Raw genomic sequence first — 56576 nt, forward strand, 5'->3', positions numbered from 1 at the left:
GCAATCCAGGCCTATCTCAAGAAACAAGAAAAATCCCAAATACAAAATCTAACAGCACACCTAAAGAAACTAGAAGCAGAACAGCAAAAGCAGCCTAAACCCAGCAGAAGAAGAGAAATAATAAAGATCAGGGCAGAAATAAACAATATAGAATCTAAAAAAACGGTAGAGCAGATCAACGAAACCAAGAGTTGGTTTTTTGAAAAAATAAACAAAATTGACAAACCTCTAGCCAGGCTTCTCAAAAACTAAAAGGGAGATGACCCAAATAGATAAAATCATGAATGAAAATGGAATTATTACAACCAATCCCTCAGAGATACAATTATCAAGGAATACTATGAAAAATTATATGCCGACAAATTGGACAACCTGGAAGAAATGGAAAAATTCCTAAACACCCACACTCTTCCAAAACTCAATCAGGAGGAAAGAGAAAGCTTGAACAGACCCATAACCAGCGAAGAAATTGAATCGGTTATCAAAAATCTCCCAACAATTAGAGTCCAGGGCCAGATGGCTTCTCAGGGGAGTTCTACCAGACGTTTAAAGCAGAGATAATACCTATCCTTCTCAAGCTATTCCAAGAAATAGAAAGGGAAGGAAAACTTCCAGACTCATTCTATGAAGCCAGTATTACTTTGATTCCTAAACCAGACAGAGATCCAGTAAAAAAAGAGAACTACAGGCCAATATCCCTGATGAATATGGATGCAAAAATTCTCAATAAGATTCTAGCAAATCGAATTCAACAGCATATAAAAAGATTTATTCACCATGATCAAGTGGGATTCATTCCTGGGATGCAGGGCTGGTTCAACATTCGCAAATCAATCAATGTGATACATCACATTAATAAAAAAAAAGAGAAGAACCATATGATCCTGTCAATCGATGCAGAAAAGGCTTTTGACAAAATCCAGCACCCTTTCTTAATAAACACCCTTGAGGAAGTCAGGATAGAAGGAACATACTTAAAGGTCATAAAAGCCATTTATGAAAAGCCCACAGCTAACATCATCCTCAATGGGGAAAAACTGAGAGCTTTTTCCCTGAGATCAGGAACACGACAGAGATGCCCACTCTCACCGCTGTTGTTTAACATAGTGTTGGAAGTTCTAGCATCAGCAATCAGACAACAAAAGGAAATCAAAGGCATCAAAATTGGCAAAGATGAAGGTAAGCTTTCGCTTTTTGCAGATGGCATGATATTATACATGGAAAATCCGATAGACTCCACCAAAAGTCTGCTAGAACTGATACATGAATTCAGCAAAGTTGCAGGATACAAAATCAATGTACAGAAGTCAGTTGCATTCTTATACACTAACAATGAAGCAACAGAAAGACAAATAAAGAAACTGATCCCATTCACAATTGCACCAAGAAGCATAAAATACCTAGGAATAAATCTAACCAAAGATGTAAAGGATCTGTATGCTGAGAACTATAGAAAGCTTATGAAGGTAGTTGAAGAAGATATAAAGAAATGGAAAGACATTCCCTGCTCATGGATTGGAAGAATAAATATTGTCAAAATGTCAATACTACCCAAAGCTATCGACACATTCAATGCAATCCCAATCAAAATTGCACCAGCATTCTTCTCGAAACTAGAACAAGCCATCCTAAAATTCATATGGAACCACAAAAGGCCCCGAATAGCCAAAGGAATTTTGAAGAAGAAGACCAAAGCAGGAGGCATCACAATCCCAGACTTTAGCCTCTACTACAAAGCTGTCATCATCAAGACAGCATGGTATTGGCACAAAAACAGACACATAGACCAATGGAATAGAATAGAAACCCCAGAACTAGACCCACAAACGTATGGCCAACTCATCTTTGACAAAGCAGGAAAGAACATCCAATGGAAAAAAGACAGTCTCTTTAACAAATGGTGCTGGGAGAACTGGACAGCAACATGCAGAAGGTTGAAACTAGACCACTTTCTCACACCATTCACAAAAATAAACTCAAAATGGATAAAGGACCTGAATGTGAGACAGGAAACCATCAAAACCTTAGAGGAGAAAGCAGGAAAAGACCTCTCTGACCTCAGCCGTGGCAATCTCTTACTCGACACATCCCCAAGGCAAGGGAATTAAAAGCAAAAGTGAATTACTGGGACCTTATGAAGATAAAAAGCTTCTGCACAGCAAAGGAAACAACCAACAAAACGAAAAGGCAACCAACGGAATGGGAAAAGATATTTGCAAATGACATATCGGACAAAGGGCTAGTCTCCAAAATCTATAAAGAGCTCACCAAACTCCACACCCGAAAAGCAAATAACCCAGTGAAGAAATGGGCAGAAAACATGAATAGACACTTCTCTAAAGAAGACATCCGGATGGCCAACAGGCACATGAAAAGATGTTCAGCGTCGCTCCTTATCAGGGAAATACAAATCAAAACCACACTCAGGTATCACCTCACGCCAGTCAGAGTGGCCAAAATGAACAAATCAGGAGACTCTAGATGCTGGAGAGGATGTGGAGAAACGGGAACGCTCTTGCACTGTTGGTGGGAATGCAAATTGGTGCAGCCGCTCTGGAAAGCAGTGTGGAGGTTCCTCAGAAAATTAAAAATAGACCTACCCTATGACCCAGCAATAGCACTGCTAGGAATTTATCCAAGGGACACAGGAGTACTGATGCATAGGGGCACTTGTACCCCAATGTTCATAGCAGCACTCTCAACAATAGCCAAATTATGGAAAGAGCCTAAATGTCCATCAAGTGATGAATGGATAAAGAAATTGTGGTTCATATACACAATGGAGTACTACGTGGCAATGAGAAAAAATGAAATATGGCCTTTTGTAGCAACGTGGATGGAACTGGAGAGTGTGATGCTGAGTGAAATAAGCCATACAGAGAAAGACAGATACCATATGGTTTCACTCTTATGTGGATCCTGAGAAACTTAGCGGGAACCCATGGGGGAGGGGAAGGGGAAAAAAAAAAAAAGAGGTTAGAGTGGGAGAGAGCCAAAGCATAAGAGACTGTTGAGAACTGAGAGCAAACTGAGGGTTGATGGGGGGTGGGAGGGAGGAGAGGGTGGGTGGTGGGTATTGAGGAGGGCACCTTTAGGGATGAGCACTGGGTGTTGTATGGAAACCAATTTGACAATAAATTTCATATATTGAAAAAATAAAATAAAATAAAATAAAATAAAATGAAAACTGACAGCAAACCTGTGTTTTGTACCTGCCAAAAGACAGGTGATCCTAAAAGAGCCACTCCCTGCTCCCCCCCCCCCCCCCCCAGTCCCTGGACATCAGTTGAAGAACTGACATACTTTAATCCTAACCAGTGTTTTGAATGAAAATACAGGGTGGGGGTGGGGGGGAATTCCACACATTTAACTCCAAAAGGAATACCTTTTTAAAATAATAAGAAAAAGAAAATGAATGCTATTAATCAATTAGAAATGAGTCAAAGGCCAGGATGCCTGGGTGACTCAGTCAGTTAAACATCTCACTCTTGACCTTGACTCAGGTCACAATCTCAGTGTGAGGCTGAGTCCTGCTTGGGCTCCAGACTCTATAGCCAGCGTGAAGCCTGCTTGAGATTCTCAATCTCTCTCTCTCTCTCTCCCTCTACCCCTCCCCTTCTCACATTCTTTCTTTCTCTCTAAAGTAGAAAGAAAGAAAGAAAGAAAGAAAGAAAGAAAGAAAGAAAGAAAAGAAAACAAAAGAAAAAAGAAAAAAGAAATGAGCCAAGGGCTAAGGGAATTTTAAATAAAATAAATCCTTAGGATAAAACCAAATTAAAAAGTTTTTAACGGCACAAGGTTCTCACACAAAGACAGGAAAACAATGAGTCAGCACCGAACTAGTAACAAAGTGTCTTATCTGTTAATGAAATTATACCCCACTACAACTGAGTAAGATGACATGGTGAGTCACTTCCATGCCAACGATCAATGTTAAAGCTAAAAGGAATAGTACAGAACAATAAGTTCAACTCTTATTTTCATAAAGAACCGACTGAGACCAAAAGAAACAAGGAAGTCATTCAAGCCCTCACAAATAGCTAATGGCCCATGCAGCAAATATGTTATTGTCCAAAATCAAACTGCTCAATCTCTTTATTCCTATGAACTTCAATGTTCCCTGAAGAAACGGGTTTATAATGAAATATCTAACACAACTACAGATAAGTGAAAAATAATTGGCAAAGTCTAGTTATGGCCCATATAATTTAATACTCAATACAGCGCAGTTTCAAAAAGAGAAAAGATTCCAGATCTATATGTTTTCAATAAAATATCCTTTAAAGTCAAACGTTAGATGGTCCAGAGATGAACAATAAAAGAATAAAAAAGAGAACAGCAAAGAACATTTGTGAAGGCAATTAAAGAACTTGGGTTGTAAAATTTAGAGAAGAAAATGTTAAAGAATGACTAGCTACAGTTAAATGACAAATTCCCCATGTTCATGGAGATAAAATAGAATTAGGTAGGCACGGATGTACCCAACAAGCAATTCTTATGGGTAGAGTGACTTAGGTCTGGCTCAGCCCATCAGTAGTGAAATAAAAGGTTAATGGTAGATGGATCCCTAGAGTTTTGGGATAAATGGCCTAACAGTTGAAATTTGCTGGTTGGAGGTCTAGAAGCTAGACCAAGTGACCACTACCATACTGCAAAACCACAAAGCTAACTGCCTTTCTTAATCAAGGAAATGACATGTTCAACTCTTCCAGGTCAAAAAGTTACTGTGATTAAGCACAGACTCAAGGGTCCAGAATGCCTGGGTTCAAATCCCAGCCTTCATCAATAGCTAATGTAAATTTAGGCAAATTACTTTTAAGTATCTCCAGTTTCTCCTATGTCAATGAAGAAGATTTGGGTGACCACCTAAGATGGTGTCTACCAATTCTTGGGCCAACTCTAGGAAATAATGAGTAATTATTATCTTCCATATGTCTGAGAGTGTACAATCTGACATAATTTAACATAATTATTGAAAGTATCAAGATAGAAATGTGGCTTTTAAATTTATCTATTAAAGGTGTCACCAGCTTGATTGAAGAGGGGGAAAAATGTAGCTAAGGATATTTAACAGCCATTATTACATCATCACAACCCATCAAACGGGCAGTGATGAATACCTTGACTAAATCCTAATTAAGAGTCTACTGAATTAGTGAATTTTCGATTTTTACAATTGACATTTGCTTCCTCTTGAGTAATGTTAGGCTTTATTTACATGAGCATTGGAGAAGCCGTTTCCTAGTCATGTTTTATTAGCAACTATGTGGCAATACCATGCCTCTCTAAACATAAATTTCTACAAATACTCATAATGTATACACTCAAAATACAACTTGTTTCCAAATGGCTGAATCATTTGGCTGCCAAATGAACTCTCAGTTGAAACAATGGAAGAAGCACAAAGAATCTGTAATTTAGACACAAATAAGAGACTATCCAACAGCATGACTTGATAGCTAAACTCAATAGTAATGAAATGCTAAATTCTTACATTTCTTTAATTACTGCATAAATCTGTTAAGACTTTAATCTGTAGGTATGGTGAAATGACTATAGAGCAAGAGAAGGAGCTATTAGAGTCCTCTAAGATATCCCAATACAGTCAGTTCTGTGATCTGAGACATAGGTCTTCCTAAAAATCAGTGCATTCTGCAAAATTGTGCAATAAAAACCATAGGGCTTAGGTTACAACAACAACAACAACAAAATGAGGCTATGTCACAAGACTTGAAAGCTTCAGCAGTGAAACACTGGAAAAAAAGAGATAAGAACCTAACGACTATGGCCAGAAGAGTTTTATACACATTAAATAGCTAAGAAATACTTAGGTACTAAAATACACCAAGTATTTTACCTGGAAAAAAAAATGTGAAATTGGCTTGTGTAAGTGGACAACAGAGAAGTTGCTGCTTGTGAGTTATTGTAAAGAGGTAGAAGGAGGATTAACAGAAATCATAGGGAAAATTGTAATCCCAGAAGCAGTGAACTGAGGCAGCTGGAAGATATTTGAGGCACGCGCACGTGTATGTCTGTGTGTGCATGCATTCCTACCTAAATCACTTCATTTGGAAAATTTCCTGCATCAACCTAGTATTTCTTGCAGATAAAACCATGCATAAGCAAATGCAAAATTCACAGTATGCTCAAATTGTTACCTAAAATACCAATCGCATGGGAACAAATCAGTTTCAAAATAAGATAATGTATATGACAATTTATCATTGATAAAAACTTGAGACGGGGAATAAGCTTGACAGAAAATTTAAATAATCAACACCGGACTTTCTTGGATCAAGGAGGTTGTTGAATGAACTGAATAAATTAGAAAGATTAACACCTTACAAAACTTTTCCTGGATTTTCTCTTTTTTTTTATTCGCTATTCCTTTGCCTTTGAAAATTAACTCAACGATTTCTTAATATATCTACAAATGACCCTCCTCCATTCTTTTTCTTAACATGACTTTTTCTCCTCTCTATTCATCACCCTGAATTAGTTTCTTTTTCAAAAATGTTTTTTGAACTAACATTCTTGATTTTCTTTCTTCTAAACAGGATATTAACTTTATTTAAGTGTGAGGCTAAAAAAAAAAGTGTTTTAAATACCTTATTTTGAGACATGGCGGGTTTGGGGGTTGGTAAAGGAAGGGTGGGTTATGTTTCTAGGGTTGAATTTCTGAAGACTCAATTTGTAATACAAGTACAGTTTCTAATTCCTCACAAAACTGGTTCACAACCTGGATAATACCAGGATGGTGAACCACCCACCCAACTACCTTATCCTCAGTTTGTTTCTTTTTATCAGGGAGAAAATCTTCAACTAAGATGGAAATCAAAAGATTTCTCTGTTCTAGATGTAGAACTGTTTGTCTTGGAATGTTTCACTAAGTCCTTCCACAAAGACTTAGAATGTTTTTCTTCCCTCTGGATACATTTCACTTTAGCTGAAGGAAGAAGGTGTAGGAAAAAAAAAAAAATCCTATCAGCCTCTGAATATCAGCTTCCATCCTGGCTAACTTTTGACCATAGAGTTACCTAAAAATAAAAAATCCTTTCAAATATTTTCTCAGGTCTCAGCTGGGGTACATAGTAAAATATTCCTGGCAGTATGGAACAACCCCTTGGATGCAAAAGGCATCCCCAAAGAGGGTGCAAAGGATACTAGGTACAGAGTCAATCCTCAAAGGTAAACACAAGAAAGACAATTCCTCTGAGAGCTGGAAAGGGTAGGACCCTAGTCACAGATGGAGGGAAACCCACATTTCTGTCCAACCATATTTTGGGGGATTCCAACCTAACAATCACCGACTAAATACACAGGACACAAAATGAGACAATCAAACCAATGGGTACTTGAAAGCAAATTCATGAGCCACAATTTAAAGATCTAATTCTTACAAATGTTTTTTGCCTGAAAATCTGAATTTGGGAAGGAAGGGAAAACATTAAGTTTTATCTTCCTCCCTTGACCAGCCACCACCGATACAGATCTGGGAGAAATGACTTCAGTTAAAATCTTACTCTTGCTGCACCTGGGAGGCTCAGTCGGTTAAGTGACAGACTCTTCGTTTCCACTCAGGTCATGATCTCATGGTTTCTGAGATCAAGCCCCACATTGGGCTCTGTGCTGACATTGAGGCACCTGCTTGGAATTCTCTCTCTCCCTCTCTCTGCCCCTCCCCAGTTTGCACCTTCTTGCTCTCTCTCTTTCAAAATAAATAAATAAACTTACAAAAGGGGGGGGGTGGATCTTTTATCTTTTGCCAGCCTCTTCATTTTTCCAGGATCCTGTCTTCAGTCCGCAGAGCAAGTGGATCTCATCCTGGTCACCAGAAACTATAAAGGAGGAAAAATAATTTCCCCTCGACCCTTTGTACTGAGTGCTTGGCTAAGACCCCTTTTTGTTGGACACCTCATAAATGAAAAGGATTATATATGTTAAAATTCTCCACTGTGGCCACTGTAATTCAAGAATATCTTTGGTAAGGTTAACCTGCTTGTTCAGCCTTAAAACAATTTTTATTTTTTATCTGTGGTCTCACACTGACCTCAGAGCAGTTTAAGTCAGGCCCAGTCTGACTATGGATTTGGTCTGACCCCGAACTCTGTCTGGTTTTCAAGTTGGACCCAGTTTGAATCCCAACCCAGTCTGGCTTTTTAAGTCCAACCCAGTGCAACTCTGGCTAGGTTCTGGACTCAGTCCAGGAAAAAAAAAAAAAAAATGGTCAAATAAAATCTCAAAACTCATAATGCAAGGTTTGCACAGCTAGGATCTGAAAGGTACTTACCCCCACCTTCAGAGACAGCTAGAAGGCAAGGAGCTTAAGGAGCTCAGCAGGTCTCTTTGTGTGGTTACTCATGGCTCTTGGGGGCTGTGGGGTCTCCTTTGGATCCCTCTCCTGATGACAGAACTGTTAAAAGATAAACTGTGGCATATGAAACATTCTGAGTTCATTTGAGCAAAAATGGATTCAAATCAGGCAGCATCCAACCTAACAGTAGAAAGGAGTCTTGGAAAGCTGTGCAAAATGAAAGAACCTTAATTTTTTTTATGTTTATTTATTTTTGAGAGAGACAGAGAGAGAGAGAGAGAGAGAGAGAGAATGAATGGGGGAAGAGCAGAGAGAGGGAGACACAGAATCTAAAGCAGGCTCCAGGCTCCGAGCTGTCAGCACAGAGCCCGATGCAGGGCTAAAACTCACGAACTGTGAGATCTTGACCTGAGCCAAAGTCAGACAATTAACCAACTGATCCCCCCAGGCACCTCTAAATGAAAGAATTTTATAGGCAAAAGGGAACAGGAACAAGAAAGTTATACTAGGAAAACAAAACAGTTCCTTTTCTGTGAGGGGTGGTAGATTACCTACCGGGCACTGTTCAGGTGACTCCCAGTTACTGGCTTTAGGATTCTGTGCCTCCTAGATTTCAATGTCTATTTTCTTCCCCAGAATGGGGAAGTTCTCAGCTGATTTGTTCAAGTATACCTTCTGCCCCTTCCTCTTTCTTCTTCTTCTGGAACTACTATGATATAGATATTGTTCTGTTTCATTGAATCACTTAGTTCTCTAGTTCTCCCCTCATGATCCAGAATTTTTAAATCTTTTTCTCAGCTTCACCTTTTTCCCTAATTTTACCTCTATTTCACTTAATCTCCCCTCTGCCTCTTCAATCCACGCAGTCACCGCCTCTAGTTTATTTTGCACTTCATTTGCAGCACTTTTTAATTCATCATGACTATTATTTAGTTCCTTGATCTCTGCAGCAATAGATTCTCTGCTGTCTTCTGTGCTTTTTTCAAGCACAGCAATTAATCTTATGACTATTACTCTAAATTCTTGTTCAGTTATATTGTTTATATCTGTTTTGATCAATTCTTTAGCTGTCATTTCTTCCTGGAATTTCTTTTGAGGAGAATTCTTCCGTTTCATCATTTTGGCTACTTTTCCATCCCTTATGTGTTTTAAAAGTTTTTATGTGACCTTAACCTGTGAGCACTACTGTATTAAGGAGGGATCATACACTGTCCAGGGCCTGGCCCTTCAGGAGGTGTTTTTTTGGAGTGTGTTACTTGCTCTCTGTTTTTGTGACTTTGGTTACTTTACCTCCCTACTGGAAGTGATGTTTTGGACCTTCCACCAGATGTGCTTTGATTTTTTTTGTCATTGAAGTAGCCCTGGAAAGGAAAACAAACAAAAGACAACCAGAAAACAAAAACAAACACAAAAACAAAAGGTAAAAACCAGAAACACCAGCTACAAGTAAACAACAGGGTGGAGGCAGTGTTGATGGAAGCGGCCTTATCCCACACAAAGAGAGAAATGGCAGGGGTGGGGAAAAAGAAAATAAAATAAAAATTGACCAGAGAAACTATATGGCTTAATCCAGAGAGAGAGAAAGAAAAATAGAGAAGGTATAGAACATGTATAAAGAGAATAGATTAACTATGTCTGCTTAAACAAACCAATAACCAGAGTAACGAGACTAGAGGAGGGAAGAGACAAGAAGGAGAAAAGGAAGGAAGACTATATCTATATAATAAGAATTGTCCGAGAATTAAATCAGGCAATGCAAGAGCGCCGGTCTGGAGGAGGGCCTGTCTGGCTTGTCAGCACCAACTCGGCTGCCGTAGTTCCGCAGTTAGCAGGCGCGGAGGGGCGTGGTTTGGTGCAGGCGGTCCCGCCTCCCCTGTGGACCCGCCGCCCTTTCCCAGAAGCCCCAGCTTGGTGGTGATCCGGCGAAACATGGCGACGCCCAGTCTCTCTTCCACAGACAGGGTGATCCAAACCACTCTGTTCAAGCCGTCCTCACTGTGCCCTGGGAGCAAAGAAGGCAGTTTGCCCCACCCCGCCAACTCCCGCACCTCCCTGGTGCTTGGCTGGGACTTAAACCCTGATGTCTTTAAGGTTCCCACTCCGTCTGCCACCGGGGTTTCGGGCAAGTGCAGCTCCGCACTGCCCAATATATGCTCTCCGGCTGGAGGGCGCAGGCAGTCTTTTGTCTTTTTAGCGGATATATACCTTCTTCCCACAGCATTCCAGGGAGAGGATTACTTTCTCCCACTTAGAACTGCGTGTCTGAACCGGTTACCAAGCCCGGGGCTGGCTGCCTTCCTCCCCAGGTGCGTGAACAGAGCAGCCTATTCCAGTCCAGGGAAAGCCCCGCAGTTAGAGGTTGTATCTTTCTCCATCCTGGTCCCTGGTTTTTTCCTTGTCCAGATACAGTCCTACACTTTCCCAGCCTCCCTTTCTCTTCCCTTTGTCTCTCCGCAGGAGGGGATCCCTTCCCTCCATTCCTCTGCTGTGGGTTTTCTCTCTCCCAGTTTGCAATCATGCATCTTTGGCCCGCCAGCCAGGTTGTCCCAGTGCCTGGAGGCATCTCTGTCACTTTGCTTCCTGGACTCTTGGAGTTCAAAGTCTGTTGGCCTCAACCCTACTGTGTTTGAGAGATGAGGGAACTTCGGATCCCCCTACTTCTCCACCACGTTGGAAAGTTGCTAGATCTTAAGCATTCTTACCGAACAAAAGAGAGTTAATTATGTGACAGGTTAGATGTGTTAATTATCTTGATGTTAGTAATCATTCTACAATGTATATCAACCCATCACATGCACTTTAAATATATACAAGTACGGTTTTCAATTACCACTTAATAAGGTTAAAAAAATTATTTGGATCAATCTTCCAATTCATGAGTTTAGTTCCTGTATCATGTGTTTAGCTGTATCATTTCTCCTAATCTAACCCCTCGGTATTTACTTTTAGTTTAGTTACCATGTTTCTTAATTCTCAAGGCTTCAAATTTGCTTTTCTATTGAAGTCTTTCACTTTATTCTCTCCTAGAGGGTACTAATAAGTATTTTTGTTTTTCCTATATTAAAATTTTGGTGTGATCATTTCTTAATTTTGTTGAATCTCTTCTCTTTTGAGTTTCCTTACATGTCTGGGACTTTGTTGAATGTTTGTATTTTTAGATTAGCATCTAAGAAACACTGAAAATACCCATAGAGGGGGGAAAATGAGTCTCAATGAGGAGTCCTATGTCCAGCAGTGATGTAATGGAGCAAAAGGCGGGACTTGTGGTGGGCTAGCATGTTGTAAATGCATGAGAATATTTCACTTGTTCAGGAAGGGGAGGCACCCATTCTTCATAGTAGACATAAGTTATCTGGAACCTTCTCCATACCTGGTACTCTATAACTCTCATAATCTCTTGTGAGAATGTCTAAATTCGAATTCCTTATTCATATTGTACCCCTCCAACTCTATCCTGAGGCCAAATTAGGAAACAGTGGAAAATAGTAATGAATAGACATTTGTCATTAGTTTCCCCTCATCCAGCCTCTGAACCCTTTTCCATGTTAGGAGAATTTTCCACCGTAGGAGTCTTGCTGAGGCAAAGAATGCCCCTTTATAAAAAACTGAAGCTCTTGTGATTCTCTTTTCTAGTTATCAGACTTAGACTCTGCCAATCAAAATACATCTGTGCCGGATTTGAAGCTCTGAAAGGGAAGATCTGTGCCCACGCCGGCAAAATTCACCTCCTGGAGCAGAAGTGGCTCAATGGTAAGTCATTGCAATACTACCTGAATAGGGTTGTAGAGATTCCATAGCAAGGCCACTTCTGTGGCTTGGAGTTGTTGCTCCTGGCGGCCCAGCCTCCGTCCTGGTTCTCCAGCCTTCTTGCAATTCTGTGAGCCACGCCAATCCGTATCTGCTTCATTCAGAGTAATTTTCGCTTGCACTTGACAACTGATTAGTACCCTTGGCAGAACTACTTCACAGCCCTTTTATTAATTACCAATCAGACCTCGCAAGGCCTCCTTCTCTAAAACATACCACCTGGAGGAAAAGGTGGGTTTTTCTCTTTGCCTGCCTCGTGCTTTTCAGGAATCTCGCGTTCCATTGTCAGCCGAATATTACATGTTCTGTTTCTTTCAAAAAATGCACCCCTCTTCTGGGTTTTGGTCACTCTTCCCAGGTTTCCAAATTCCTATGCATCCCCTTTTCTTTTATGTATGTTTCAATGAGATCTGGGATGGTAGGAAAGGTACATCCTATTTTTAGGAAACCATACTGAACTGAAAGTTAACTATTTTATTTTCTACCTTTTACTCCTGATTCATTTTTAAATAATAATTGCCATGTGAGTATACTTAAAACTTTATATATGAATGTGTATATATGTGTGTATGTGTGCGTGCATGGGTGTGTGTGTGTGTGTGTGTGAGAGAGAGAGAGAGAGAGAGAGAGAGAGAGATCTATAGATCACCGGAAGAATTTCTAACTTAATGGCGATGTTAGGAAACAAGTGGAGGCCTTGGTATCAGGTCGTACTGTACTGATACGTCATTCTTTATCACTGTGATCAGTGTAGTCAGGTTGTTTTCAAATTGCTTTCATTGTCAATCAGCAAAGTAAACATTCCATTCCAATTTAGCCCACATAGCTCCTCATCTGCTTTCAGTGGGGATCATCTACAGTGTGTTCATTCTCTCTTTGGTTTTTTGTTTGCCTAAATACCTGTTTGAGATGGAATCATGAAGATTATGACGGTGTCTATTTACTTTGGTGAATATGACATTTCTTCAGGCCTACAGTAAAATCATTACCTAGGTTTATTCAATGTAGAATATCATTGTCAATATTCAATGTCCATTTATATTTGAAATCATATGCTGCCAAAAAGCCTGAATAAAATAAATGTTTTGTTAACTGGACCCTACTTTGAATGTAGCTAGGTCCATTGCAAGCAGATGTACTTAAAGCTACTGAAAAAAAATCTATACTTTTCAATACAAAATTGTCAGCACATTGCAGGTGCCCAATCACAATCTTGTGTGCTTGATATTCATTCTTTCCTGCCCTTCCCCCACCAAAAATTTCCTCTAATTTATCTGCATTTTTAAAAGTTGTCGATTCCTATAGTGGGTTTTCGTAAGCTAGGGCACACCTGTATATATCTCTAACCACTGAATATTCCAGTTGCCTCAATATCACATTCCCCAATACTGCCTTAAAGACATTCTCTGTTTCTGTTTCCTTTGCCTTTGCTGGTTTTCTTCTGGTGAGCTAATACTTTTCAGGCGCTCTTTTTTCAATTTGCTTTAAACTTCTGACTCTACTCTCTGAGTTTTCCTGCTTCTCTTTAAACTTGAGTCAGGCTGTCAACACCACTTATTGAATGCCTGCTGTGAAAAGATACAAAAGGAATCAAGGCGACACTTTCTTTCCTGGAAGACTGTAAAATCTACTTGGTGAGACAGAATATACATTCCCATTGAAAGCATGTAAAAGACTCCAAAATGACCTGAAATAAGCATGTATTAATTTAGTCGAACACTTACATGTATTCTAAAAGAATGCAGTGTTCTTTAGTACTGTGCAAGATTGATTAAGTCTCTTCTAGATCTGAGTTTTGAGTGTCAAGCCTATCAGACATCATGTCTCCTTTTATAATAAATATTTTATGATAACTTTTTACTATTTCAAAATGAAATGAATAGATGAAAAAATCTAACAATGCACATAATTTCAAGGAAATTAATATAAGGTCTTATCTGCAACACAAAGGAGAGTAAAAATATTTTATAATCAAATAATATATATTTCAAAATATAACTGGCCAGGCACATGCACACTAGAAGACAAAATGAGATAGAATCAGATTATGGTCCCATATGTGGCAATTGCAAATGTGTTGGTGGCTCAAAAGTCAGGAAGCATGGCTGTCAGAAGTGTGGATTTCCACAGTGGTGACCTACTCTTGGTCAAGTCCCAGAGGAAAACAAATATTCCCTTGGCTTATATGTAGGTTACACCTGTGAAAAAAAAATCACTCTGTATTAGAAAAATCACTATGTATTGTTGTATGCAACCATTTTGTATGAAAGGGTTAAATTCTGGTCTCAATTAGAAACAGGCATCCCATTTATATGAGGACCCAGGGTCTGTTCAAATATGGCAAGGATTTGGAACTGTTCTTTATTGTACAAGATTGTCCTCACACTGAGGGATGTCTAATATCTTCCTGCTGGTCATCTAATCATGTGACAACTGTCCTCACACTGAAGGATGTCTAATATCTTCCTGCTCGCCACCCTGTCCAATCATGTGACAACTGCATGTGTCTCCACATATTTGCCAAAGCATCCTCTGGATATGGGGCTACCTGTGTTGAGAATAACTGGAAGTAGAAGAGAAGACAGATCTTTAGTGATAAATGGGCCAAGAATTTCAGCACCTTCTTTCCATCTCTTTGGTTCCTAAGCCTTATTCATGTCAAAACCATGTGGAGAAACCTCTCATCTATCTAGTTAACACACGCTTAACACATACTTCCATCATGTGTTCTATACCTGAAACTGTTATAAACGCTCTACATATATTACCTCATTTAATCTATTTACCAACCTTTCAGGTAGCTTTAAGGTAGACACTATCAGTACAAATTACAGATTAGGAAACTTGCATATTGAGAGGTTAAATGATTTGTGCAGGTCGCACAGCTAATAAATATAGAAGTTAAGATTCTAATATAGGTATTTTGGTTTCATGGTAAATGGTAAGTTAATATATTATGCATTAGACATATAAATCCCATCCTGAGTGGTTTTGATTCAGTTAAATCTGGTGTCAGGATAGAAAAATCTGTATGTATGTGGATAAGACTTTCACATATATATAGTGAGAAAGACACTGACTCGTATATGGAAACTTCAGTACTGTACCACAGCTCAATTGGGAGTGACAAGAAGGAGACTTATATCATTAGAGTCAAATCTCTGTATTAGAGTGTAATGAGAAAGCAAAACAAAAACAAAAACAAAACAATAACAACAACAAGAAAACAGTGGGTGGGGAACTATCCATTTAGAACCTTGGAAGCCAGGCTAATACACATCACTTTTGTAAAATTGTCAATAGGGAGCTATGCATTGTTCAATACAATGAAACATATTGAAAACACAGCATCAGAGGAAGAGCATGAATAGCATTAATAAACATAAAAGTGTTATAACACATTCAGCAAAACATATAAAGATAATAAATCTGCACCTGGAGAAAGTACATTAGGTTGTATGCCTGATGTGGGGAAAAAAGCAATAGTATCTAATTGGCTGTTGCATAGCTTTCAATTATGAGGCTTACAAACCAGTTAGATAATTGTGAGCTCATAGATAGATAAGCACTGGGATTTAGAAAGTACCTTTGAGAACATTAGGTCTGGAGACCACAAACCCAAACACTTATAAGATCAAGCAGATAATGAGAAAGAATACTTCTAAGACAATGGGGAAGAGTGGGGAAGGTGTCAAACTTGAACATGCATAGAGGGCAGCTGTCATTTTGTTCCAAGCAATTACTGTTAGGATAATTATACTAGCCCAATATTAGCACACACTCTGATTTTAAAGAAAGCCAAGACATTCATATTTTTAGTCAAACAGTTCACATTTTACCATGTTATGCTCAAACATATTTTAGAAATTTTATCACGTAATTTGTTGAAATCTGGATATAGTGTATTTTTTATGTCTCCTAATTTTCATAATGTGCGAAAAGTGACTGATAGTGACTATAAAAATATATAGGGACTTTAAAGAGTTGCTGGATGCCCTTTTACTAATCCCTCCCCTGTGACAGGTGGCAATTACAAAAACAAAACAAAACTTCTGTTCTACCTACAGTGATCCCTGCACACATAATGACTGGTAGTTATAAACTACACGTTCTAGGAGTCATGAAAGAAAAGTCAAGACCTGTGTCTTCCATTTATTAGGCATACTAACTTCACCAATGCACTCAACCTGTGCCTACTCTGTAAACTAGAGATTACAATTCCCAGTCTGTATTTCTCACTAGGTTACTATAAAAATCAAATATATATCAAATGTATTCAACCCTGTAAAAATACAGTACAGTGGATTGGAAATTAAGGGATCGAGTCAATTAGTCGATTGGTTTTCCACTGGTGTTCTAACCTAAAAATGAGGTCGATCAAGAGCAGTGATCACTTATAGAAATGTAAGGTGAAGCGCATTTATAACTAAATGTTTTAGAGTCTGCATTGAAAAAGGAAAAAAGGACAGGTAAAATTAATTTTAATAATATTATATATTTAATTCAGTGTATCCAAAATATTACCATGTCAACATACGATCAAGATAAAAATAATTATTGAGATTTTTTTACATATGCTTTTATGTCAAATTTGGTATATGATAATGCATTTTATATTTACGGCATGTCTCAATTTGTATTAGTCACATGTCAAGTGCTTGATAGTCACAGTGGTAGTGGCTGTCATATTGGATGGCACAGATCAAGATAATGACTAATTCAACTCTTTGATACATGTCTCATTATTATATATCGCATCATGCATCGGTCTTTTTAAATGGCTAAAGCTTAAATCCACCTCAAGATGAATCAAATAAGGTCTTTAACATTTTTTTAAATTAGGAATTGAAATGGCCTAACAAAATTATTCTTTTCTAATTCCATAGTAAGGAGAAGATACCAAGAGTTACAGTATATAAACAAGTTCCTTTGATATTTTTTAAAACTAGCATAGTCAAAATTAAAATTTTATTCAACAGAAAACTTAGTGCTTTCATTGTTTCAAAAGGGCATATACAATTTCACTCATGTAAGCTGCTTGCTGCATTTGTTGTCAACTGAATGCCAGATATATAATTGAATTTTGAAATCATCAATCTGATCCAAGAGATATCCACTACCACACTGGCATAGAGAATTTGTTTCGTGCAGATAAATCTTTCAATATGGTGATGAAGAAAAAAGATGCATGGGAAAACTTCCCATTTTTTTCAGGTACGCTGAAATAATGTTTTCCTCTTTGAACATCTTATGGGAATTTCTTAGAGGACACAGTGGAATCTCATCAGATTCTTTAGGACAGAACCTTAACTCCAAGTGCAGGCAGTGAGTTAGTTATTAATTCAACACTTCAGCTTTCAGCCAGAAAGGTTAAGATGGAACTTTCTAATGCCTGGAAGGAATGATTTCAGAGATTTCCCCTTGGTCTCCTTTAGGGGAAATTCTTAAATCTATAAGCATTATATTTGTGTTATTAACAGTACTCTAAATTCAACTTGTCATGTGTAGAATGCTGCAGGACTACAGCATTCCACTAATCCAGAGGGCACCATTTGTATTTTATTGTATGGAGCCCACTGCCAAAAGGAGATATAGCTTGGTGTTTGCAACTTGGCAGTCTTAATGGGTTATGTTTCTCCCAAAAACATTTAAACATGTCTTAATTTAAGAGTAACCAATGCAAGTCATTCAGTTACTTGCCATCACCTATACATATAGTTCCTTCCTGTAAATTTCCACATACACACATATAACCACTTATTTTGTATTTCCTATTTCTCCATCTGAGAGTCCTCTTTCATTATTTAGCAAAAAAGCTCCTACTCATTATCCTCTAGAGTTGATTAAAATGACAAGGAAACATCTTCTTTTTTCCCCTGCAGATGCTGTTTGAAATATAAATATCAGAAAAAAATAGCTGGAGGTAAATTATCCATAAAATGACACTTCCTAGCTAATCACATATTTACAAATTTTATTATACTGTTTCTATTACAAGTAAATGAAGCAATATTGTAGAAATTTATTATGTGTATTCTACCAAAGAAAACATAAACTTCACTTTAATTATCACTATTATTAGCATTACTAAAATCAGGATATCATTTAAATTTATAAATTACATATTTTTTGTATATCTAACACAAATATGATTCAAAGTGGAGCATGTGTGTGTTTGGGACATAGTCTACCATTAGTCTAAAAAAAAGAATTAATTTGAAGTTGAAAATCTTACCCAAAATTGTGCAAGAAAACAATAGCAAGGTTAAGGATCTAGATTAGAACTAAAGTTCTATTAAGAAAGCCTCACTTCTTAGAATGTAGAAATTCTTTAATAAGAGCCATACATTTATGCAAGAGAACAAGGGAGAAAACACAGATTAAAAAAGAAAAGAGATAGATGATGCTCAAACAAGAAATTTCAAGGTGGTGTTCATATTAAGTATTTTCTTTCTATCAAGCTGCATCCTTAAATGGTTTTGCTCCTAAGAAGCGCTAGGCAGCATGTGCACACTGAAGCCCTTGACTTATTTTCTTAGTGTTAGTGTTGTAGTAATGAGGTCAAAAGATATATGCCCGCTGCTTAAGGACAATTAAGAGAATTACAAGAAAAAGAAAGTGAAAAGTGCCTGAGAGGATATTCAAAAATTAAGTGATGCTCTGAGCAAACTAGAATAGAGGGAATTTGCTCAACTTGATAAAGAATATCTACAAATACCTACAGCTAACATCATCATCAATGATGAGAAGTTTAAGCTTTACTGCCCGTATCAGGAAAAGGCAAAGATCTCTTTTCTCATGACTAGTTTTCAACATCACACTGCAAGTCCTAGCTAATGCAAGCAGATAAGAAAAGGAAATAAAAGGGCCACAGATTGGGAAAGAAGAAATAAAACTGTCTTGTTTGTAAATGATATGGCCATCTAAGTGGAAAATCCAAAAGAACAGGCAAAAAAATTCTCTAGGCTTGCAGTGACATGCCTTCGTCACTCCCACGCCACATATTGCTTACTGTATATTCTAGACCTTAGCTGATAACTCTCTCCTTCAGAGAAGTTTCAAGGACCCCGAGTCTTTGTTAAGTTTCTCAGTTACATATTCTCACAGCACTGTTTCTTTCCTTTAGAAAATTTACCAAAATTTCTTGTTATACATTTGTTTTATGATCATGTTGTTGATGTCTGACTTTCTTGATATACTGTAAGTTCTAGGAAGGCAGAATTTCTGGTTTTTCTCACCATTGTATCTCCAATATTTAACTCCTGGCAATACTATTTGCTTTTAAACTGTAATACATTAATACTATTTGAAAGAACACAAGCTGATGCTATGTAAAAGTATATACCAACTCGCCATCTTATGTAATATTGCATAATGTGCGCTTGTTTAGAAACCCTTACTAAGGAAAAACAATTACAGAAAGGTAAATAGAAACCTATAACTCACAAAGCTAAAACAAATAATAACTTTGGACTCAATAATCACTTTCCTTTGCTACAAGGAGTACAGATTATTTCTATTACACCTATAATCTAAGTTCTAAATATTTTAAAATCGCTCAAAGACTTAAATGAAAAACTGGGCAACAAAAATTTGCCTAATTTAAGTTCTAGTAGGGATTTAACTTAACTCACAGTTTCCCTTCACCACTGTGAATTTGTAAAAAGCATTCTGGCCAGAATTTACCACTTGGTCCAGAAAAAATTTTAAAGAACTATCAAGTATAAAGTATATGTCTAAGTTTTTCTCTCAAGCTCTTTTAGTAGGAAAAAAACCTCCCAGAATAATGATGGAGGGAAATTCTTTAGCTTACTTTGGTTCAACTAGAATCTTATAATCACCTTCCTCAGTACAGTAAAACCTCGGTTTGCAAGCATCATTTGTTCAAAAAAACGCTTGTAATCCAAAGCACTTGTTTATCAAAGCAACTTTCCCCATAAGAAATCATGGAAACTCAGATGATTCATTCCAAAACCCAAAAATATTCATATAAAAATGATTAAAATACAATATAATACAAAATAATAAAATACAAATTATAAAGAAAAAATAAATTAACCTACACTTACCTTTGTAATCCTTTGTGGCTTGTGTGAGGGAGACAAGAGAGAGCAGTTATTGTGTAGGATAACTTTTACTACCACTAACAGAATCACTGCTATCTTTTGGCTCAGTGGAATCTTTTTCTGCATGGGGGTCATTGTATACACTCGCATGGATGTTGACTATAGTACAATATTAATAAATTCTTGTCACAAATTGCATGTAATGTAACTGGCAATAAGTCAGCAGACGAAAGGGTCTGCAGGCAGCCTGACCTAGAATGAAGCAAAGCCTTCCTAAGCTCACTCTTGTCTGGAAAAGCAAAGGACTGTCCACAGGTGCTTTGAAGTGACAAAAAACACACTAGTGCCAGTCATGGGCACCTTCCAACATTCTGAAAAATCACTGATTTTTGCCAAACACTGAGGCCTGAGACTGAGCTCCGAGCATGGGTGATGAACACCCACAATCCCACACCAAGGGAGTGAGCGAGAGAGAGAGAGAGAGAGAGAGAGAAACCATTGGCTCAGTTGTGATCATGTGACCTGTGGTATTACACACTACTCCTATTGCAAGACATCACTTGTTTATCAAGTTAAAATTTATTAGAAATGTTTGCCCATCTTGCAGCACACTCACAGAACAAGTGACTCACAATGCAAGGTTTTACTGTACTTTTACAGGCAACCCTTGCCAAGAGTAGGTTCTCTAAGCTTAGTGCTTAATGGTAAAGATAGACCCTAGAGTCTCATAGCATTGGATACAGAATAACAATTAATGCCACTGGTAAAACAATAATTTGATTGTTAAACAATGGTTTGATGCATATTTATTGAATATTTTCCTCAGTTTACATAATACTTGCTGATACAATGTTTAGTGTACAGGTGAGATTCTCCACATGCAGGGAACTTTACCTGTGATCATATAGCAGAAATAGAGCCAGATGGGGAGGCAGAATATAAATTTAAAAATGGATTCAAATGTCAATAGTAAATAAAAATAACTAATAGGAGTAGTCAACTAGAGAAGAAATGAGGATCAACATTGGGGGAAATTATGAAACAAGCAGAGAACAAGAAAAGCACTGTAAATCCTAAGTAGGGGGGCCTATAGTGCCCACCCTCTTCCCAGTAAGAACATTATACATCCCCACAGATTGCCATGAGCTTTCAGTACTCTATGGTAGGCGATATCTACATGTTCGCCTCATTGTCAGGGCCATTTGACTTGCTTTGAACAGTGAAATATGAGCAGAAAAGACACTTGAAATCCTAAGTATAGGCTTATGAACCATCTGCATGCTTCTGTTGGCACTCTTGCTTTTGTCTCTCTGCCGTGAGATGGGTAGGTCAAGACTAGAGGCTGCTTCTTCAGTTTGGACTTTGGAATGAAGACACAAGTGATGACCACCACAGCCACTGCAGTCTACAAATACCATCAAAAAGAAATATACCTCTTCTGTGAGTCAACAAGATCTGGAGATTGTTACTGCAGCCTTCCCCAGGGAGAGCAAACTAGTGCAGTGAGCATCCAGCAGGACTACTTTTTTGTTTGTAATCTGGAGGACTTCATCAGTCTGTAGGATTGAAATCTTAAAGAAGTCAGGTCAGAATGGAAGGGCATTTGCTTTAAGGTTTTGTGCTGAACGCCAAAGGAAAGCTGATAGTTTTTTTTTTTAATTTTTTAATGTTTATTTATTTTTGAGACAGAGACAGAGCATGAGTGGACGAGGGGCGGAGAGAGAGGGAGACACACAATGTGAAGCAGGCTCCAGGCTCTGAGCTGTTAGCACAGAGCCTGACAGAGGGCTTGAACTCGTCAACCTACAGATCACGACCTGAGCTGAAGTCTGACGCTTAACGGACTGAGCCACCCGGGTGCCCCAGAAAAATGAGTTTTTGCTTTTAAGAACTTTGCGTTCCATTTGGGAGAACTTTTATGACTTCACTAAGCTCTGTCTAAATGAGGACTGTTTGAAGGAAAAATGTCAGAGGACTTTAAGACTTATTCTTTCCAGTGATAAATTATCAGAAGATATCTCATAAAAGAATTAGAATTTAATTTGAATTTTCAAGGAGGTAAGGATCAACTTTAATAGGTGAACAGAAGGGATATTCAAATTTCTGTGAGTGTAAACACGTAGGCAAATGTACATCTAGGAGGAAAGCATTGGTAAACGTGTGTAGGATTGAAGACCTATAATCAAGAGGACATCAAAACTGTAAATAAAGGTCAAAACAAATTATACAGAACCTTGAATACTAACCTATAGAGCACTAATGTTGAGTTTTTCCAAATAATGCTCACAAACACCTGGAAATGACATAAAAAATTTAATGACTACAGCCACTATAATACTTCTGGACAGATGTCTGAGTAGCAGTGGTCAGGCTTAACTTTCCCCATCTTGACCCCATCCCAGAATGGAGAAACTTAGTTCAAGATACTCATAGATGGCATGGTGTTACGTGAAATCTGTTGTGTGTTTCTTCAGACAATCAGCTCATGCCCTTTCAGAATCACAAAACTCTGCTCTTCAATGCAGTTCTCTTTGGAAACTTGCTGTTTTAAATGCCCAGGTAGAGAGGTAGCAATATGAAGCCATAATATACAGCATCTAGACTATAGGTGACTGTATATACATATTTTTAATGGAGAATTTAAATAATACTAGGCAAAAATATACACATTTTATGGGTTACTTTAAATCGCCCATAATTCTATGAAACAATTATTTGATTTAGTAAGCCTTTCCCTCCCTTTTACTATTTATATCTACCTTACCTTCTCTCTGGAGAATAAAGTAGAAGGAAAAAAAAAAGAGATTATAATGCTGCAACTTTACATATGAGGTTTCAAACAAAAAATATTCTTATTAAATGTGGCTACAATTTTGAATACTCAATGTGTTTTGCTATATGGAATATTTAATAAGTGTTAAGACAATATTGCAATGCTAATTTAAGTGTAGTATTTCTTGTGTTATTTTTATGTTAGATCTTAGCTTTAATATTTAATTAACATTCTAGTAATATTTAATGTATTTATACATTATAGACATTACTATAAAGGCTTGAATTATATGTATTTTCATGCATTTCTTACTTAGAAAATCATGAGACTGATCCTGAACTGTTAGCTTGGAAACAACTGATTTGAAGTCATTTTCTAGATGAGAGTACTTTGAGGATTACACAAAGCGATTTTATAATCAATCAAACCTGCATCTACATATGTAGTATTAAATGAAGAGAAAAGCAATTTTCTAGACAACTCAGGCAAAATTTCATTTAAGGTGTGTTTGTTTATTTGTTTGGTTATTTTTTTGTGCTAAAATAACATTTGGGCTGAATTCCACCAAATGTATTTATTAATCTATAGTCATCATTTTTTATTAGATATGTAGACACAGTATTTATGCTAATTATATTTGTATGTAGGACAGGAAAACTTATAAATATAATTCATAATTTTCAGAAGTGACTGTATTACAATGTTCGAGAAAACTTACTTTGTTCAAGTTAATACAGTATTTGCAGAGGCCCAGATTCCCAGTAAATCCAATCCAAAATAGTTACTGAAACTGTACCATGAAAAAGGTACTACACAGGGGCTGTAACCAGAAAGAATGTAATATCCCAAATTAGGGGCAAAGCCTTAGCACTTTAAGCCAAATTAAAACCAGAATTTTTGAGGCAAATTCATGACTGATCAAGTGATTCATGTACTTAAATCCCTTCAGTGAAATTCCATTTTCTTGGCCCCTGCCTGCCTCTTTATCTTCATACCTAGCCACACTAGGGGCTGGAGAATCTTTAGATTTCTAAACACTTTCTCTGTACACAAACATGCATCATCTCCTAATAACTGAGATTTGTATTTCTTTCTTATTAATACTTATTCATGTTATTTCTTTTGTCTTCCTGGACTGCCTTATTTTTAAGTTATAATATGTAACAAACATACAGAAAATCCAAAAAGACATACATGAGTTAACAAAACTGTAAAACTAAATGTCTCCTTAACGCACCCCCCCCCCCCACCCAATCTCAAGAGTGGAGCATGGCTAGCAGCTAAAAAAGCCCCACAGGTTCCTTCTGGATCATGATATCCTTCCTGATTTCAATGATAACCATGCTCCTTAGTGTTTTAAAATATATTCCTTTTTGCCTCCCCTTATCATTTTATTATCTAATTGTTCATTTTGAAAAAATGTGGTTTAATTTGTTTCCTATTTTTGAAGTTTATATAAATGAAATCAATTAGTTGGTATTCTTCCATATCTGATTTCTTTCACTCAACATTATGGAGGTTTATTCATTTTTTGCATGCCTATGTATACATTGAGGTCTAGTTTTCTGAATGAATATACAACGGTCTGTTTACCCTTTCTAATGTTGATGGAAATTTAGGTGTTTCCAGTTTTGAGCTATAACAAATGGTCTTGCTATGAATGTCCTTGTTCGTGTTTCCTAGCATATTTATGCATGCCTAGCAGAATTGCAAGATAATGTAATAATGTTTTCAGCATCTTCCAGATGGTGTCAAGCTTGTTCCCAAAGTAGCCGTTACCATTTCATATATCCAGGGTGGCTGTTGGGAAAGGAAATGTGGAAGCAAGGTAAAGGAGAGCGAGAACAAGCTGGAACCCAACTTGAGAGTTGTGGTTCAACATCTTCACCAATATTTGATGTTTTCAACCTTAAATTTTTGCCAATCTGGTGGTAGTAGACTGATTGGTATTTAGGCTTTGTGTTTTGTTTGTTTGTTTGGTTTATTTTTTTGTTTGTTGAGAGAGAAAGACCACACACAAGCAGGGGAGAGGGCAGAGGGATAGAGAGAGAGAATATTAAGCATGGAGCCTGACGCGGGGCTCGATCCCAGGCGCTGGGATCATGACCTGTGCTGAAATCAAGAATCGGACATTCAACTGACTGAGCCACCCAGGTGCCGCTCTTATTTTTATTTTATATTAATAGTACTTCTTTCACAGTAAGTATACATTTAATTTATTTAGCTATGATATTGGAAAGAAGCACAGCCTTCTATTTTCTAATAGCCAAGGAAATTCTTCTCAGGTTTCACTTGTAAATATGATTATTGGTCTAAGTTTTTTTCTTTTTTTTTTTTTTTAAATTTTTTTCCACGTTTATTTATTATTGGGACAGAGAGAGACAGAGCATGAACAGGGAAGGGGAGAGGGAAGAGAGAGAGGGAGACACAGAATCGGAAACAGGCTCCAGGCTCTGAGCCATCAGCCCAGAGCCCGACGCGGGGCTCGAACTCACGGACCGCGAGATCGTGACCTGGCTGAAGTCGGACGCTTAACCGACTGTGCCACCCAGGCGCCCCAGTCTAAGTTTTTTTCAAGATATATTTTGTTAAATTAAAGAGGTTCTCTCATCTTTATAGTTTATGAATTTCTAGCGTAACTAGATATTGAACTATAGCAAATGCTTGTTCTGTATCTAATGAGATAATCATATGATTTCTCTTCTTTGTTAGGCTAATGTGGTAAGTTATATTATTTCGTATGTTAATTTAAAACCAACCTTGTACCCTGAAATGAATCTAACTTAATTGTGAAGTATTATTCTTCTTATCTATAGACATATTTGGTTTACTAATATTTTATTTTGGACTTTGTTCATGCGGAGATTGGTCTATAATATTTTTTATAAAATTTTCCAAGTTTTATAACCACAATCATACCGACTTCAAAACAGGAGATGAGGAATTTCTGATTTTTTTATTCTGAAAGAATTTATATAAGAATTTCTAAAATATTCAGTAGAATTTGATGGTGAGGCATTAGTGCCTGTGTGGGGGGGGGGGAGGGGGTGGGATATTAAATTAAGGTTTCTTTAAAAATATATGATTCTTATATTTATTTCTCACTGTGTCAGAGTTAAGTTTCATTTTTCTCAGAATGTGTCCATTTCAACTAGATATTAATATTTATTAGCATTAAGTCTTTTATAAGATCCTTATGTTTTCTTTGAAATTTCTTTACATTTCTAGTGATACCATATTTTTCAAAACTCTATTATGTTATTGTATTATATATGGTTAGTTGTATTATTTTATTTACTATTTCTTTTTTTTTTTTTTTAGTGTTTATTTTTGAGACAGAGACAGAGTGTGAGTGGGGCGGCGGGGGGGGCGTGCAGAGAGAGAGGGAGACACAGAATCAGAAGCAGGCTCCAGGCTCTGGGCTGTCAGCACAGAGCCTGATGTGGGGCTTGAACTCACGAGTGGTGAGATAATGACCTGAGCCAAAGTCAGACCCTTAACCAACTGAGCCATTCAAGTGCCCCTACTATGTCTTTCCTTACATTTCTTTGAGTTTATTTTGCCACTTTTTTTCTGCTTTTTTTCATATATTTTAAATGTGTCTCCTATGAACAATATATGGTCTGAGCGTTGTGTTTTTGAATCCAGTTCAACAATCTTTGAATTTTGTATAGAGCATTTAGGCTATTTATATTTTATCTAATTACTAGTATATTTGAGCTTATACCTACCACTTTACCATTTGGCTTCTATAGATAATGACTGTTCTATGTTCATTTTTGTCTCCTTTATTACATTTATTTAGCATAATTGATTACTGCACCAGAGTTCAATTAGGGAAACAATACCACTAAGAAAAGTGATGATACAGATAGATAAAGATAGGTATAAAGGGATTTATCACATGATTTGACCATGCACAATTATGAGAGTTGGTTAAGCAGTCTCTGTAAGGCTATCATTTTCACATCTGATATTAGACCTTGCAATCCAGAGGTAGGCTGTTGGAAAGGAAATATGGAAGTAAGGTAGAGGAGAGCAAGAACAAGCTGGAACCCATGACAGTTCTTTTTGTCTTTCACCCTGATGACACAGGTGTCTAGCTGAAGCCAGAGACTTCCATCATGTTACTAAATGCACATTCCCCTGACTCAGGACTTAGAGAAGCTAAAGAAATACTTAAAGATGGAGCAGTTTCAGGCTTGGCCATTTGGTAAGGGAAAATGTGTGTGAGCTTCAAAAAGGCTGCTGCTTCACTCCTACCTTCCAAATTCCCCAGAAGAATTTCTCCTGTGGACTACTCTACCAGAAACTTAGAGAATAGGAATTCTGGGAATGTAGGTCAGTTTAGACAAGTTGACATACTGAAAAGCCACCAAAACTGTTTTAATCACTTCCATGTTTTCTGTAGTTTGGAAGTTATGCAAACTTTGGTTTCTGCATTTTTATTATATGTGTTCAAATGTAAATTTCCTTTTTTCCCTTTTTTTTAAGTTTATTTATTCATTTTGAGAGAGAGAGAACACAAGTGGGGGAGAGGCAGAGAGAGAAAGCAAGAGAGAAAGTATCCCAAAGAGACCCCTCACTGACAGCACAGAGCCAGATGTGGGGCTAAAATCCATGAACTGTGAGATCATGACCTGAGCTGAAACCAAGAGTTGGATGCTCAACCAACAGATTAACCCATGTACCCCGGTAAATTTCCTTTTAATTATCCCATTGGACATCTGTTGGGCTTATTGATCAGTTTTAGAAAATTGTCAATAACTATTTTATGTTACTGCTTCCTCATTTTCTTCTCCACACGTCTGGAACTCTAATAAATGAATGAATTTTAGATATTCTTGTTTTATCCTTTATATTGATTATTCTCTTAACTATATCTCTGTTTTCCAATTCTTCTTGTTTCATTCTGAATTTCTTCTGAGCTATCTTCCTATTCATAATTTTCTCTTCAATTGTATCTCATCTGCCCTAAGAGTCATCTGTTTTTAATATCAGTTATTATATATTTTTCAGTTATATCATTTCTAATTGGAGCCTTTTCAAAGCTGCAAAATAGTATTTTGTGTTTCCAGTACTTTGCAGAAACTTTTTGCATTTAGATTTTGTTTCTAGGTATAATGAACAGAGTGCTATTACATTCTGTCTTGGATGATTTCATGTTTTTGGTCTTGTGAATTTGTTTCTGTTGGCGATTGTTTCTGCTGATTTTAGTTTGTGTTTTATTGCCTCCTGTGCCTCATAAACTTTAATTGCTTGCTGGATACTTTATTTGATAAATTCTTTTTAGAAATAATTTGAGATCTGGAGTTTTATTATCTTGTGTCAGAAATGGTTTTATTTTATTTTTTAATCTTTCTCCCAAGTTCCTGGAAGAAAGTGCAAACCCAAGGCATCAGAATTTTCTATGATACTTAGATGATCAGGGCACTATTCCTAATCCCACTCTATAATGTAACCTTTTAGAGTTTTGCCAGAATAGGGGCCATATAAAACAAGATTTCCACCTTTGGAGAAGACTGTAATTTGATCTTTTCTCTTCGGTTCAAGGAGTTTGTGCCTCAAAGTTCTGTGTGTCTCTTAACAACTTTCTTAAAATTGGCAGAAGAAATACGGAAGTGGACAATTCTCAGAGAGCTTTGCTTCTGGTGGACAAAAGGAATTTGACAGCTGTTCCTTAAATGTCTCTCATGGAGCTCTAGCTCTGACCTGCTTTAGAAAAATGTCCCTGGATAGAAGCAGCCCTGGTTTAATTCAGGGGTATTATCTTCCCCTTTTTCATGGTCTGGCAATATCTCACCATCTTACAGAGTTTTGACCAGTTCTTTTAGTTATCATTAGTAGAAGGATTAGTCCAAATCATCTAGTTAGCTATTTATGGAAATGGAAGTCTTTCAGGAAGCTTTTCTTTCACTACCTTAAAGTCTCCATTTTTCTTTAGGGTCTTTGAAAATATTTCATCAGCATATAAATCTTCCACCCATTTTTGAGTATTTTTGAATTCAGATTGGGGCCTTGGACAGATTTCTCAAATTCTCTTTTAAATATTAAACATAAAAATAGTTTTGTGATAAAAATTAAATGTTTAAGTGTTTAAGGTCCTTCACTCTTACTAAAATGTAATATCATTGACAATAATAATGTACTGATAACATTTATTTAATGCTTACTGTGCTAGATACTCTTCTCAGAAATTTCCACCTATAAGACTCAGAGTTTTACTAACTTTTTCAGGTCAGGTAGTAAGTTAGTGATGGAACCTAGTTACAAATATGAAAACTCTGGCTCCAGATTTCCTTCGGTAAACCACTGCACCAAAAATTCCTTGCGTGTAATGACAGTGGTATCTCATTTACCACCTATCTGTACTATCTAACACAAGGACTCAGTGTGTTATGCTCAAAAAGTTCTCAATAAATATGTGTTGGAAGACTGCATGAATGAATTCAATAATTTCCATATGTATTGTAAACATGATAATTTTTATAAGAATAAAGAGAAAGATTATATCAATTTAGATTGTCAGAGAATACAAAGCAGTTAGATTCTAGACAACTAATCTTGTATACTAATTATTATTTGAATAGGAAAATACAAATAAGGCAAACAAAAGCAAAGAGGCAGAAAAGCATATATCCCAACACCTATTTTAAATATGTTTGGGTGGAGTAAAATATTGGGGAGTCATAATACATATCTCAATATTAATAGTAATTAACATTTTGAACAATGGTTCTAGACTGAGTATATATCATTATTTCATTAATATTATATAGTTTACATCATTTATTCCCATTTTACAGAGAGAAAATTGAGTTTCCAAGCGAAATAACAGTCTCAAAATCATATCACTAGCAAGTGGTGAAGCTTTTAAGTAAAGAATGAATAGTAGAAGAAATTGGGACAGGGAAATTAGGATCCAGAATTCACATTTTCTGTGCCTACATAAGGCATTTGGTTTTTATCCAGTAGGCAAAGAAGAACAAAGAAATTCCACTTCTGAGGTGAAAAATAACCAAAGTGTGTGTGGAAAAGAAGTCTTGTAGTAGTAGGCCTGATAGAATTTTTATCTACACTAAAGTTGAAATGAATTTTCATTCCTCATACTCTTTCTGATTAGACTAGCATCTATCTATTTGTGGCTATTGTTCCATCTGTTTGTTCTTGTTTCTTATGTATAAATGTAATCTGTGTCAGGTACTGGGTTGGTTCCCAGCAATACAACAAAGAAACAGAAACACAATGTGCAAACAAGCAATTTGTGTACAGTATGGTGCATGGTCTTCATTTAAGAAGTAGGCATAGGATGTCTGAGAAAGTGTTCTGGGAAGGTCATACCTAAGATAAATGATGGATGTGAAGAGTTTAGCCTGTTAAATATGGGCAGGTAGACCCACTCTCAGGTAAAAAGATAACACAGGGACAGGGACAGGAACGGAAATATAGAACACTCATCGTATAGGGAACTAGTACCCAAAGGTGGTGACAGAATAGATGTCCAGAGCTGGACACAGAGGTCCATATTCACCATGAAAAGAAGCTTTACTTTCATTCCATAAGATGTCTGGAGCCATTCAAAGATTGTACCCAGGGCCCTGATGTGGATAACAATCAGTGTGTTGGTACCTGACTTGAAATTTGTCCTCAGTGAGTTCTTATCAAGAACTTTCTACCTGCTCTGTGTGTTGTGGCCACCCCACTTCCATTAACCAACCATACAGGGCTTCAATTTTAGAGTCCAGATATTTTTGAATTTGGAATTGCTTCTCCCTCCACAGACAGTGCTCAGAGACAATTTAATCCAAAGTGAACGTGGTAACAGAAGGAGCCATAAATAGGATAAGCCACTCCAAGATATGACACCTTACTGAGGAACAAAAAGTATTGAAGGAGAAAATCCCAGTATAGACATAAGACAATTAAAAACCTGTATGAAGAAAATTACAAAGACTGAATTTCGGGTTAGCTGTGTGGATGTAAAGAAAGTTTCCTTCTCTATCACCCTCCAATGCTTTATTTGTACCAGATACTCTCAAGTGTAGACGAACAAAATTACAGCCAGTAGAACAAGTAGCTTCAGAATTAACCTTCCAATAACGGTTCCTAAGGGACTCTGATGAAATTCTTAAGAAATTTCCACCACAGTCTGGGGGAAGCAGCAATAGCTTCAGATACAAGGCCGTCTATAAACAGAAAACCTCTCCTGGATCTTCCCTCCATGGAGGTTGTATGCCCACAGTTGACCTCATGAGCATGAAATGGATACAAAGAAGAGGACACGAACAAAGATAAGGAAAAGGTGGTCCGGGAGTGAGTGCCTGTATGACTTGTGGATCAGCACATTCTTGCTTGAACACAACTTCCACTTAATGAGTGTGGAACATACTTAACATGTTTATGTGTCTATTTGAAGTGAGTCCATTTCCTAGACAATAATTCCTTTGTCATCTGTCGTCCCTGCTCATGTGTTTCTATCACTTTTTTTTCTAAAATATACATTCAAACTGAAACTTTAATTATGAAACCCTAGCTTTCATGCTTCGATCCACTTATACGTAATGTGTCAGATACCCCCCTGCAGGAAAAATGATCCCTTCCAGTTAGGGTACAGATTTTATTCACCTCAGCATCATTTTAAGCTCAAAGCAACTTTCTAAGAACTTTGGATATAGAATATTTTCGATAAAAGATGTTTGCTTTACAACAATATAGTTACTAAAAAATTCTAGTTGGTGTTTGAATTTGATAGCTGTGATTGTATCTGCTGCATTTCCCTTACATCAATTCCATACATAATCAGGGAAATGGAACTTGATGGGGAAAATAAAGAAAGTCCCACAGATTTTAAAGTTTAGAAATCTCAGTTATTAATTAAACTTATAGAGTAAATTCAAAAGCAACCAAAACCTTTTGTAAAAAAAAAAAAAAATAACAAATTTAAAAATGTTATCCATATTCAGCCATAGAACTTCAAGGCCAGTTCAACATGTATAGATAAAAAAAAAAAGTTCTCCATATGCTACTGGAAAGGTAAAACTAGGGTTTCTCATACTAAGGACATGTTCCTGGTTGAATTAGTGTTAACTAGTCTCCATAGTTTCTGTCTTTTTGGAGTTCTCTCTCTTTGCTTCATGAATTCTGTAAGGCTTTTGTTGCAAATAAATAGTCCAACTCTCACAGTGCCGTGGAAAATAGCTGTCTACATCAATATTGCATGGCTAAAACTGTCTCTAGTGCCTACTACTCAAGCATTTCAGCTTCCTCTCTTTGCCCCCAACCAACTCCCATTAACCATAAAGTTAACAGGATATTCCATGATGTCCCACCAGCAGATATGCTTTCAATGTAACCAGTCCAACAGACTGGAGTTGGCCCAAACTTCAGTATACATGCAGCCACTCACTGGAAGTAGAAGTCGTTGTCAAATAAAACCCAACAAAATAGGAAGATGATCAACTCAAAACATAAATACCGGAAGCATTTGACATCACCAAATTATAATATATTCCTCCTGATCAGTTTAAAGAAAACAGTAAAAGGCAACAGAACCTAAAACGGAAGTCTTGCTACCTGTAAGTATTTTGGCTGATTCACAGATGTAACAAAAGCCTCTTTCAAGGTGCAACTTCAAAAGATGAAATAGGTTATAACTGTAAAATCTAACACAAAACAGGCTGGATTTAGTCCCTAGAGAGATTGAAGTGGAAGAAAGTCACAATGTAAACCATAAATGAAGAATGTGGAAAATTGTCACCATCAATTTCAGTGGCTTTGGAAGGCATTTGGCAGTCCACGCGGGAAGACCAAGTAATACCCAATGATGGATTTAGCCCTCTTGTCACTGCTGAGCTGATGGATACAAATCACTTGCCTTTTAAACTGCAAGTTGTGGAAATAGGATGCATTGAGCTATAAGGGGATCAAATGGATGAAAGTCAAATACCAACAGATCAGAAGGTGTACACCCCAATGTAGTCTGGACCAATTTTTGTAAATTGGTTCCGGTAAAGAAAATTAATATTCTCACTGAATTCTAAGAGTTAGATTTTTTTTTTAAATCCAATAGTTTCACAAGAATGGTGGAAGGAAAGGTGATGTGGTTGATGTTGTAGATAAGGGACATTCCTAGCATCACTTCTAATCACACCAGGGGAGTGGACCGGTTTCACCTCTGCATAAATCTCCAGGTGGAGGACAGAGTGTGAGACAGGGAAGCTGAAACCATTTACCAGTCATGTGACCCTGAGACAGCCACTTAATCTCTCTGAAGCTTATTTTCTATATAAAGAGTGTAAAGACCTAAAAAAAAAAAAAAAAAAGAGAGAGAGAGAGAGAGAGGTTTCTATTTCACAAGGTTGTCTGCGGGTTAAAAGAATTAATTTCTTTGGAAATGCACTGAAGTACATATGTTTAAGGATAGCTGTTTGAGAACAATCAACTGAGTCTCTTCCAAAATTTCTTTGAAATGTCCAAAATGAAAATTATATTTAAACACTTTACCAGTGATAGAAAATGGAGAAAAAAATTGTCATTAAGACAAAAATTTTAAAAGATCCCTTTTAAGATACGGTACAGGTGAGCAAGTTTACAAAAAGCAATAACCAGCTGGCAAATCAGCAGAATGAAGGATGTGAGAATGTACCCACATGGGTAATAAATTAACAGGATTTCCAACAGAGCCCTCGGAACTACTCATCTAAAACTGGCATGGCTCAAGTGGGAAGCAGAGTCCCTTGGGGACACTTGGAAGACTAGCAAATTGAAAAAATTTAAGAATTTCAGACACTATTTCAGTAGCCAGATACATTCAACAGACTGTGGCCCTGATCACCATTCCTCCAACTAATGTGACCAAACCAAGGTAAACCATGAAATTTGCTACTGCAGACTCATAAAACATAGCCATGTCAGTCAGAGAATGTTTGAAATGACACCTCCCCCCTTAAGTGATGGGGGGCTAAGGCAAAAATAACAGCCTCTTTGACAGCTTTTTCCATTCTTCCCTTGAGCAGAAGAATTTTTAATGGATCACAGATATCCCAACTCTCCATCTGGAAGTAGTGGGAGAAGATAGCCATAGGTCAGCTGGCAGAAAGAAAATTACTTGAACAACTTTAGGAACTGCAAGCATGAATATGGACACACATATACAAACTTTGCAACAAATTTTCCTGCCTCCCCAAAGAAGTGTTTTCCTTGTAGCTAACGTCCTAATTCCCACTTTCAAGCACTAGGAGTAATACAGGGACAAAAATAGATATAAATCCTCACCTTCATATGCTCGTACTCTAAAATAAGTTATCTTCTTTTCTACTTGAAGCTTTCTCTTCCATTTTATATTGCCAGAGAAAGAAAGGCTGTATCTAGAAAAAATTATTGAATCCATAAAAAAGATAAACCAAGACCAGGAAATAAATTTTTCATATGAAAATAGGATAAATAAATTTAAAAATTGAGTTGAGGCAATAAAGAACAGATTAGAGACTGCAGCAAAATGAATATTTGATTTAAAAACAGGAGTCACCAAACTTGTCTATAAAGAAGAGGATAGTAAGTATTTTAGGCTACGAATTCCAGATATCGTCTGTGTTGCTGTTGCTGCTGCTGCTAATAATAAAAATAATATATAATAATACATTATTATTATTTCTTAGCAACCCTTTAAAAATGTGAAAACCATTTTTAGCTCATGAGCCAAACAAAAGCAGGTCATGCACCATAGTTTACCAATTCTTGATTTAGAAGATCCGCTTATTTCTTTAACAACATGTTAGAAATATACTAAGATTAAGACAACTTTAGTGGACAGTAGATTTAGGAAATTTCCCAACAGCAAGAGAGCAAACAAGAAAGTCAAAACTGGGGTGCCTGGGTGGCTCAGGTGGTTAGGCGTCCAACTTTGGCTCAGGTCGTGATTTCATAGTTAAGAATCTGTTTCACCAAGAAAAATTTTTTAATCCTTCAAGCATTCAGGCAGAGAAAAAGGTGTTTACATACAAAATAAAAATAAAACTTATCTTCACATCAGACTTGTTTTCCGTTTTATTGGTCACCAGAGGACAGCAGAGCAATGGCTACACTTTGACCAGTTGGAAGTCTAGCCAGATCAGGTCATTCAGGAGCCAGAGCAACAGAGAGAGTTTCCAATATCCAGTGACCCAGAAGCACACCAGCTACTTGTTACTCCTGGATAAAAATGTCCAAAAATGTACTTTAGAAAAATACATTAAAAAAAAAAAAAAAAAAAAACAGTTCAAGAGAAAAAGTAAGGTACTCAAATCTGGTGACAAAAACTGCTAAGAAGACATGGAGAAGTGTAATTGAGGAGGAAAAAATGATATTCTTGGAAATAGAAAAACAATTAGAAATAAGTAGATAAGTAAAATAGAAAAAAAATAGAAAATATAAATACATAGGGAAAATATTAAAAGACTAGAGATGAAAAGGTAAAAATTTAGGAAAGATTTTAGATTCACAGTCCATACTCTAGAGAGTATGGCTCAAACACAAAACATTTTTGTAAAATGAAAGAAGATATTGGATCTCCAGCTTCTGAGCATAACAGAGGATTGGATCTAGCCATTTCCTGGGTACCTCTACACACACTGTTCTGATACTTGTGTAGTTAAACTTTAATGCACCTGTAGTTGCAACATTTCTGTGCAAAATACCCCAGAAATACTCCCCAGCTCATAGGGACCTGCTTCAGCAAGGGCACACACTACCCAAATTCACTCATTTACTGACATAAGAGATACAGGGGACCAGGCACTTTCTAGTGCCAGGGATAAACAGGGAACAAAATAGACACAAATCGCTGCCCTCACAGTGCTTACATTCTAAAACAAACTTATTTTCTCTTCTATTTGAAACCTCTTCCCCATTTTATATTGCCAAGGAAAGGCTACATGAAAAGCTGTCCCACCGACAAGCTTTCATGTTTCTTTGTCTTCTTTTTTTCTTTCTCTTCCCTTTTCCCTCCAACTTTGCTTCTTAAAATGACACTGAGGTCTGTAAACAACAGTACTTTTATTCTGAGGATTAGAAATGATTATGCAAAGAAGCAATCTATCAACTAAGAGTGAGAGGGGTGGAGTCAGGAACCCTGGCTTCATCATGAGGAGCTCTGGAAACTCAGACAAATCCCCTGACTTATGTGTGCTTCTGTTTTCTTGTGTATATAATAAAGCTAACAGTAGGATTTGCCTTAGACAGTTGTAGTGAGTATTAAATAATATAAATGATGAACAGATTGGGAATAGGGTTAGGCATGGAAAAAAGTGGCCCATATTCCCTGCACTCACATTTAATTATTATGGTCAATCCTGAACAAATGACATGCCTCTCAAAGTATAGGTGTAGGGGCACCTGAGTGGCTCGGTTAAGCGTCCTACTTTGGCTCAGGTTACCATCTCACGGTTTGTGGGTTGGAGCCCTACACTGGGCTCTGCACTGACAGTGTGGAGCCTGCTTGGGATTCTCTCTCTCTCTGTCTCTCTGCGCCCCTCTTTGACTCATGCTTTCTTTCTCTCTCAAAATAAAAACATAATGTTAAAAAAAAAAAAAAAAAGTATGGCTAGGGGTGCCTGGGTGGCTTAGTCAGTTAAGCCTCTAACTCTTGATTTCGGCTCAGGTCATGATCCCAGGGTTGTGGGATAGAGCCCTGTGTTGGGTTCCAGGCTGGGTGTGGAGGCTGCTTAAGATTCTCTCTCTCTGACCCCCTACTCATGAACATGCAGGTATGCTGTTTGTCTCTCCCCCCCCCCCCCCAAAATACTCTCACACATACAAAGTTGTGAAGATACAAAGATAGAAAGAAAGTTCACATATACATTACTACAGGCCACTCCATAATTTGAGCTCTGGTGATCCTGGCTCTAACACTTCTGTTCTGCTTATGCTGCCTCCTTAAGAGAAGCATCTGAATCTCCATTCCTTCAAATAACCCAATTCAACTTAATTCCCTTGGGACAATGCAAAGGCTTTGAGCACATGGAGCTGCATATCACTTACACTGGTACTTTTCTTATGACAAAAGGCTTTTATAAAAAGAAAAGTGCAGTTGAGAAAATGGTATTATGACATTATTGGACATAAAAATAAAGCAGACTGAACACTTCAGGGAGAACCCACTGCCCTCAGAGAAGAGCTTAATATGTCACTCTCAGAGAAAAGCAATCCTTATGGAAAGGGCAAGACCAGTAATCTAGGAAGAACCTCACTTACACTTGGTAGGATGTTGAGCTCCCAGCTCAAGGGCAGAGAGAGAGCAAGAGTCATATGGAAGGGTCATGAAGATGAGGGGCTCCATCAGAAAATCCCCTTTGCTTCTATTTGAACACTAACTGTAGCAAGAGTAAGCAAGCACTCATAAAATGCTTGCTTTGTGAGGGACACTGTGCTGATTGCTTTACGTCCTTTATTACATTTGGTTCTTCCATTAATGAAGTAAATGTTATTGCTATTCTGATTCCCTAGATGAGGAAAGTGAAACTCAGTGAGGTTAGGAAATTGGCTCAAGATTATCAAACTAGTAAGTGGAGTTGCTGGGACTTGGTTAATGAATTCTTGAGGAACAAGTTACTATAATTGAATTAAACAAAATTAATCATTTTCTTATTCAATTAACATGATCATTCTTCAAGGAAGAAAGTATTATCTGACACTGATTTTAATGCAAATAACTTATCAATTTAATTATTCATTAATAACATTGCATCAATGTATTTAGCCAGTGTTTTTAAGGGGCCTATTAAGCACAAAGCACTTTGCTTGGCATGATAGGAAGTTGGGTTTTAGAATCCAAAAAAAAAGTGTAAGGTTACAACAGAAGATGCTCCTAGCAATCCCAGGAACTGCATTATTTACACCGAAGGTGAACATTGGCCACTTCAATGGGATACAGAAACACTTGGCATAACCAGAAGCTAGATTTATGCCCATTCTGAGCCCACTTATTTCACAGCCTTACAGTGCCTTAACCCCTCCTGATACTCTCTCTCAGGTTTTACTGAGTGCTGTTAAGATACCTGTTTTCTATATTTAGTGCCATAATATCTGAGAAAATACTGAGAAATTTAAGAAAATGTTAGTACCAGCTAACTAGAGAGCAATTTTGCAAAATGGAAAGATTAAGAGAGGGAAAGAAAACTAGATTTGGATTGGGCATTGCAATCCCAATCAGATCTCAGCCAACCCCTGGGTAGCTCCAGTGCTGGGATGATTTCTCAGAGTTAACTTGAGTTGGGTCAAGAGAGTCAAGCCATTACAGCTCCATGGATGCAGGTTGCCCTTGAAAGGAGCTTAGGTGACACGGTCTTCTTCCTCACCCAGTCTTCCAAAGGAAATCCTCAAAGAAGAATAACAACTAATGGCACATCTTTAGGTAGCTCTCAGGAGCTGGTGGAATAAACTCTTAATTCCTAAAGGGGCAGAAAGGCAGTGCACCCCAATAACTACAACAGTTTACACTTTGAGCCCCTTGTATACATTTCTTTATATATGGTCTGGGAGCAGTTGGCCTTTCTTCCTGAGAAATGCAAAGGGGAGAGAGTGGGATGAACTGCAGCTTTTGTCACTGTAATTGGACTTGGGGCCACAGCTAATATCATTCTGGTAAGTCCTATCTGACTTCTCTTATTGTCAGTAGGGATGATTTTTCGTATCACCCTTTTTTCCAAAAATAAAATGGTCTTTATTGTTGTGAGACTATATTTTAGGAACAATGCGTCACTCTAGCAGATTAAATTCTGTTCTGCTAGTTTTCTTTCTAGTTTTACGTTCACCAAGAAAGAACAATTCCAGTTACCTGGTAAAGATCAGGGTGTATGTTCCATCTCCTTTGTAAGCAAAGAACCAATGTCCTATATGGCTTTAATTTTCCATTTTCACTAATTCTTGTATTCTAAGAATAAATAAGGCACTGTTGCTTTTTATGTTTGCTTACTTATCATTATCAGAACAGTTCATTTATTATCCAATTCTAATATGATAAGTAAGTAAAACAAAGAAGAAACAATAAATTGAGGTTTCAATGGACCTTCTTTAACGACTTGCTTTAAAAATGAATATACATAGGGATGCCTGGGTTGCTCAGTTGCTTGAGCAGCCAACTTCGGCTCAGGTCATGATCTCATGGTCTGTGAGTTCATGCCCGGCATCGGGCTCTGTGCTGACAGCTCAGAGCCTGGAGCCTGCTTGGGATTTGTATCTCCCTTTCTCTCTGTCTCACTGAGCCCTTCTCACAGTCTGTCTCTCTCTCTCTCAAAAATAAATAAACATTAAAAAAATTAATGAATATATATATAATTTCAACCTGAAGAAATCTTCCATGGGTTAATGCATGACTTCAGCTTTGTTTATGGCATGGTTAAGAGTGAACATTAATATATACATGCTACAGATTTGTAGATTTCCAATCATTACTGCTTGCAATATGAAAGGGGAGTTCTTATTTCATTTTGAATAGCAACATGAAATTCTTATTAAAATCATTGACTCTATAGGTCATAGATATCCTTCATTTTCAGAGTGAAATAAATTCACTTTTTTAAACAATATACTCTATTGCTTTTTTAGCTTTTAATTCTCAAGGCTTTTAATAACCAGATTGAGAAATTAAGTAATTAGCTAGTTTGCTTCTAGTATCTGCCCCCCCCCCCACCGAGAAATAGTAACCATCTGCCAAAAGCTTCCCTTCCCCATTCATTTTTCCCTCAGACCCCTTTGTGATTTTTTCCATGAAAAGGTTCTGATAGCTTTAAATAAATCAGGGTAACAAATCCCCTTGGCCAAAGTGATTAGTTCAGAGTGGGTAGTTAATCTGTTAATCTGGTTAGAGCCAATGAGATGCACAGGCATATTTTCTGGGGCTTCTGGAAATCTCTCTCTCCCTGTCTCCATCTCTCTCTCCTCTCTCTCTGTCCCTGTCTCTCTCTCCCTCCCTCCCTTCCTTCACCCTCTGTAAACTGGGATTTAGAAGAGGGAAGCTTGGCCCAACTGAATCCATCTTGTGACATTGAATGGAACCAACCTAAAAATGCTAGCAACTCAGACCCAGAGACAACAGACTCAGAAGCTGATCCTAATAACTTTGTTTATGCATCTGAACTAAGCCATGTAGGAAGTTTGTCCAAATCCTAAACTGTCAGTTATGTGACCCAGTAAATTCCCCTTTTCTGTTTGGGCCAGCTTAGTTAGATTTTCTGGGCAACAGCCAAATAAGTACTAACTGAAACCTATGGGAAATCTGCCATTGATCCAATGAGCAATTGTAGAATTAGCTCTTCATTATGATTAGGCTAATAGGAAATTCCAAACACCATGTTCATCTTTTTATTCCTCTGGAATGTTTACGTATCACCAGTATCACTTCACCAGGAATGAAGTGAATAAAAATATGTACAAGGTAAGTTAAATGGAGAGTCATTAAGAAAATATAATTCATCTTCAAAAGTGAAATTACCTTGTTAAATTCATCAAAATTCAGGTTCTAGTTCTCAGTCTTGTGCATCTAGAAAATTAAATAAAATGTATCAGTATATCCCAAAGTACTCAGTCTTTCAATGAGCACTAACATTAACCAAAATTACAGTAGGCTAATGTATGATATCTAATAGCAATTTTGTAATAAATAACTAGTCATCTAATTTCCAGATGGTCACATTCTCTGTTCAGGGCATCTCTTCCCCAAAATTAACATAAATTGTAACACCAAAATAGTACTCATACTTTTTCCTTTTTGGTGAGCATGGAAATGAAGCCAGAGAGGGCATCCTCAGTGGATCTCAACCAAAGGTAGTAACTCTTACTGAAAGTATTTAAACTTAACAGTGATTGGTAGTGTTTGTGGGGTATTACTGGGGCTTAGTGACCAGGACTAGGATGCTTCTCACTTAGAAACATTTAGGTCAGTCCTGACCAAAATGCCAATAAAGACTGATTGTCTAGTAAGGCCTATCAGAAGGTACAAATCCCAGAATCAGTATCCTTTTCCCCTTATAACATCCTGACCCTAAAGACAATGACAATCTACAATAAAAAGGACCCCTAACATATAGTTTGTGGTCTCTGAATACCATTTTACATAACAGAAACTAGGGGTATTTAGGGGTTATAGTATAGTATAAATCAATCATCAAGAAAAAGTTATTACAATAGGTTGCAACACATCACATATATAAGAATATATATTAATGATATAATGACATAATACGATAACTTTTAAAAAGTAAAAGTCACCGTTTACCACAATGGACAATTCAATGAACAAATTCAGTATTCTACAGATTAACAAATAAAGAAAAACTGCTAAATATCCCTCTTTTCCTCTGAAACTTTATTTCAGGGTAACCAAATATTTGATAAGGGAGAGTCATTTTTTTTAAGTTCATTTATTTATTTTGAGAAAGAGAGAAAGAGAGAGAGTGGGTGAGCAGGGGAGGGGCAGAGAGGGAGAAAGAGAATCCCAAGCAGGCTCCACACTGTCAATGAGGAGCCTGATGTAGGGCTCGATCTCAAGAACCATGAGATCATGACCTGGGTGGAAATCAATAGTCATCCAACACTTAACTGACTGAGCCACCCAGAGACCCCAGGGAGAGTTCTTTTCGATAGAATGCCTGATCAAAGTACAGGAGGAATGATAAAATTAGAAAACCACCATTTTGCAATCCCAATTAATAATGTATCTAAGTAATATCCATCAATGGATTACAAATCTAATGGTGCAATAGGAATTAACACCATCTATGTATATTCTATCCAAAAATATTACGGTTGAACAAATCAAGTCTTAAGAAGAAAAAAAAACTATCACTTAAAAAAGTAGCATAGAGGGGTGCCTGGGTGGCTCAGTCGGTTAAGTGGCCAACTTCGGCTCAGGTCACGATCTCACGGTCTGTGAGTTTGAGCCCCGCGTCGGGCTCTGTGCTGACAGCTCAGAGCCTGGAGCCTGTTTCAGATTCTGTGTCTCCCTCTCTCTGACCCTCCCCTGTTCATGCTCTGTCTCTCCCTGTCTCAAAAATAAATAAAATGTTAAAAAAAAAAAAGCATAAAAAAGCCATTTTTAAAAATCTTCTCAGGAAAAGATGATAACCAAATTCATAATGTGGGACATTCTTTAAGACAAATGACCCAGTTTCTGCAAAAGAAGGAGAAGGAGAAGACAAAGAAGAAATGTGAAGAGGAAACAAAGAGCCATTTTTGAATAAAAGAGACTTAAAAGGCACAAGAATAAAATGTGATGTGAGGCTCTTGTTTGCACTTTGATCTAAACAAACCACTTGTTAGTAGATAATTTTGAGAAAATTAGTGAGATTTAAATATGGCCTGTGTATTAGTATTAAATCATTGCCAACTTTCTCAGGTATAATAATGTCATGATAGGTGCATAAAAAATTCACTGTCAATTAGTGAAGTATACTGAATGGTTTCAGAAGGAAGTAACTGTTGGGTTGCAACTTCAGGAGCTTCCTGGATGAAACCTAAAACTGACTTCCATACCCAGAGGGTAAAGAGTGTGCAGAAAGAGGTAGACCATCCCACATTGGTAGATGGCAGGTTTAATAAACAAGGGAAGTTACATATGAAGCTTGTCTTGGTGGCCACCAGATGCAGAGGTTTCTGCACTTCCCTGCCAGAATCTTAAAAGTTATATAGAGGCCTTAACTGGGTTCACTCATGTATTTAGTCCAGGTGGTCTTAACAACACCTCCCCCTCTCCAGGCTGCATCCCTGAAGCAGCTCCCACTGTGAGAATGGTACCCAGAGCATACATTCCAGGGGCAGGGGAAGGGGTGAACAGCATCTAATTGCCTGGGTCCAGCTGGTGGGTCACCTGGAAGTCACATTCTCTTGATGACCTTCTCTAACAGTAACATGATGGCTAGCATGCTTTCAAATACTCCAGGAAAGTAAAAATGTGTGGACAGGGAATACAAGATACAAAACTAACAAAATGTTGATCATTATTGAAGTTGGTTTATTATATTACTTTCTAAACTTTTATATATACCATTTTTTTATAAAATAGTTTTTAAGAGAAGAAAGTACTAGAGCCACGCTGTTTCTCTAAGTCCCATTTTGATAAATAATTTCATTGGTAGACTTGTACCAGTTAAGCTAAAGGCAGTCTTCACTACAGATTAATTCTTTTAGTTGCTCAGGACATGAACCTGGATACCAGCCTTGGCTCCGTTTGTTTGTTTGTTTGTTTGTTTGTTTGTTTGTTTTTCTTTCACACCCCACAATGACTCCATCAGCAAATCTTTCTGGCTTGGTATTTGACACATATCCTAAATCTGACTTCTCATCATTTGCACTGCATCTGCCTTTTTCCAAACTACCACCATCTCTCCTCTGAATTATTGCAAAATCCTCCTAACTGGTATACTTGCTTCTATCTTTTTGCTCTTTTGGTTTGTTCTCAATGGGGCATACAGACAGGTCCTTTTAAAGACTAGGTCAAGTTAATCCTTTGCTCATCCCCTCTACCTCTAACATTATATCTATCTCACTCAGATTGAAAGGATATATCCTTAATGCAGTCTGCAGGGTTCGACAAGATCTAGACCATTACTCTCCCCTGTTTGTTTCCCCTTCACTCATTCCATTGCAGCCACACTGGTCTCCTTATCATCTCTTGAACATAAGAGCATGTTCCAGTCTCAGGGCCTTTATCTTTGCTGCCCCTTCAACCAGCCATACACTTTTCCCACATGCCTGTAGGCTTGTTCCCTTACTTCTTTTAGGTCTTTGTTCAAATGTCATTTTCTCAGATTTCCTTTTTAAAAATTCTCTACTCTTCCCTATTCCTCATCAATGTCTTATTTTTTGTCATACCTCAAAAAAACTCAACATATATATGTTGAACTTATTTAAATTGTTTATTTCAGTGTCTTCTATTTTCCATGACAGATTTATGACTCTTCTGTTCACTACTAGATCCCTAGCACTCAGAATAGTGCCTGCTACATGGTAGGAATTCCATAATTACTCATTGAATAAACAAATTTGTTGAATAACATTTGCTGAATAAATTAAGCTACTATTCCAATAATGTTGTCCATGACCCTAGAGTCTCTTTATGTTCCCAAGTGAATTTACCTTGACTAGTTTTAACCATCAGGGAGCAAACCCACTTGCATTATTCACTTATTCTTTCAAAATATATTTATTGAGTTCCTTCTTTGCATTAGGAACTAAAAATACAATAATTAATGAGATAAAGATGTTATGCACTCTCTTATAATCATCTCTCCCAGTTTTTAGGGAAGAAGGGGCACCTCACTGTCATCCTGTGATTAGTGTATATAAGTATTTAATCAGTTATTCTAGACCCTAGGGCAAACTTTCATAAAAATTTTTTCAAAGTGTGTATGCTACAGAAGAGTTATAGAGGTAGGTACTGTGAGATAAGGATCCCTCTGGAATAGGCAGCCTTAGTGATCCTGAGGGCTGTTTGGAGTCCCAAAGCCAATAGCATCTGATTTTTAGCTTCCTCTTCTGGACCTCCTCCAAGAGCAGCCCAAGAGAAATAGGTTACAAGAGTATTGCCCATGATCTTCTCAGGTGGTGAGTACTCCTAGCCATATCTGGCTCTCACCACTGGACCCTGATATTCAAGTGTGGAGCCAAGGAGTAGCTCTGCCACTAGAACAAGAGGGCAGTGTTACTGCGGGAGGCACTCAAAGAGAACCACACAGAGCAGCAGTCCAACCTCCAGCCCATGGGAGGAGAGGAGTGACTCCTCCTGGGTACAATTCCACACAGTGGCTAATAATTAAAGCTTTTATTCTGATGTGTCTACTGTTTGTGTCTCTTCAGTGATATCCAGGGTAACCTAGGGTGGTTGTTCTAACAATGTATGCATGTTCTGCAAGTCAGAGCTCCATCATTAGTTTAAAATACCTACATTCAAGATCCTTTTTTATTACCACAGAATATTTCAACATTGCATTTGTCAATGGAAGAAAAGAATAATGATTATATTCTTTAAACCTAATTTCCAACTATTAATTTTTGTATTGCTATAATAACAGTTTTAAATTTTTTATCACCTGTTTGTAGGAACCACGTTTCTTGTTGATAATGACTATCAGATTTTGGAGACATCATCATTTAAAAAAGTCTTAATCAGAAATTGCTTGTGGTCATTTCAATATAAAGATCTGATGAAAATTATAGTTACGTTCACTGAAGCAAGCTCAAGCTTCTCATTTGAAATTTTAAGGTTTTACTTGGATGTATTCTTCCAGTTAAATATCAAGTATTGTCCTTAATACTTTGCTTTATAAAGAGATATAATTATTTTATCGCCATGCCTTATATAGCTACTCCCAAATTTACTCCGATTTACCCCAGGAAATATTATTATTTCCTGTGTGTGCTTTGAAATGGAAAAATGTTGATAAGCACTCCACTGGGGAAACTTATATGCCATGGGTGAATCCATTGGCCTCTCATGTGCAGACATTTTCAGACAGCCAAGATTTCCCAATGGCATTTCAAACCTCTTTCTCTCATGGCTTGATTCCTGTGCAGATGATGACAAGTACTGGTGACAGCAATAGCCTCCCTGTGCTATCATTCAATTCCTTCAGTTCCTTAGAATGAGATCAATAAAGCTTCACTCTTTTGAAGGAAAAATTATACCACTGTCTTGGAGTGTCACTAAAGACAGTATGTGAGTTCAGTAAGAGGATATATTGATGGTACAGATTTCCAGTCCAAGTTAGAATGACTGTTTCAGGGTCAAGGAAGTGAGACAGAATTATTCTAATCCATACTAGACTGCCGTTTGCCACAGTTATTACAGTATATAAGCTTAAGTCATAAGAAGAGAGTTATGGTTGAAATTACAGTTGCCATCTTTGATATCTTGAATATCTCTTAGGCTCATTTACCCTTTTTTCTAAATAAACTTAGAACATTAGCACCTAAGAGCTACCCTTATTAGTAATGGGTTTGACTATCAAAAGAGTGTATAATCAAATCTGAGTTGCTTCAGCAAGATGAGGTAACTATGCAATTTCCTGACTACATGGTAGCAGCTGTTTTCCCATTTGTGTGTGCAGTGGAAGGACTTTGTATAATCATAGGTGAGGCTTTATCTTCTGTATATCCATCATCACTGTGACCTAGTCAAAGTAGGCATCTGTGAATGGCATAAAAGGATATTTCTCTAACAATTAATAAAAATTTTAACACTTGGAAAATAACAATTATATTTGGAAAAAGAAGAATCACAAAAATGCTGGTGGTTATGGGTGTGGAAAGTTGGGGCCTGACATCTGTTCCCATTGCGCTGGTAGTCCCCACCCCCCGCCAATGCAAGGCAGGTGCTTAACCCCTAAGAAAAATCTAATAACTGTTTATAGGTTTGAATGAATAAAATAAGAGATGGAAAAATGTCTTCAATATTCATAACATTCATCACTAATACAGTAGGCGGAGTACAAGGTTTTATTGATATTCAGTCTTTGGTCGGGCATGAGGAAGAGCTGTGAGCTGTGGCTATGTTGTAACCCTATGATATGGTGGAGCCTTAGCTAAAAGTCTGTTCTCTCAGACCCATACTCCCCATGAAAAGGTATATGTGTTATGGTTTCATTTTTGAAACAGATGTTCTTTCCTGCTGCAAAAATTGTCGAGAAGTTGAGTTTATAGAGAGCATGTGTAGCAAAATGTTGAGTGCTTCAGTCAGGATGGCAGAACACCATACATTTTAAACCAGTGTATTTATAATGTTGCTGATGCATTTGGTTAGAGGAAGGCCCTGTTAAATGCCTCACACGCACTCTCGTTTAACCTTCAGAGTGCTTTTACACAGGAGATGCTATTTGTAACCCCATCTTACTGATGAGGAAAGTAAAGCTTAGCATCTGAACCCAAGTGTGTCTGAATCAAAATGCCACACTCTAACCCCTTTGCTCATTGCCTCTTGATAAATGCACATTCAAGTGCTTACATTTTACACATTATATCTAGAAAAGCTTTTCTACTCTGTGACAGCTGTTTACATTTTTCAGCCTTTTTGGAGGAAAAGTATAACTTTTGCCACTTTACAGGCTTGTATTATTTGTTAAATTGAAAAATTAATTTTTTACTTTTTGGAAATGCTTATGTTAATACTTAAGAGTCAATCTGAAATAGATGAGAATTTGGGTATTTTAATATATACTTGAAGAATTATTAAACACTGATTATGATGATTGTAACCAGTATGAGATAAGAGGACACCCGTGGCCAGAAAGGTCAAGAATGAGTTTTCCAGGTCATTGGCTCTGCCCAGAACTGCCTTGGTGAATCACATTCCACACAGTCTCTCAGTGCTGAGCTAGCATCTATGTAGATCAAAGCTGTGGCCAGAATGGCTAATTCATGCACTAAACCCAAATGTCAAGATTTGTTAAACACATGTCCTTTAGAAAAGCTACCTAACTGAACCCACTGCATGAAAAGTGGTAGAACGAATTATTGGTCTAGATTCAGATTTAGATATTTTAATTTACTTTTAGGAGGAGCAGCCACACAATAAAAGCAATGGCACAGGAATAGCCTACCTGGGGGGAAAGTGAGAGTCTGTGGCTGAAAGTCTTCAGGGAAAGACATGTGAAGAAATTAGTGAGATTGATGAAGTGTTTCGCGGTGTATGATACAGAGGTTCATAATGGATTGTCCCTCAGTCTTCCCTAACCACATTGAATATAAAAGCATTATTGAATGAATAAATCAGCAGCTTAATGATATAAAGGCTTTCAATGTATCAACCCAGCTGTTGATTCTTAATGTCTCTGCTCAGTTTCCCCACCCTTCTTTTTTCTTCTCACTCCTAATGAGGAATGTCTTAGGACTACAAAAGCGTAATAACCCCGACGCTGCCACCACCACATACACATCTTTTTTAATAGGGTGGAATACTAGTTTAGGACCCTCAAAGCTCCAAAAGCAGAAACCTGATTCCCTTGCTCCTCTTTGTCTCTTTTCTCACCTCCAATTCCACTTAACCAACTCCAGGAGAGCACATACTGGGCTTCTCACAAGGACTTGCATTTATTATACAACATCATTCTTCATACTTTTTATAGTGCCATAAAAATTAGGAGTGTGTGGACACTCGTGGCACAAAAAGGTAGGAATCCTGCTATCTTCCCTTTCAGCTCTTCCTCACATAAGGAGAGAAAATGGCAAGCATAAACTAAAAAGATGCTTATAGGGGTGCCAGGGTGGCTCAGTCAGTTAAGCATCTGACTCCTGATTTTGGCTCAGGTCATGATCTTACAGTTTGTGAGTTCAAGCCCTGCATTGGGATCTGCACACTGACAGTGCAAAGCCTGCTTGGGACTCTCTCCCTCCCTCTCTGTCTCTACCCTGCTCCCACTTGCTTGTTTTCTCTCTCTCTCTCTCTCTCTCTCTCTCTCTCTCTCTCTCTCTCTCAAATAAATAAATTAAAAAAAAAAGATGCTTATAATATGATAGACCCAGTGCCACTTATACACACCACAATGTATTACCTGAGTTAACATGAGACTCTCATATAAGGTTCATGCCGTGGTCACTCCTTGCCTTCCACATCCTTTCCACAGTCAATGGTTTCTATGTATTCTGCTTACATAAAGTCAACATAATTATATTTGAAATGTTCAGAGACAAAGAAACTGGTATTTAGCTACAATCCTTGATTGTCCCAGTACCTAGAAACTCAATGACAAAAACTTGAATCCTGTACCTCTCAATTAAGCGAAAGCCTCATACAGACATCTCTGAATGACCAGGATAGACATTCAAGGTCATAGCAGAAAAGAACATAAGGCCCCCAAATAAAACTGTTACAAGTGCCAAATGAGCTTAGGAAGACAGGACTTCACAAGAGTTCCTGGGCATTGGGAAGAATTAGTTGATGCTCGATAAGACGAGCAGAAACCTATCCGTCATCTTTGCTATTACTTATGCCAGCTGTGAGGTTAAACTGAGGGGATTATAAAATTAGGGCCTTTAACTCCTCTGCTATGGGATCCCCTTAATGAATAGAGTGGCAAGCAGCTAAGCTCTGAGAAAGGATATGATGAGGAAACGTCCAAAGAAATTTTAGCATTGTTCAAGCATTTCAGGTCCAACCCTACAGAGACCTAAGGCATTGTGTCCAGTCCTTCTACCTCCATTAAAAGCCAACACTTTATGGGGTCTGGCAGACATTCTCAGGCCAACCATGCCCTCTTGGCCCACACATTTCTGACTTTCAACTCCTTTCATTTTGGCCCCTGTCAGTATCCCTTAGACTTTCATGAGCACAGCTATGCACTTAGGATGTCGTTGCATTTCTAGCTGTCTCACGATGGAAGAATTTTCACCTCCCAATCTCAATATTCCTGGGACTTTAAGAGTCTTCATTTTTCCAAAGAACTCTTTCTAAAATAGATGTGTATAAGGCTGTTGTTTAAAGCAATGAATTCACTGAAATTTGGTGTGGTTTCAGCTACTTTGACATATTTTTGTCAGATACTATGCTCTGAGAACCTCTGTTCAACCTTTGGCTCTCTCAGCCTTCTTTAAGAGGGTAAAAGGAAATGACCTGTGTGGTTATACTTGAAACTCTTCTTTTAGGGATAAAATCTGGAGGCATGTGGTAGAAAGCAAGTAATGTACTGAGGACATTGTAAACATAAGAAAGTAGGGTACAAAAATGCTGGATGGATTATTAATAATATTAGCTTAGCACTGAGTCAATTTCCCAAAGTCCTGTTGTATCTTGGTAGAGTTTCTCCAGGCATGTAAACTATTCCCTGGGTGCAAACTAAACACTTTCAAAACTATATTCACTTTCTTAGGCTTCTGTGGAAGTAAATTCATTAAACTGGAAATTCCCCCTGGACTGGAAGACTGAATGCAGTTTCTTTAAGTGCTCTTTAAGTAAAGGAAAGATGACTTTTAAAAGTGTATTGATTTGGCAACTATTCTGAATCCATTTACAGACAGAATAAGCACAGGACCCCTTTGTCCCCTGGATATCCCACTCTGGCTCCAGATTTCTAACTGACAGTCATACCTCTCAAGAAAATGAGCCTAGGTAAAGAAATTTAAAAAGAATTCAATGGTTTGGAGCATGATGCTATTTAGCTATCTCTATTCTTCTTTTCCTATGTAAAACATCAACAGAGCACAGAGAAGTTGGAAAATAGGGACACAGAGAAGTTATGAGACAGTAAAACACAAAGAAGCAAGATCATTGTGGGCTTCCAGGTTGGTTGCAGACCCACCAAACAATAGGTAAGTCTCGCAAACATATTAAACCCAGGTTAGGAGTATAAATACAAAGCCTTCCCCTAATTACAAATACATCTCTTTTGCAAACAAATGCATAGGAGAGAAAGGAAAAGGTCACACAAGGTCCTGAAAAGGAGGCAAAAACAGTGATAAAGAGGGTGGTAAGCCGAGCTTCACTGTACCTAAAGAAAAGTGCCAAGAGACTACTGGGTGTCAAAGTAAGACCATAGACTTTTTAGCGAGAACATGGAAATAAATAAATTGATGGGGGAAAAAAGGGGGGGAAATGTGAACATTGTTGAAGGGAGTCTTGAAAAGATATCTGAGGGGGCACCTGGGTGGCTCAGTCAGTTGGGCGTCCGACTTCAACTCAGGTCATGATCTCGCGGTTTGTGAGTTCAAGCCCCACGTCGGGCTCTGTGCTGAAAGCTCGGAACCTGGAGCCTGCTTTAGATTCTGTCTCCCTCTCTCTCTGCCCCTCCCCTGTTCACAGACTGTCTCTCTCTGTGTCTCAATAATAAATGTTAAAAAAAATTTTTTTTTAAAAGAAGATATCTGAGGACTTTTAGGTATGAAGCTAATTACATGTTAAAACTACTGAGGATCTAACCTTATACCCAACGTCCTTTCAAAGTGCCCTTTGAAGACCTGCAATGGGGAATAATGAAGGCAATAACAGAAACCTAGATTCTGTGATTGAGCTTGGGACTAAATTTAGGAAGATTTGCTGTAAATTTAGTAGAAATATGAACACATAAAAAAAAGGGTGTGGAGGAGGGGTTTGAAGATTGACATAGGATTGCCTCCTGAACTAAATAAAGTTCTATGCCTCAGAAATAAGTGGGTCTTTGAGAGTCAAGACAATGTTCAGAATCTAAACAATAGTAATATCTTACACTATAATCATCAGTGTTGACCCAGGAAGTCTACTCACAAGCCTCTTTAAGGACACATTTAAAAATGTTGAAATGCTTTGTACACACATATATTCATCAAAGGGTTATCTATGATAGTGAAATTGAAATGTCTAACCATAGGCAGGTTGTTACACGAATGGGGTTTTTTGAAGATCTGAAAATGAGATTTACACATCCAGGTAATAACATGGAAAAGTGTTGCTATGTTTAAAATGTAGGCTGTAGTATATACATATTTTTAAATTAGAGTTGCAGGAAAAAATGCTTAAATGGAAAATCACAAAAAAGTCAAAATTCTTACATTTAGGTAGGAGAAAATGATGTTGACATCATCTTCCTCTGCCCCTTCCTCCTCTGCTTTCTCGTTTTCTATTTTATAATTTTCAAGTTTTATTTAATGATCTTGTATTATTTTTTAAATGATTTTTAAAAACAGTTCAATAGAGGTAGAAGCCCATCTGAGGTTATTCATACAGGGAATAGACAGTCTAAGATGGTAGTTCTCCACTTAAACATATATAAGAATTATCTACAGTTCGTGATTCTGTAGATCTGGGACAGGACCAGAAATTTTGCTTTTTTCATATGTTCCCAAAAGATTCCAATAGTGTTGATCTAGGGACCAAACTTGGAACCACTGCTCTAAGAGAAATGCTTTCATTCCTCATGATTCACAAGATTTTACCCATTTATCCAATCATTTTACCAGTCATTCTACCACACAAATAGAAGGCTCTAGTGTAGTGAAACTGATGCTACTACAACAGTATGACTCAATATTTTGCCCTTGCCTTTTATCCAAGGTCAAAGTAAATATGACACTTTTCTTTTTCTTGGAAAGGGCGACTGAGGACATGATTTTACATGTTCCAAGTTCCCTTTTAAAAGACTTATGTTGAAAAAGCTTTCACAGAACAAAGAGGAAAAAGAATTTAATCATATTTTTCTAATTACTTTTCTTTATTAAACAATAGGAACTGATTTTTAACTATGTGTTTATATCTGCTTTATTCCTGGATTTAGGATTGTTTCCAAAAATATAGGACAGGAGACAGAAAAATGTTGCAAATAGATAGGTGAGGAAATCATGACAAAAATTTACATAACAAAGATGGCATTAGCCTGTCCTCTTTACCTTGAAAAGTTATGCATTTGCCATTGCACTACCTTCCTTCAGCGTTGGTTTTCTGTTTTGTTTTGTTTTGTTTTCTGTATTTAGTTTCCTCCTATTGCTTCCATGGCACCTTTGAGTACTTTCTTGCAGACATATCTCCCTTTCGACTCAACTGCCCAAAGAGTTACGTTAAATTGTAGATGATGCTTATATTCCTATTCCTCACATAATTAATCTTCAACTAAATATCAACAAATACAAAGTTATGTTCAACTAGCAACACAACTGAAATTAATACTTAAGGACAAGAATATTTAAGTCTACTGTCTCAAATATAGTTTTAAGTATTTGTTTGGATATCTCAACGAAGTCTTGAGAAACAAAAGCTTTGAGAATATGAAAACCTCTCCAATTCAAGATAAAATAAAAGTGTCACAGTCATTGTAATGAATTTACTCAATATCTCAAATTTAACCAGCTGAAATTTTTTTTTCCTTTGTAAGCAGTATTCTATTCAACTTTTAGAAATGAGGATCCTGTCTTACAATGGAAAAGCAGCATATTGTCCTATAGGTGGAACAAAATGTCCTTGACTTATTAATCCTCTAGGGGAGCATTGCCTTTGGTAACAGCTACTTAGCATATATTAAAGGAGTAGATTCCAGTAATTTCACTTCAGGGCTTAAAAGTCCAGAGGCTTCCTTTTGTTCAGCATAAAGAAAAATGCCATTCTAATTCCAATGTACTAGCTTCTGCTTAACTAAACTCTGGCAATATTAGTCGCCTGCTGTGTAAGGACACCCTAAGAGCACAAAAGAAAGAAGCAACTTTAAAATAAGTGATTGAAAAATAAAACAAAATAATAAGTGATTGAAGTAATTAAACACATTAGAAAAAGAGAATGTTGTGATCCAAGAGCAAGTCGGTCAACAGCAAGTTTAAGTGAGACTCAACGTACTGTAAATACCTGCTTGCTTCTTACTGATTTGGGGAATATATAATTAAAAAATAGCACATTTAATCTGTAATTTGCAAAATCAGTGAAACAATAAAAGCCTACTTAAGGGAGAAGTTTTTATACTTTGGTTTTTAAACAGCAAAACACATGATTGGCATTTGCTTACTTAATAAGACTGTTGGAGATAATTTTTCAGGGTTGACACATTATCAATTCAAATCAGTAATTAAAGATACAGATGAAACTTGTCAGTGATATTGATATGGTTCAGAATTGTTTGGAATCAAAGCAAACTCAGAATGAAGTGTTGATGGAAATTATTTTTAAGAAGTACTATTAGGTTCCTCCTGGGTACAGAGTCTTGAATCAAACCCTGGAGAGACAGATAAATTATAAACATCTCTGAGAAATATTGTATACAAGGATAAACTAACAGAATTGCACCATGGAAAGAATTCAGTGTGTTTGTATTCCATTTTTTTTAAGGGAAACATTATGACATAATTGGTTCAGAGTTTGCCCACTTGAGAATACTGAGCACTCACCAGGGGTCAGATGCTTCATATAAACATTACGTCGTTTAATCCTTACAACAGTCTGGAGAGGCAGGAAAAATTGTGCCGTTTTACAAAAGAGGAGAAAAGCTCAAAGTGTTTAAAAAACTGTCTCAAAACAGCATTGTTTGTGGGAATCAGAACCAAGACTTGAAGCCAAGACTGCCTGATAAAACTGTTTCCTACAACACACCAGACTGCCATGCAGCACTCTCTCTTCCGTACTCTGGGGACACCTTTATCCAGTTTCTCATTTCTAAATCGAAGATCATTCTGTTCTTAGGAAGCTCCTCAAATCTTATTTCCCTGGAATATTAATTATATTCTGGCAGCTTCCAGACCAAGAAGCACTTCTACAGAAACTTGGACACCTTCAGGAAGTCATCAACTGGAAACACTTTCCCCTCCATGGGCAGTGTCTCCCACCCACCTTTAGCATCCGGATCTATTTTAGATGTACTTGTTTTTAAAGATTCAACACAAGTAGTACCTATTCCATAAAGCTTTTTCTTTTACTCGCAACCAGATGTGATCTTGCCTTCCTCTGTTATAATTTTCTTTTCTTTCTCCAATAGCACTTTGTTTATAGTTCTATGTGGTAGTGCATTGTATTTATTTATGTATATTTATTGACTCAACAAGCATTTACTGAATGCCTTCTAAGTATCACTCTATCTAAGTCACTGCTAAATGCTGAGTCTACAGAATTATGTAAAGACACCCCAACTTCGTTTCACGGCCTGGCAGAACATGCTTGCTTCATGCGTTGGATAAGACTGAAAGTTCTTTTATGTTTCAACTTATGTCTTGTTCATTTCAACATAAAACATGAACCATATGTTAAATAAACCAACACATTGTCTTTCTCCTAGCTGCTTTCAAAAGCGGTTGTTTAATTTAATTAGATTGAGAGGCACCTGGACGGCCCAGTCGGTTGAGTGTCCAACCGTGACTCCAGTCATGATGCTGCAGTGCGTGAGTTTGAGCCCCACTTTGGGTTCTGCGCTGACAGTTCGAAGCTGGCTTCAGATTTTGTGTCTCCCTCTCTCTCTGACCCTCCCCTGCTGTAACTCTGTCTCTCTCTCTTTCTCACAAAAATAAATATTTTAAAATATATATATTTAAAACATAAGAATTTAATTAGATTGAAATAACGTGCAATACTTGCAGTGAAAAATCCATGTAAAGTTATTTACAAGAATACAGACAGCATTTGTATCCGTATCTTATTATTTCAGGTAGATGAAAGTAAGACTTTTCTCTTTTCTGACATATAAAACTAGGAACTAAGTATATGGAATTCTGTGTTTATAACCATATGCCAGGGCTCAGTAGAGTCTTAAATGTACACAATCTGACATTAAATGCATTTTGAATATATTGCTGGTCAAATTAAATCCCAAGAAACATTAAATAAATTACATAATTAAAATGCTTTGGACAGCATGCTCACAAAGGGACTACCCACATACAACAGTCAACAAAAAGCAAACAAAAGTGATGTCAGTTTCCTTCTCTGAGTAGTATAAATGGATTCTCCTATATTTTCCTTCAAGTGAAAAATAATGAGATAGTGAAGCTTATTACAGGGTTGCTTTAAATTTTTTATGGGTAGAGAAGTTGCTTCCATATTTTAACCAACCTAAGTCACATTGTTTTAAAGTCCCAAAGTGATTCAATTTTTGTCAATACTTTCCTATCCTTTTAAGTCCTTACTTCTTATAGCTGATTTCTAGATCCAAATGACTTGCTGTCTTTAGAATCTTCTTCCACTAGTAGCTTAAGAGAAGAAAGTATGTGTATATTTCTTCTTGAAAAAGTTTTGTGCCATCAACATAATTGGGCAGTGTAGAAGGTCTAGAAGAATGGATCTGTATTTTATTTCTTTAAAAATTTTCTTCTAGTGAAGGATAGATATTTTCCACAGTTCAAGTGGATTAGGAGTTTGCCATGTCAATGCTTTGTAGGACACCCAAATTTCACCTCTTATATCTTATTTACTCCTGATATTTCTCCAATAAAGAGAGTAGGTTCAAATAATTTAAGCTTGGTCAGTCTCCCACTAAAATGCAGGCAAAAATAATCCACGTGGGGTTGGTGGAAGAGAATCTGATATAAGGACTAAAAGGTGAAAAGCTAAAAAAATGATTTGAGAACTCTACTGCCTGATGAACTTAGAGATCTTTTTAAGGAACTTCCTGCAATCATTGAGGCAGCCCCAGAGTAACATGGTAAGAAAGGGGGGGGGCATGGAAATGGAGGGGTCATGGAAACAAATTAAAAATATGCAAAGAAGTGGGATACAGGTAGGAAGCTGGAGGCCATGCCCAGCAGAGTCTAGTGAGAAAGTTCCCCTCTTAAAAGTGGAGTATCCATCATTGCGTAGGTTCTAGTATTGGAATGAATGAGAGAATAAGTTTATCCAGCTTTCTAAACTGCAGTTGCAGGGAAGCAAGATGGGGTGGACATTCGTTCTGTGTCCTGGGTACTCTCTTCCAGGCAGCTCATTGCAAGAGAATGTATTTGAAAGCTTCTAATCACCTGTCTCCTGCTGAGCAGTTTCCACCTGGGTAAGTTCAGCAGGTGTGTCAATCAAGAGTTTGGGCCAATATCTCCTCAAATGCCTTCATTATATCTTACATCTTCCTCTGGCTGTATTTTTTTTTTCATTTCCAGAGTCTTATTCTGATGTTTTTCAAACTAACAGAAAATTTGAACAATGAACATTTTAATGCCCTTCACCTATATTCATCATTTCTTTTCTTTCTTTCTTTCTTTCTTTCTTTCTTTCTTTCTTTCTTTCTTT

At 37.3% G+C, this 56576-nt stretch overlaps 1 long non-coding RNA gene across 1 annotated transcript; it reads left to right on the forward strand.

The window, feature by feature from the left end:
- The first annotated feature begins 10534 nt into the window (after positions 1 to 10534).
- On the forward strand, positions 10535 to 50215 carry LOC121044332 (uncharacterized). Its single transcript, XR_005797252.1, has 3 exons — positions 10535 to 10620; positions 11948 to 12064; positions 50120 to 50215. It is a non-coding gene; the product is annotated as an uncharacterized LOC121044332 (long non-coding RNA).
- Positions 50216 to 56576: the final 6361 nt, after the last annotated feature.

This window comes from Herpailurus yagouaroundi, unplaced genomic scaffold (assembly GCF_014898765.1).
Source record: "Herpailurus yagouaroundi ecotype Mexico unplaced genomic scaffold, PumYag 188, whole genome shotgun sequence".
Taxonomy (NCBI): Eukaryota; Metazoa; Chordata; class Mammalia; order Carnivora; family Felidae; genus Herpailurus; species Herpailurus yagouaroundi.